The sequence below is a fragment of the Excalfactoria chinensis genome, chromosome 1 (assembly GCF_039878825.1).
Source record: "Excalfactoria chinensis isolate bCotChi1 chromosome 1, bCotChi1.hap2, whole genome shotgun sequence".
Taxonomy (NCBI): Eukaryota; Metazoa; Chordata; class Aves; order Galliformes; family Phasianidae; genus Excalfactoria; species Excalfactoria chinensis.
The window spans coordinates 52,214,294-52,286,382 of record NC_092825.1 but is presented as its reverse complement, the minus strand read 5'-3'; the positions used below and the strand labels follow the sequence as shown (position 1 = coordinate 52,286,382).

At 40.9% G+C, this 72,089-nt stretch overlaps 2 protein-coding genes across 2 annotated transcripts in view; both read right to left on the bottom strand.

Moving 5' to 3' along the window:
- Nucleotides 1-21,305, bottom strand: part of LOC140259529 (tyrosine 3-monooxygenase-like) — a 28,689-nt gene extending 7,384 nt beyond the window's left edge. The window contains exons 1-9 of the mRNA XM_072350947.1: nucleotides 21,010-21,305; nucleotides 19,902-20,076; nucleotides 17,545-17,633; nucleotides 13,839-13,906; nucleotides 12,566-12,616; nucleotides 10,209-10,354; nucleotides 4,420-4,555; nucleotides 3,667-3,736; nucleotides 1,935-1,991 (exon numbers count right to left, since the gene is read on the bottom strand). Coding sequence (XP_072207048.1) covers nucleotides 1,935-1,991; nucleotides 3,667-3,736; nucleotides 4,420-4,555; nucleotides 10,209-10,354; nucleotides 12,566-12,616; nucleotides 13,839-13,906; nucleotides 17,545-17,633; nucleotides 19,902-20,076; nucleotides 21,010-21,168 — 951 coding nt within the window. The 5' untranslated portion in view covers nucleotides 21,169-21,305. The remainder of the gene's footprint in view (nucleotides 1-1,934; nucleotides 1,992-3,666; nucleotides 3,737-4,419; nucleotides 4,556-10,208; nucleotides 10,355-12,565; nucleotides 12,617-13,838; nucleotides 13,907-17,544; nucleotides 17,634-19,901; nucleotides 20,077-21,009) is intronic.
- Nucleotides 21,306-29,398: 8,093 nt separating this feature from the next.
- Nucleotides 29,399-63,985, bottom strand: PAH (phenylalanine hydroxylase). The gene is made up of 13 exons (XM_072349232.1): nucleotides 63,872-63,985; nucleotides 60,760-60,867; nucleotides 51,119-51,302; nucleotides 43,942-44,030; nucleotides 42,182-42,249; nucleotides 38,745-38,941; nucleotides 38,240-38,375; nucleotides 36,813-36,882; nucleotides 35,028-35,084; nucleotides 33,886-33,981; nucleotides 33,403-33,536; nucleotides 30,082-30,197; nucleotides 29,399-29,507 (listed from the first exon to the last, which is right to left on the bottom strand). The coding sequence occupies exons 1-13, from the start codon at nucleotides 63,911-63,913 to the stop codon at nucleotides 29,464-29,466; spliced, it is 1,341 nt and encodes a 446-aa protein (XP_072205333.1). The 5' UTR covers nucleotides 63,914-63,985; the 3' UTR covers nucleotides 29,399-29,463.
- Nucleotides 63,986-72,089: the final 8,104 nt, after the last annotated feature.

Sequence of the window (72,089 nt, the reverse complement as noted above, 5' to 3'; positions counted from 1 at the left end):
GCTCAAAAAGGACAAAACCTGATAATTGTAGCTATTCTTAAATATATTTTAATAAATAAAATTGAGTTGAGTTACATTATAGTCAGTGAAGACCGACAAACTGTGATAGCTCCCAGTAGCATGGCTAAACACCCACAGGAGGTTCAAGGCACTTAGAAAAGTCCTTGACAGGGCAGCTTCCTTCTCTTAGATCTATATGATAGCATTAAAAAGAACCAAAGAATGACTTATTCTTTAGCAGCAATGTACCCATAAATACAATTCCAATTTTAAATTTATCTTGCTACAATAGAAAATAAAGGTACATCTCTCTGGGATTTTCTTGCAATAAAGCATGATTAGGATCATACTTCCTTTACCTGCTGGACAGTGGTGTGATAAAAAACTACTCTTGGCTCTGCCAACTTGTTAGCCCTTCCCTTCTTGTACTGTATGAGGAAATGGATGGTGAAGGCACAATTCTGGACACAGCTTGGCCTCTGAGATACTAGGTAGGTGTTGTGTAAAACATGGAAAATACAAGACATTCAAAAAGTACAGCTTTGTGGCTTTTAATAAACTTTTAGAAAGCTTAGATATTGTTTTATCATCCACGCTAATTACATTATTATAATCAATGTAGTGTGACAGGGACTTCCATGGGGAAACAAGAATTTAGGGTAGATATCTCTGTCAGGATAGAATGCCCTTTAATCCATATAAATCTATTAGATTCACTTTCTGGTCAAGAATCCTAAAAAATAAGCCTAGGCTAGATGTCTAACTTTTAAAAAAATTGATGGTTGAGAGGCTAATCCAAAATATGTTTACTAGTCAGAATATCTGAATTGCACTTAATAAGTAGTATTCTCACATATCCTTAACAGCAGGAAACTCTTTCAAAACAGTCCTACCATTCTATCTCCCAAAACCCCAAATAATATTGTGAAAATTTTAGATTTAGGACTTATCTGATAACATAAACCCTATCCTGTCCAGAGCCAGAGGGAGACACTTGCAGAGGAATGCTGTGTAAGACACTGGCCTTCACCCAATCTCACCAAGACCTGTGCAATAGCTCAAAATGTCTTCCTGGCACACGTCATTCTTACCACTAATCAAAATATGAATCTTAATCTTATTACATCCTCTCTGGTCTAAGAAAGGAGTAACATACATCTGCCTACAAATACATTTTAGGTGAGTCATAATCTCGTTCAGACTGTGCCTCTTTCCACTTTGGCGGGAGTGGGCCTGTGCACTGCTGGAGGAATTTCAGGTATGATCACCTCCTCTCGTCTACCCCATTTCCTGCACAATCATAATCCTGATGGGTGAGGATAAAACTGAAAATAAAATCAAGAGTGGGAAATGGCTGCCATTATCAGAACAAAAAAATCATCTGTCCTCCAGCCCACTTTCAGACCAAGTTAAGACGGCAACCAGGGGTTGCATGAGTTGTTTTCACAAATGTATGGACCAGTGACTCAGAACCAAGTGTCAGTATCTGCTTCCAGATTGCTCACAAATTTTGTGAGAGTAATGAATATGGGGTGCCCTGAATTATGATGGTGCCCTGAGCCTCTCTGTGTGGGAGAATTTGTGGAAATCATATTGAGTATCCAGCCTATAACGTGAATCGTTAAAGTGAGTTGGGACCCTCCTGTGACTGGAACTGTAGAGACTCAGATTCAGGAGCACATCCTTAAAGCAGCAAAAAGTGTAAGCATTTCCTCAAAGTAGAATCACATGCTCCTGGGCTCCTCCAGAGGGGCTCCAGTTCCTGCTCCAGCACCTCCCTAACCTGTTGCTGTGGAGAAAAGACAGTTCTGCTGATGCTCTCATTTTTGCGTGGTCAATCTGTGACATTAGAGAAAAACCTTCCCTGAACAGTGAGTGATATTCAGTGAGCCTTTTGGTTTCGTCTTTGGTATTAAACTGCTGCCTGTACTTACTGTGGACAGTTTCTCAATCTCTGCTTCAGATGATCCAAGGGAAGCCAGTCCAATATCCTAAAGCAAGTAGGCAAGCAGGCAGTGTTACACTAGTATGATTATTCAGCCCAAGGGAGAGAAGGAGGGGAAGGGGGAGGACCACATCATTTCTAGCATGAATAGCATGAACTATCCATTGTTTTTGTCACCCAAAATGACCTTCCACGGCTTCCAGGATGCCTACCTCTCCCTGGCCCCCAGCTACATACCACTGGGAGCCACATTAGATGAATGTTTAATCCTCAGAATTCTCTGTGTAAAGTTAACCATCTCTCAGCTTAATGCTGGACTATCGCAGGCACAGATTTATAGGGAGTCATGATACGTAAGAACTGCAAGGTGAGTTTTATCTCTGACATTACCTTTCTGTCTTTCATTCTCTTTTTGAAAGCCCCTGTGAATGTGTCAGGTCCATGCAGGGACAATACTGTTTAGTCCCAACTATGCTCCCTGTTAATTACTATTTCCACAATAAAAATCTGTATGTGTCTCCTTTTGGCTATCCTGAGAAATGCGTAACACATCAAACAAACCAAACTGTCTATTATCCCTCATTCGTCTTTTCATACTGAATGTAACAAAAATAAATAAATAGATTAATGGGTTGAATGCCAGCTGTGAAGATACTTTGTGAAAATGTGAAATGAAAAATGTGAAAATTCGTTTAATGTTATCCCATGTTACATAATCAGTATTATAGGCAGAGAAAGGGTAAAGCTGGAAGTTTTGTAAATGCCATGTTCTCTTATTTCTATGGTGTCTTCTAGCATTGAATGAACTGAAGAGCTCTTCCGGAAAGAACTACAGACCATTAGGATATTATAAGAACCATTACATTGAATCCAGTAATAAACAATATTTATGACCAAAATGGAAATTGGCACGTATCCACTTTGATACAATTGCAGGCCATGATCTGGCTTTCTTTTTCAGATATTTATACAGGGACCTACATCATTTAACCTTCTGCACTTATTGCTAGTTTTCAGAGTGGCCGCTAACAGATAAGCCTAGAATATGAATTATCTTCTTCCTCCTGCTGTGGTTCTGAGACACATTCATAATTCCAAAGTCTTTAATTATACAGTGTCACTGAGTTCACTTGAGTCTGACATTAACTGCTCATACTAAATATATTCTTACTGTACAAAGAAGCTCTGTTGGTTTTTTGGAGCCTCCTCACCAGTACGAGCAATTCTGTGAGAACCTGGTGAGTTGTAAAAAGAAAAACATCTCAAATGAATGACATGGTGATGGCCAAAATTGAAGTATCATGTGAGATAAAAATGTACATTTGGAGACAGAGTCAGCTTAGGGACTCAGTGGCTGTTGGTGGCTGGGTTTATTTGGTGTGAGACAGGAAACCAGGGGAATAGTGCAGCCTTCACAGATCAAACAATCAGCACCACAAAGGGCTCAACCAGAATTCTGCTGTAAGCCAACACAGCCCTCCCACAGAGAAGTCCCACAGCTTGCCCTTCCTTTTACAAGATGTCCATAGGGAGTGGTGCTACCACTCCCTTGGAGTGTATATCTCCTGCAGCACTGCTAATCCACTACTGCTGAAGGTTGAATCGGACACAACAAAATTTTTAAATAGCATTTCAAGCACGGTGGGCTGCATGCCTTAAAGGCATCTCTGGCCTGCCACGCAAAAGAGTTGGTTAAACAGCCAGCAGAACAATCTTCTTACCTGTGAGAACTGGGCAAACTCCTTGTTGGCTAGCATGGGAACATGACCCAGAAGTTCATGGCAGCAATCTCTGGAAAACAAGTGACCTTCACATTTAATAAAGGGGAGAATGATTGTTTTGTTGTTGTATTTTTTTCCCCGTTCTGTGTGAACATCCTGTGAAGACTTTAGCCAACAGACTGCCATAGGGAGCTAGCGTGAGGGTTGTAACTGTTTTAATTAATCCACAGTAGGTGCTTCCATACCTGGTCCGGCTTTGCAGAGAATATGGCAAAACATTCCCTTCTGATCCAGGGTGCCAGCTGCCTCCCACTACACTGGCTATTGTCTCACTTGAGATGGCATGGGCAACAGTCTCCTATGTCACAACATCTTTGAAAAGACCCTGTTTTGTCCCAGCATACAACAAAAATGTCTGTGAACTTGCAATTTCTCATGAAATGTAATTGCTGTTGTCTGGCCAGAAGTTACTGGGAGAGTTTCACAGCAGGGAATCAAACCTCAGCAGATGGTAAATGAAGGCAGGATGAAAAGATTAAACCAGATATTCTCCAGTCTTTTCCTTCTTCAGACAACTTTGTAAGAGCGAAAGAGACCCACACCCTTGCATGCTTGACTTCCCCTTCTAAATCTTCAGCTACCAGTTTCTCAAACTATTTAATTCTGTGGACTACTGGATAGAGCTCCAGAATTATTCCCAAGGGAATTATTTCCATCCAGATGGATGGGACTGTGCCAGGTTATTATACTTACGGCTCTGGGGAATGTCTAGGTGAAGAGAAGTGCCTTATATACTGTGTGCACTGGAAGACACGAAATGCCAGGCTGGCAAGGAAGTCACGAGCAGACAACAGTCCTGCTGCTGGTCTCAGCTGGAAACCTGTTGCTTCTGCAAAGGACAGTGAGACATAATTTAGGGCTTCTCACAGTTAATTGTATGACACACTCACTTCAGGTAAGCTGTTTCAGCAGGCCTTAGTACTCCGCTGCAGTATCTTCTTCCACCTAAGGATTGTAGGAACATATTGACTTATCAATATCTAATGTTCCTATGCTTTTATAGGTTCAACTACTGTAACATAAAATTACCGAACTGCTCATCCTACATTTAGTTGCAAACAGTGATACAAGGCACAGAAATCCTGCTCACTCCAGCTTAAATTTCTTACACATTTACGCACATTTATCTAATATGTCCCATATGTCAGTGGTGTGTCTGAGATCACACATGGTCTCTATGATCAAGCAGGGGATAGAACCTGCATTTTCAGTCCCTAGCTAGTTTCCTCATTCTTTGATTCTCTCTCATTTGCTGCATAGCATGTGTAAAAGATGATAAACAGGAATTTGTTAAGGCACAACTCCCAACCACGAACTTGCCTGAGAACACCTTGCTCTTCTTGGAGGTTTGGTTTCTGTGTAAGCCTTTCCTGCAGAGTCTCTTATTCCCTACTCTAAAATCTCTGGTACTTCATGCTGTTGAAGACAGAAGTAGGCGAACTGTGAGTATGACCCACTCTAGGCAATTTTTCTTCTTGTCAGTGCATCTAGTTCAAAACACCCCACATGCTACCCAACTTCGTTTCAGTTTGTCAGTGCTTCAAATGTATTATTTAGATCTACACTGGAAAGCCTGGCTGTCAGTTTTAGCTTTCAGTCTCAGGAGAAAGAACAAATAGGTCCTTGTTAGAGATGAGGGTGTTAAAATTTGGCCCTAAGCCATTTAATGTCAGAGTTTTTATTAGCTATTCTCAGCTGTTTTTCCTTCTGATTTTTTTCACCATCATGGTTGCCTAGAACTAACTACTCTCCTAGTGATGTGACCATATACATTTTGTTTTGCATGTATCTACAGGAAAGAACACAACACTTGCACTTGGTTTTTACACTGTGTTATCAGTGTTATCATGGGCACCCTGTATTCCTATGGAATGTCTGTGAGAACAGCTAGCAAAATAATCAGTTCTGTGGTTAGAAGAAAACATAATCTTCATTTCCATGGGAAACATGTTGGTGGTCTACAAAGCTAAGAAAACTGAAAAGCACTGCTTTTAAAGAGAGCCAATGGCAATCTTTTTGAAGTGTTATATTCAAAATCTGTGTTACATTCTCAGCTTCCATAAATGACATTTCATTTGCTTTAAAGCATAAAACTACATTAAAAAATCAGAAATTGCTTTTTTCTCCTTTTCATATCCATATCCTATTGTGTCATGAAGCCCCGGAACAGAATTTTTTAATGTAAGCAAAAAACCAAATAAATCCCACCCAGAAACCAAACTGTTTACTAGATTTGTTTTGTTTTTTAATCTTTCTTCCAGCATTTCTAGTCTGGCTCTTTCTGCCTATTCTGCCTATTAGTAGTTTTCTCATTAAAAAAAAAAAAAAAAGAAAAAAAAAGAAAAAAAAAAGGGGGGGGGGGGGGAAAGGGGAAAGGGGAAGTAAAAAAGAGAAGGAGAAGGAGAAGGAGAAGGAGAAGGAGAAGGAGAAGGAGAAGGAGAAGGAGAAGGAGAAGGAGAAGGAGAAGGAGAAGGAGAAGGAGAAGGAGAAGGAGAAGGAGAAGGAGAAGGAGAAGGAGAAGGAGAAGAAGAAGGAGAAGAAGAAGGAGAAGGAGAAGGAGAAGGAGAGAGAAAAACAAGCCTCACTGGAAGGAATAGAAGTGGCAAAGAAAGTGAAACTATTCAGAACATAAATGAATGAACAAAATGAATGCTTCCACCTGACAGTATGAGGGGATAGTTAGAGTTTACCATGCTCATCTTCTATTGCTTTCCCAAATTCAAAATAATGGGTACAAAAAGGCAAAAAAAGATGAACAAAAAATATATATATACATATCTTTGGAGATGATGTCTATTTACAAGCTGACCAAAGGTATCAGAATTAACCAAGGAACTGAAAGTAGATGCAAAAATCTTCCTGTTCTATTCCCTTCTCCATTAGGAAAGCAGGGTGCTATGGGTAATGGGGAGATTATCAGCTGTATCTCCATATGGACTGACCAGGAGCTGAAACAAGGGGACTTCCTTATCGCTGACATCATATTGGGCTAACCAGAAAGAACATGAAAAGCTCAGATCTGGTAATCTGGGGGCTAAATTCTGAGTCTGAACCATTTGCAAAATGTATCAGACCAGTACTAAGCTTTAAAGTAAATCAGTTTTGGAAGACTATGAGAAGGTCTATGGAAATTTATATTGTATTAGAATCCACGTTGGAGAAGCTGAAAGGAAATGAAAATTAAAGCTTGTGTTCCCTGGGATGCTCTTTTAAAAATAGGCCAGTGAATCAGACAATATGTTGATAGAACAGGTTTGGCAAGTTGCCTACTGAAGCCATAGGAAAAAGTTATCTGCTGAAGACATTATCTACAAAATCTGAACTTTCATTTCATCAGTGCACAATAAAACCAGCAATCAGTAGAGAACTGGAGGCTTGAATGACTGGACTTTCTGCCCAAAGGTCTCTGAAGTCAAAAACAGATGAAGAGAAGATCTTGAGCCGTTGACCTAAAGTGATCCATAAGGCTTAAATCTTGCCCTAGAAAAATTTGTGCATACAGTACTGCATGTTGTAGTGTGAACTTGTCTGAGCCAGTTCACTGGCTGTAATTTCTCCCAGCTGCAGAGGACAATGAATGTCTAAATCCAAACATCTTTCCTAGAAAGAAAGAAGTACCTAGGTTCATCTGATAAATCTTTTTGGGAAAAAACAAAAACAAAAACAAACAAAAAACACCTCTTATCTTGTTAATCTGTCTCCTGGTTAATCCTTTAAATTCACTTTAAGTAGTTACGAAACACTTATGATGTAGGGTCCGTTTGTGTATAAACCAACCTCACTACCAGACTAGGTAACACTAGACAGATCTTGTAGTTCTACTTGTATTAAAGTGAAAAGGAATTGCTTGGCAGAGTTCGCAGACACTGCTGTGTAAAAGAAAAGATGGAATTTCATCTGGCTTACTAGGCTGGCTATAACATGATAATTTTCCATCCAGAATATTCCTCCCTCTCTGCATCTCCATAGTTTATTACACAAAGGCATATCATCACATATACTAAAGAATGGCCCAGCCATTACAGGCTGGATAAAAATATCAGTAAAGATATGTACTAGGATTTGTGTCCAAACTGGAAGAGTTCAGAGCTCAACCAGACCTAACCAGTGACAGAATGAGCAGCACAATGCATCTTTACACAGGGTGTAGCGAGTGAAATTCCTCTACAGTGTGCCAAAGAACTTTGGGAGACCTAATGGCCTAGAGGTTAACTGAGGTTTAGTTGGTTGAACACAGTACATCCATAGTACAGGAAAGAGCCTAAGCTGTTGATTCATGAGTTGCAAGAGCAAAAATTTTGTCATTGCCAAAAAATGGTGGTAAAAGCCAACCAAATTTATAATTAATAACTCCTTATAAATCATTCCCTTCACCCAGTGGATGACTGGCACAATGTTGTCTTTAACATAGATTTTAAAGATTTTACAGATGCTTCTGACTCCGAATTGTTGCAAAGAAATCTTGTAATAATGTCAATCTTAATGCAATCCTAAAAATTTTCTGCACAGTGAAACAATTGTATTAGTCATTAAAAATAAAGAGAATATCAATTCAAAGCCTCCGAGCATCCAAAATATCTTACTGATTCTTAAATGTCTTTATCTGTAAACATAATACATTCTACCATCTCTGTTCTGTCTCTGCTGAATGTTTCAGAAAGTCTTAAGGCTAAATAGTAGATTTTATCTACATTTTAAGGGAAGTAGGACCAGCATTCCAGAGGGACATTCTTTCCATTTTCCTGGGGCATCCTATTCCATTGGGATGGAATAAAATGCCTCTGACATGCCTCATCTCCAATCAGATAAGTAATCTGGACAGTTAACTTACACTAGCCATGCTCTTTTTAAAGTAGTTAAGCTTAAACTCTCTGTAAATATTACCTCAAATTTTACTAGAAGAATTTTTAGAATGACCATTTTTACTGTACAGAGAAATTTTAGAATGAGAGCCTACAAAATAACTGAACAGGCCCCGACACCATGCAATCAAATCCTGTCAACAACACAAGCAGGAGAAATAGTGACATGACAGGATATTCTTACATTGTCCTAAACTCTCACTTTAGTCAGCTGATTCAGATACAGAGTATTGAATATCTGTGGTAATTAGGTCAGTATCACATGATTTCTGGACCTCTCTGCTGTCAACTACTGAGCAAATGAAACAAGATGAGATAAACTTCTCCATGAGAAAAATATTCATAAGCTCAGGGAAGAAATAAGTAGCTGAAGAGAGGAAAAATAAATGATAAAATACAGAAGAGAATACATCATACACATGAAAATTCCTACAACTGGTTGTGATGGTGCTGGCATGTTCACGAGAGATACAGTTCATAAGCCAACTCTCCACTCTCTTACACTAAAGGTACAATAAAGTATTTATCATCAGATAATTTAACTCTAAAATTGACAATATCTTGGAAACATATCCAGGCACAGAAAGCTTATCTAAGTTTACTAGATTCACCTACTGATACATGGAATGAGTCATTTTATTCCTTGAATACAAGATTTAAACAGGATTTATGTAAAGTTAAGTCAAAGTTTTTATTTATTTGTTTTGGCCTGGTAAGCAGCTGTCCTCTACTCTCTGGCACATCTGCTTGTCACTCAGGATAAACAAAGAGGTTTCAAAGACAACCTTTCTTTAATTAATTTTGATAACAGTGGTAAATCATCTGGCTGACACATCTGATTGGATGAATGTATTTATCCTGTGGGTTAATAATAGTACTGCAGGCTCTCTTTCTTCTAAGATCATCAAGTCCAGCCATCAACCCATCAGCACCATGCCCACTAACCATGTCCCTAATATGCCACATTTACACTTTTCTTGGAAACCTCCAGACACAGTGACTCCACCACCTCCCTGGGCAGCCTCTTCCAGTGCAGCACCACTCCTTCTGAGAAGAAACTGTTCCTAATATCCAGCATGAACCTCCTCTGATGCAACTTAGGGCTATTCCCTCTTGTTGAATCATTGTTACCTGGAAGAAGAGGCTGATTCCCACCTCACCAGGTGGGGATCACCACCTCCTTTCAGGTCTTTGTAAAGGGCAAAAAGGTATTCCCTGATCTTCCTCTTCTCCAGACTAAACAACCCCAGTTCCCTCAGCTGCTTCACATCAGACTTGTGCTCCAGACTCTACACAGTTCCTTTCCTTTCTCTGGACATAGTCCAGGGCCTCAGCATTTTTCTTTCCACAAGGGACCCAAAACTGAACATAGTACTCAAGATTTGTCCTCACCAGTGCTGAGTACAGAGGGATGATCACTTCCCTTATCCTGTTGACTACACTATTTCTGACACAAGCCAGAATGCCATTGGCCTTCTTGGCCACATGGGCTCACTGCTGGCTCTTGTTCAGCTGGCAGTCAGCTAACACCCCCAGATCCTTCTCCTCCATGCAGCTTTACAGCTACCAGCAAATATCCAGGAAACCATAGAACAAGAGTCATTGTTCAAAATGACTGACCTTTTAGAAATCTGGACACATCCTGAAGTTGAGGTATGTTGTCCTCTTGGTAGCCACAGTATTTCTCCAGCTGCTGGAAAGCATCCAGATACTGTGTACAGGCATGAGTAGGGTAGAGGCTTCTCAGCTTCCTGTAGACTTCTCTCCTAGAAAGAAAGAGTTGTGTAGTGTGTCCCACCTCATTAATTAAATGCCTAAAGAAGCATAACCCTCAAGCATAGGTGACAGTCTAAAATCTAATAAAAAACTAGTAAGTAGTAACAGGATGGCAAAAAACAAACAAACAAAAACTTATAGAAATGGTTATTCTTGCTCAGACGTAGCCCTAGCGTGTTACCAACTTTTATAAACCTTGTTTTATGAAAATTGAGATCATTCTTGGAAATACTGGTTATGGAAAATGACCTTTTGTTGTTTTTGTATTGGGTTTTTATGTGTGTGTGTGTGATGCTATTGTTGCTATAGAGGTGATAGCCAGTCCCTATGATGTCTCTGTCCATTTGCATGGATGTCTTACACAGTGTGGGAGTAATGAATCAGAATGAAGGGAAAAGGAAAAAAACCAAAACAAAACACAACAAAAATCTAAAAAAAAAGTTAAGAGGAATAAAAATAAAAGAACAGAGGGAAACAGTGGCTGCTGTCACTATTGCAAAAGCTCCAGGAGGCTGGGCCATTTCCATGGAAGAATTAGGAAAAAATGACGATAGCTAGAGTTCAAATGTTGCCTTGGCTTATTCCCCCCAGACAACAACTGACTTCAGTGGGATTGCATGGGATCTGAACTAGTACACAGTTCCACCCTGGACTGGAGTTTAGAGAGGGCAGAACTGTTTACACTGCTGCACATATGGTCCCTTTTATCAAAGTATCACTCTACTGTTTGTCCAAACATTGACTACCACAGATTCACAGAGAGTCTCAGAGAGCAGTGATGAATTGTCCTAAGTCAAGCATTAATTCTCTCTAAGTACCACTGAGGAAATAATCTAAGTTTCCTCAAAAGGCAAAAGAGAGTAACACATGCTTCCAGAGGGCAGCTTAGCCTGCCCTAATGTAGTGCCTCAAATAGATGTGATGCCTCATCACATAGAGGTGCTAATTTGGTTGTAAAGGGCCCTCGATCATGGATCATCTTTTAGAAATCTGAAGTAGAATTTAAAAATTACTGAACTCCATCGTTTCTATTTCTAAAATAATTGAATTGTGTTCTGCATCTCTTGTCTCCACAGAGGACCATTAAGCTGCTACTTGAAGGTCATCTGGTTCAGAGATGGGAGGAGAAAGACAATATCCACATTTCACATAAATTTCCTTATTGATCTGGATAAAAAGCGGTACAATTCAGATTTTTTATGAAGATGTGACAGGTGTACCCCCATAATTTTGTCCTAGATTCTCCCTTTTTCTAGACATATCTTTTACCCACAAAAAGTCTTGTGTGATTACTCAGTTTCAGGGCCTTCCACAGCCTGCTGCTGAAAAACAGAAACTCAGCTCATCTGCACCCTCTATTTTTCTGAGAGTCATATTTCTGCACTTGATTAGCTTTCATTTTTACTACCATGTTGCTACAAACTGAAGACATTCAGCAACTCTTCAGAGATAATTCTCTTCAGGAGAATTTCCCATTTGATTGCACTGTTTTCAATTACATTTGTTTTTTCCACTGTTACCTGACCTCAGGTCACAGCCCCAGGGAGTTGTGATAACCATTGGGAGGTCTAATTTGGAAAACAGTATCACAAAACAGGGCAACGTAGATAGCCAGAGCTTGCTTTTTGAGGAAATAGAAAGATTCTGCTGTAAAGGTCTGTTCTGTTACCACAGTGGGGCTAATTCCAGGTGGAGAACTGGAATGACAGAGTTTGCGGGGGAAGTGCAGAGGGGGGGAGGGGAAGGGAAAGGAAGGAAAGGAGGGGTGGGGGAATGTGTATATATATCCCTATATAATTTGAGCAAATGACTTAAAGTCCCACTTTTTCAGTTCCCCAGCATTCTTCTTTTTCCACATTTAAATTGAATACTGAACAAAGACTATTATGTGCACGTGGCACCTTTCCCAAGTTTAAGATATTCTACTCTGGGCTTCAGGTGTTTTGTGGCTTCTGATATCTTCGTGTAATGGTCTAGCAGGGAGATGGTCAGAACAATGTGTTTTGCTCTAGAAAGTGAGTAGTTAGTTTTAGCTCTCAGAATGGTTTTCTGTGAAACAAACAACCAAAAGAGAATACTTTACTATGGAGTAAAATCTGAATTGGCTAAACACATTTTCAAAATAACTGCTTCACATTCACAGTCCTTCCTGGTACTGTAGTGGAAATGTGCAGGAGTTGGAGTATAAGTGACAGACTCACCAAGTTGCAATCTCCTGCACTGTGTACTCGATGTAAGGCAAAGGGTCCCCACTGTAAAGAAGAGAGGAAGTAATTCATGTTTCCAAAGCAAGATTCAAATTCAAATTCAAGAATTTCTTTTTTTGACTTCACAATGAATGTTCACCGTAATTAATATAGGAATAGGAAATAGTATATAATTAATCTCTTATTTGTCTAGGTAGATTTTTATATGTGTATTTTCTCCTCTGTTATATCTGGGGAGAAAACAGGGATGTGTTAAGAAAGAGAGCCATGTTCTGCTTGTCAGAAGAAAGAAGAGGCATTCGGCTTAACTCTACCTCTGCTGAAAGCAATCAAGCGACACTGTGTGTCTGCATGATCTGTCTCTGGGGGACATGACCTACATGATATCGTCATCAAACTCGTCAGCACAGAGTTGCCCAGGCACACAGTGATGGTTGCCTCTAATTTCTCTGATAGATGCCCTTGTCTTCCTCACTGTCACTTCTCCAATAGCTCTGAGTAAGTTAATTCTACACTTTTGTGATGTTTTATGATGGACTATCTATAACATGTAGTGGTACTTAGAAAACTATAGTCAAATACAATTCTGATCTGGGAGATTTTACCATTTCTTGGACCCTATGAGATTGATAATCCACAACCTGTTCTAACCACCTAGTTGTCTCCCCCAGACAATAGTTTTATGCAGAAAGACAGTAACATTTTCAATCATACACATGAGACATGAGAGTTTTTTAGGCTTTTCTGTCTTCCTATTAGAAAAAACTATGGTTTCAATAGCATTGCTGCAATAAGGGAAAATTTAATTGGGAATTTTAATCTGCATGGGTATAGTCTTTTTGACAGACAAATAATAAAAATTGTGGATTTTCTTTTCTTTGTCAAAAATACATTCTAAAATCTTGACAGAGAATGTCATAAACATTGTTACTCATAGTTTCTTGAAAAAGATCAACTTCAGATTGGGAACTTGTCCTAAAAAAAGCCACAAGGTTGTAAAGAAAGACCCATGTGGAGGAATTAACTCTGTTTAGACATCCAGTGAGATATAAATTCAACCTCCTGACTTTATCTTAAGATGTATTCGTTGTGCTGTGAGAGAAGTCTATTTTGTATGAAGGTAAATGTTCTGTTTCTGGATTCTGTGTTCTTTGAGATAGCTTCATAGATGTATCAATAAAATATTCAGTCTCTGGTATTTTCTCCACATGACGATATCTGAAAGTACACAGTGAGATAAGAGTCTCTTCAACAGGCTTATACTTACATTCTGTAATTATAGGCAAGGTCAGCAAAGTATGCCCTCCTTTTCCTGTAATCCAGGTCAGCGTATCCCTGAGTTAGAACATAATTAAAAAATAAAAATAAAAAATAGAAAACATAAAACAAACAAACAAAAGAGATGTTTCAGAGCATGACTAAATTATCTGGCAGAAGCATTCAAAACATCTAGGCCTTTTAAGTTGTTTTCTCTAAGGCAGTGAATCATGATCCTTTTGAACAAGGTAAGCCAAAGTCTGCGCTCAGTTACATCCATGACATTCTACTGAAAACTTTGGGCTTTGTGAAAGAGAATAAAGTAACATGGCTTGGTGGAAATGTTTTGGCACTGTTCATAAACACTGCATCACAGACCATTAAAACTACAGTCAAATTTAAATGAAAATCATGCTAAAAATATAACTGAAATAGTCTCTCCTGCTGTAAGTCATTACCCTTGTTTGCTAAGAACATAAGCAGCAGTACTGGAGAGTGATGAATGCAATGGTACCAAGCCTGGTATCATCTTGCCAGATAAAGCACAATACACCTGAACAGTGGGAAGAGAAGGAGTGCTCATAGTCTAGAAATCAGTGGAACCACCACTTACTATGTAAAAAAAATGTGCATTCAGCTGTATCTCCTCATGCTCATTTATTGCCATGTTATAATAAAGATGCATCCAGACGTGTTGGTTCAAAAAGGCAGTTTACATATTAAATGTGGAAATTTTCATTTTTTCCTCCTCAGTGTTTACTAGAAGTCTAGCTTCAAGCAGGATTCTCCGGCTATTAAATATGAAAAAACATCAAGTTCCTTTGAATTTTACATCATCCGTAACAAGAATAAGATCTGAAATCTGGCACAAAGTTACTAATATAACTCATAAAGTGGTGTTGATCAGCATCACTGTACAAATATTTATTATTCTCAAATATTTTCTGGAACCGTTTTGCCTTCTACAAGCCAATTTTCTCCCTTAGGTTTATTCACATAATTTTCAGTGTAGCAATAATAGCAGTAATACTACAATTAATGAGCATTGTGAGCATGAAGGAAAGAACTGGAACCCAAGAGCATGTTTATCTTTTGTTGTGTGTTATGGATAATATGGTCATTTAGATGCCACATTTGCTTGTCAGTAGGTGTAATGAGTCCATGTAAAACACATCATAAAGCCATTGGACCAGGCTCTTTGTGGTGTTAGGACCCTTCATCTTTGTCCCTGCAGCATGAATCTCCCCGAGGAAGCACAACAGTTTATAATCAGTGTCAGAGTGCCCCAGCAAATGATGTCATAGTATCATTTCTTTCCTTTTTCAGCTCTTAAAGAGTCAGTAAAGGACTAAGTGAAACTGTTGAGATGGATAGCCTAAGCTACCTGTTAGGTAGTAAGTGTATACACAAAATTTCTGCTGAGCCAGCTGTATACATTTTGATCCTTTCTGCCAGCCTGCCCACACTGAACTATGCTCAGAAACAAAGTAAGCAAGGCTGATTTGTGCTCCTTCCTGCAACAGAAAAATGGTTTCCAGTGCCTGAACTAACTTGCTTCAAGTTTAGGCATTTCTACATTGCACTGCATTCTGCAGCATCAATTTATTCCCACTCAGTACTTCAGTAATTCTACACTGCTAATGCTTTCTTCCACTCTGTTCAGTACTTACACCTCCTATTTAGCAAAATAGAAGAACTTAGTCTTACTCAAATAATTCCCGATATGTATTCATTAGTCTCACAAGGAAAAAAACACCTCAAAGTCAGCACAGGAAAAACATATGCAAATACTTGGAATGATTCTATCAGAAAGGTGCAAGGAAGAATGAAAGACAGAGTCATAGAATATCCCTAGTTGGATGGGATGCATGTGGATCATCTTGAATCCAAATTCATGCTGATGTCCTGGTTGAGGATGATCTGAAAATTTTCTAGAGATTTCTAGTTTATTAAATCACTATCAAAAATAGAGTACAGACCTGAGTCATTTTTATTTTATTTTCCACACAGAGATGTATAGTTAGGAAATGGCCCTTTGGATCCCCTTATCTGTAAAAAATTCATATCTCACTACACTACATCTGGAAACCATTTGTATTTTTTTTCCCAGCACTTTGTCTTAGAATTATTATCAGCAGAGTAGGAGTCTACAGTGCAGAGTAGGAGTCTACAGTGCATTTTTTCTCTTCCTACTCTATATTTTCTAGATATTAGAATCAAAGAATCATAGAGTATTCCAAGTTGGAAGGGACTTACAAGGATCATCAAGTCCGACTCCTACATTTAACTTTGTCTTTTTCAAAAGAGGTATTTTAAATGAAGTTCTGATAACCTCCAGCTCCTGCTCGCTTGGCACAGTAACACTGTGAGCAGCTGGGAGGTGTATGCAGAATTTCTTCTCCTGTTTCTTTCATCAAAAATCATCACAGGATTTTCCCATTTTCAGTTATCCTACCTACCTGCTGGACAGGGCTACCAAGGGGCATGCTGAGAGCCTGCACCTTCCCTCCAAAGATTTTAGTATGGTGAGAAAGTCCCCGGAACAAAATGGAAATCACAGATGTAAAAAACACTCAGAGAGATTTAAAACAGCAAGAAATCCTATTTAGTCCTTCTCTTGTGGAAAGAAATATAAACCACCACAAAACCAGGATTAAAGAAAAAAAGAAATGCTGGAATCTGCTTGTCCTTCAGCCATCACAGCTCCCGCTCTCACCCCACTTACCTCGAGCACTGAACCAAGTGAGGCAGAACCTGGTACCACACAGAGATATTACAGGGCTGAGTACATACACAAAACTGTTATGAGTAAAGCCCTGTTTATGTTCCACTCATAACAAGCATCTACTGCCTGAATCCAAAGGAAGGCCCATCACAATCATTCTAGCAATATTTTGCAGACAGAAGATTATCAGTAAATACTGTCAAAATTCTGACTCCAGAAACTTTGGGAAAAGATAAATGCAAATAAGAATTATACCATTTGAAACTTGTTTCCCATTTAAATTATACCCATTTATTTCAGTGGAAATCACTAGATATTTTGAGATTCTTCAGTCATATTTAAACCTTAGTTCCAGTATTATGCCCATGAATCTGCAATATATCTGATTTATTTGTTATACAGACAAGGTATTCAAGTTCAGGTATCATACTTTTCTCTGTGGGATCTGACAGTCTGGTATTTATTAGTGACTAGTTCTTTTCTGCTTCATTATTGTCCACTGTACATCTGCACTTGAATGAGATTTCTGGCATATACAAATTTAAAAACACAGACATAAAGTGTTTGAAAAGTAAAAACATGGGAAATAAAAAATGCAAAATGCTGAGAGATGTGAAAGCTAGTTAGACCACCTATTAGAAAATGGGTATACTTCAAAGAAAATTGCAGTAAAATAATAAAATAGAGATTTTTATTTTAACTAAACAATGAAGTGAAAACATGAGCTAAAGATTAGATTAAATTGAAATGATAATAATTATGTTTGCCTTGGTGAATCAAGGACCATAAGCTTTTCTCCTTAACTTATTCAGTCTGCAACCCTAACTTCATTGAATATCAACCTTTATCTGCCTCTTCTTTGCTTTTTTTTTTCCCCCAGAGTATTCTGTTATTAGTGAAATTGTCCTCAAATATATGTATATATATACATATACATTCCCTATAGAAGGTTCCCTTTTGGGAAACAAACCAACCATGACCTCAAACTTACAGGATGAGCATGGTCAAAACTGGGTTCGTACATGGTGATCAGATGGTGACATTCGTCTAGATCTTGAATTTTTCTGGGGAACCAGGGCACTGTAGAGAAAGTAAAAAGAATTAAATGAAATAGGATTGATCTAGATAACTCCATGACAAGGATCAAATAATTTTAAAAAGACATAAAAAGCAGACGCTATGTGGATGATTACGATTCTTCTTTTTGTTATTGAATATATCAATATTCATAACTATGCATCATCATATCTCAGTAACCAAGTTTCAGTTTGTTGACCAAGCTGCAGGGCTGGATGAAAAATGAAATGAAACTAACTTGTAAGAATAAACTATCAGTTTTAATTAGGAGAAATAATCTTTAAAGTCAAAAATATTTCATCTGAGACCAAATGAGATGTTTGAAACGGTACAACAAATTGCGTTCTACATTTTGGATTTCAAAAATATTTTGATCTTCTCTAAACAGTATTCTCAAATTTTCATGCTGTTAAAAGTGAGAAAAGCAGTTTAGAAGAAAAATGTGAACTGTCTCAAAACAAAACAGGCCAAGAATATAGATTTTTTTTTTTCCTATCTCTTTCTTTTTTTTCCCTCCCACAGAAAAATAAATAAAGCATTGGCTGAATTTCAAACAGTTTCCTTCCCTTGAAGCAAGGAACTTCTTTGGTGACTTAAAGAATATTTATACAGTACTATTTTTAATTTAAATCCAAGCATTTATAATTAATTAATTTTAAAACCACAGAAGAAATACAGAGTTGATGCTGCTTTCTGAGATCAGACTGATGCTGAAGCCACACTCTGTCACTGCAACTGAGTAAAGAACCTTTAGGAGTCACCTGAACCTGACACTTGATAAGAGGACATCAGGCATCTATATACTGAATGGCAAATCTAGCTTTAGCCCTATCAAATTACATCCAAGTGCTAAAGTATAAGGCTGGAAAAACACATCAGTTTGGGGAAATTTCAGTTCTTTCATGCAATTATAGCCAATGCTGCAATAAGAAGGAAGAAATACAAGTCTGACATGTCTTACATCACCCTCTTTTTTTTCCCCTCAATCTTTTAGCAGACCATTCTAAACACAGATCCTAGTTCCAAAACATCTACAGTGAAGAATTTCTTCTGAGCACAAATCTCTCAGCTACCAAGGAAATCCTAAAGAAGCATTCCTTTAGCTCCAAAGCCAACTTGGCTCTCCACTTGCCCTGATGGCCGCAGTATCCTTTTGATAACCTTGCATTCCTTGTTGTCAGCTCAGTATGGACTACCTCTTGTCACTAGCCTGAAGATGAATTTCAAGAAACACCCAAAGGTGTCCAGACACAACTAGATTACCTAAAAGGTCCCTGAGGATTGCTGCCTGGCTTTGGCAAGTATAGGAAGCTTGATGGCAATTTCCTATTCAGAGAACCGTGAATCAATCTATCTCTCTCATGTACCAGGGGCATTTCTGGCATCCCCAGGATTATGTGAAAAGTCCCTAATAGTTTTCTGTACTCATCCATTCCCTATATGCCTGTAAACAGGACAAAGAACAGTCTATCTCTGGTAAATAAACTTTTCATCATGCTATGGTAATTCAACTGGCTATCAGCAGAGTAGCCACCTGCAGCATTTTACAAGGATCTCATCTCCTGCTTCTACCAGTCAGACCACTACCTGAAGGATTTCTGCTGACTCTCTCTCCCTCTTACACTCTGGAAGCTTTTTCCAGCTGATTGCAGTTAGCTCTTTTCAGTGGAAGAGCAGTCTAACACAAGAGAGTCATACTGGAGCCAAATGACATCAGCCAGGGCACAGTAAACAGACATCTACAGCTCTTTTTTATCAAAACCAACACCATACATTATAAGCGAAAGAAACATTCAGACTCTCTGCCATATTACTGTATTCCTAGCAAGTGTCTATGTTCACTCTGCAGAGCCTCATAGCAGTCAGTTCTCTTCCAAGCTCTCAGTTCTCAGTCCACAGGTTTAGTGAGTGAAGAGTTTCCAGTTTCTCTTGAGCTTCTTATTTTGCTGCTCTTTCCTATCTGTTTTCCTTTTTGGAACACTCTTCACACCTCTGTTCCACTGACAATGCCAAAATGCCTCCCTTTTCACACCAGTGGGAATGATCCCATGGAAAAGAGTCACACACATTTGTGTTTGTTTTTGGTTTTGTTGTGTTTTTTTTTTGGTTTGGGAATGCATGCTCACCTGCTTTCCAGTCTAATTGAATGGTTATTATAGAGCTAAAGGTAATTAAAAGAAAAAATAAACAACTCAGAAAAAGAACTGCCAACAACAAAAACCTAATCCAAATACAAATAAAACTACACGAACATATGCATATCATTCTTACCTTTGTCTTCTTTGCTAGTTTTCACATCCTCTGTTACTCTCTTCAAGGAGGTGATAAGACAACTAATATCAGCACTATGAACTTCACATTCAACAAAAATGTCAAGATCATCAGCAGAGTTCTTGAGCTTTTTGATTCTCCTGGTTTCAAAGTGATGGATCTCAGTTTCAAACATCTGCAAGAGATGGATGTTAATATGATGAAGCTTTTCCAAAAAATGAAAAGCCAAGTCCAGAGACAGTTCTGCAGTGTCTTTAATAGATGATTTAAAAAGATCTTAGCAAGAAGAACGTGTTAAGTAATGAAGCCTACTAATGCCCAGTTTAGGAGGAAGATACAGGCAGAGCTAGAGTAAACACAGTAGAATTAGGTAAAAGGAAATGGAGATGAAAGATGAGACATTGTTGATTGCAGCATTTCATCTGTGCAGAAATAACAAATGAGTGTAACTCTCAAGAGCCAGCAAAATGGAAGCAGATCTATTGATGTGTAATTGCACCATAATCATTAAATAACTGCAAATAATTAAAAAGAAGTAACAAACACAGTGCTTTAATTTTGGGTTATTCATTTTCTCAGAAAAGAGTGAGCACTTTGTAGTGATGGTTTGTGCTCATAGAATATATATAACGCCTTTGTGATTTACAGCTCTTGTATTTTCTGTCTTTCCTGTCAAATATGCAGGGGGAAAAAAAAAAAATCATTGGCACCTAACATCCCCACATTTAAGTACTTCAAACGTTTCTCTGTTGTTCATTCATAGTTGACCACCTCAATTGATAGGAAGAAGATACAGACCTGTATCTGCTCTTGCATAAAATTATGATTCTTGTAAATAACTGTCTAGGTGCTTCCTCCATTCAGAAAATTTTCCTTCACCATCTAGAGAGATCAGTCAAATTCTCTGAGCAGCTGTAGCAAAACAGGAGCAAGAAGAAAGGAGTAAAGCAGGTGGAGGTATAGGTCAAGAGCACAGACAAAGAGAGAGAGAAAGGTGAGAAAAAGGGTGATGCGGAATGGGAGAGGTGAAATCAATAGGGACGGTAGTGGAGGAATAGTGGATAGTCAGTGGAGGAAGGGAATAACAAGTGAAAAGTGGGTTCTGTACCTCAAAAACTCTAGCTGCCTTAGAGAGCTCAGTCTTCTTCACATTACAGAGGGTGAAGGTCAATATGAGACCTGCTCTGTCATCCTCCGTGCTGGAGTCAAGACTGCCTCTCCTGTTCAGGGACCCTGTGCTACACATCTCTTTACTGGCTTCTTGCATTTGGCCTGAGGTCACTCCAAAGTAATCTTCATTGGTAGCCAAGGGAGTGGATTGCAGCGGTGAGATGTCCAATGGAAACTGCCTGACAATGTGAGTACTTCTGCTGGAGTAATGGCCAGGGATTGTGATGGAAATGGAGGTGCAGTGAATCTATGTCCAGTGGGCTAGATATATGGTCACTTATGTCGACCATGCCAGACACATCAAGGGACACTACCTACGTAGGATATGCGTAAGAACCCAAGATAGCCCCCCTGTTCTAAGTAACTTCAAAGTGGGGCCCACCCCCTCTGTTTGAAGGTGTCTGTAAGCTGTTCACCCCTAGAGAGGGGTCCCTTTGTGGATAGGCAATTAGCCTAAGTACTATTTACATCTTTGAAACTGGACTATCATCCTCCCAGGGAATCAATAGTCTGTTCTTCCACTTCCCACCCAAATCCAAGTGATGTTCCCTTGGCACTGATGCAATTGTGGGATAGACAGGGAGATCTGAGCCAGTCAAAGCTCACTGCCTACCTTTGAGATTTTCCTGTTTACAGTCTCTGACCTGTTCTGCTCTATCCCTGCAGACTGAGTGCTGCTTCCAGGCTAAGTTTCTGTGTTGCGACTTATTTCTATCAGGATTTTACTTCTAGTAATATAAATACTTAAAAATTCCAGGGTAACTTCCTTCTCTCTGCTGGTAGGACAAGCGCAAGGGGATTTCCATTCTGCTCCTATATAGAGTGACATCCCTTAAAGTCTGTAAATATGTTTCTGGATCTGAGCACCTGTATTTCCTGCCCCAAGTTAAAGCATACTGGAATCCCCATGGAAGTATCTTGGAAGTCAAAAGCCTCTGTTCTGTCCTTCCTTTGCATATGCAGCCATTTCTGATGCATCCCTTAGCTGATCCTGGCTGGATCTCATACCCTCGTGATGAATTGATCTTTGGCTCCTCCCTGGGCAAGGCATATAACCATGCTGCAACTAGATTTCGACTCTCAGAGACCAATAACCACCCTGCATTTCCCCTTGGCCCAAAACAGAGCACCGGGAAGTTCTCAACTCCCTCAGCTGTTGCCTAGTCAAGGCATGCAAACCCAGAGGGGATGTTGGGATCACTATTCCCAGAAGGTAAACCTCATTGTCCCTGAAGGACAGTGATCTATCCTGATTAGTGCAGTCCGGGCTCAGCAGAAGTGTAAGCAGCAGACTGCGGAGCTCCATCCCCGCGGCAGTGCCCTGCCCGCGGGCAGAGCCAGGCTAATCGCTGTCCGAGGTGCTGAACCAGGCCGAGTTCAGGGTTCGGGCATTCTCATAACTGTAGTCAGCCCAGGGCCCCCGGCACTGGACACCCCACCCGTGTCCAAAGTCATGTCTCAGGGGACATAAGCGGTCCGTATGAAGCCCAAGAAAGCAGCAGCCTTAACTCTGCCTGTAAAATGAACTGAACAGGGGAGGTGGGGTCAGGGAGTAGACTTTGGGCAGGAATAGTGTTCTACCCACTCTCGTGTTCCAATAACAATGATGGCAAGGCAGATGAATAATGGTGCAGATGAATAAGCCAAGATGAATCTGACTATGTGAAACCATGCTGGGCTTCTCTAAGTGGAATGAATGCATACATCCCCACTTCCTAATCATAAGCATGGCACAAACAATAGATTATATGAGATATCCCACTCCAGCCTATTCACTGCTGAGTCCTTGCATTGTAGATGAAATCCTGAGGGCCTGAGCTGCATGTTAAAGGCACTGGTCATAAATACTAGGAAAGCAGGAGCAGCAGACTCTTGTGACTGTCTCTACATTCTTGTGTAAGATACATTCCTGTCTCATGCTTGTACAACACAAAACAGATGCATACAGATTGAGATTTCTCAATAGAACCAGACTGGAGTCATGAGCTATCCATTAAAGCAGAACAAACAAAGCTTTGCAGACCATCCAATACAGAGTGCTGTAACTCTCTAGTTGGTAACATGTCCTTTCCCATTTAATGAGCACTTTATTGCCACCTAGAATCCACATTTGGGGCAGGCCCCAAAAGGACCCAAGGTGTTATGTTTTAAATCAGCTTTGGTAGGACATCTGAATTAGGGAAAGTAGGTTAAGTTAGAAATTACGTGTCTTCATGAGGTGCTGAGTAGGCAGCTGCAGATTTGACCTTGCTAAGCCAGGTTCTCACTGCCATTAACAGATGCTTTTCTACAGACCTAGATAATTAGTGCAGACAGCAGGTCTCCTGTTTTTCTAAATAACATTATTACCTGCCCCATCTCTGGAATGTGAGACAGCAAACTGGGATGGTAAACCACAAATTATCAAAGAAGCGGCAGATTGGTGAACAGAATTGTAGCTGATGAGGTGACCATCCAGAGCCAGCCAAGTGTCCTCCAACCTGACCCAAGTCTTCGTCAGAAAGACCACCAAACAACAACTAAGAGATATGCATGTGTAAAAGGACTGAGACTCGGGGTTGGAGAGGGGGGTGGGGGAGGGGATGTCAATCATTCTGTGGACTTGTAATAATCCAACCTTTTCTTGGACATCTAATGTGTACGTAAGCTGCTTGTTCTTTAAGTATGTGCCTTTCTTGCCCTGCAGTACACAGGCTAGGTGGGAATACAACCTCTGCATCACACAGTGCTGATTAAACATACCTGCTTTATAACTACACTGTGGTTGTAGTGTTTTATTTCCACACGTTACATCCTATTCTCAGAATTTTGTTTTCAGAACTTTGTAGGACCTCTTGGAGTATAGAAGGAGAGGTTCTAGGCTGGAGGCTACAGTTTAAAGGGCTATGTGAGGACAGAAGCACAATGTGTTATCCATTCCTATAGGAACAGACAGTTTCTTCTTTCAGAAAGTTGGTCTTTCCTATTCGAGAAATAAGATAACACTTTCTTGTGCAGATCCTGGGTGGAAGCCATGACTGTTCACTACAGATATCCTGCCCATTTTTCATCTGTTCCCACTGTGAATTTCTCCACTATGTATGAACTCAGTGCTATCCAAATGAGGAAATGTAGCACTGATATTCATTTTACAAAGATTAATTTAAATGGTTAAATTTTAGCATAAAAATTCTTCTTTACCAATTGTCAACTTAATATGAATGAGTAAAGATGCAGGCTTTAAAATAGTACACTCTCATGCACTCTTTCAAGAATTTTCATAGAATCACAGAATCACAGAATTATCAAGGTTGGAAAAGACCTAGAAGATCATCCAGTCCAACCATCACCAGTACTTCTCAGCTAAATCATATCCCTCAACACAACATCCAAACGTTTCTTGAACACCCCCATGGTCAGTGACTCCACCACCTCCCTGGGCAGTGCATTCCAGTGCCTGACTACCCTTCCCGAGAAGTAATATTTCCTAATGTCCAGCCTGAATCTCCCCTGGTGCAATTTGAAATCATTGCCTCTAGCTCTATCACTGTCTACACAAGAGAAGAGGCCAACCCCCAGCTCACCACAACCTCCCTTCAGGAAGTTATAGAGAGCTATAAAGTCTCCCCTGAGCCTCCTCTTCTCCAGGCTGAACAACCCCAGCTCCCTCAGCCGCTCCTCATAAGGCCTGTGCTCCAGACCCCTCACCAGCTTCGTAGCCCTCCTCTGAACACATTCCAGGGCCTCAATGTCTTTCTTGCAGTGAGGGGCCCAAAACTGAACACAGTACTCGAGGTGCGGCCTCTCCAGTGCTGAGTACAGGGGGACAATTACCTCCCTGTTCCTGTTAGTAACACTGTTTTTGATGCAAGCCAGGATGTTGTTGGCCTTCTTGGCCGCCCGGGCACACTGTCGGCTCATGTTCAGCCGAGCATCAATCAATACCCCCAGGTCCATTTCCTCTATGCAGTCTTCCAGCCACTCTGTCCCAAGCCTGTAGCATCGACCGGGGTTGTTGTAGCCAAAGTGCAGGACCCAGCATTTGGTCTTGTTGAACCTCATTCCAAATTTTTACATCCTTTGAGGAATAAAACACTTCTAGTGAAAAGATACTCTCAGCCAGCATCTTTAGAAGCCCAGAGAAGACCACACACCCGTGTAACTTGTGTTAATGACTCCTTCCACCACCATCAGTGATCTTGGTTAAAGTCACTGAAAAGGAAGAGGACCTTATGGTCCTCTTCTGTGGTCACTTAAAGCAAAGTTTGAAGATGGAAATGGTGAGATAGAAGTGAGTGCCACTTACTTAGAAGGTGATTGAGGGATAGGTTAATCAGAGAAGCATACAAAGATATACAGGGTGTGCAAAGGTAATCAGTGTGTTGCTGCATATTTCTAGATAATTGCATACATCAGAAGGTGTTTCTTTTTTTTATCTCAGTTTCCCTTAAAGCTCCATAATCTTGTCAGTATTAGTGATACTCAAGCACCACAAGATATTGTGGTTTTTTTTAATTGGAGCTCACATCAAATGATCCTTCCTTCTTACCCGGATATTTAATTCTGATCAACATGTGTGAAGGAGTTACAATTTCCAAACAAAACAAAAAGAATTTTGGTACATGTTTTTAATCATCATCAGCATGGAAATAAAAAATGGTTCATTAAGAATACACTTTCAAATGCAGTTTACTTTTTTCTATTGTACTGTGTACTAAGTCATACTAAAGCTGTTATTTTTCTGCAGGGAAAATCTATTCTCAGTATAGTTTCACTACTTCTAAAATATTCAGCATTTTTTTTCTCATCTCTGAGTCTTAGTGAACAGCTTTGACTGAAGTTACTGTTTATTTGCACTTGCATTAAGGGACACAGAATCACAATTACAGCATCAGTGTCCTTAAACTGTTCTATCTGCACAGAAAAGATAACCACAACTCCTGTATTCTCAGTATCATTGTAGATTTACTACTGCTGTCACATATAACAGAGATCAAAAGAGGAGTTTCTGAAAGCTGTCTGAGGGTTAGTCTGAAAGATTTCATCCCTCTTACTTCAGTGCACCAAAATGATACCATTTTCCATAATTCTAGAGAAAAGATTCCAGATGGTATCCTTAGATCAATGTTATTACTCACTGTAAATAAAATGGAAACAGTTGTGCTTTCTGTCTTCCTAGAGGATGATGTTTACATGAAAGGTCCATTGATTTTCACACTAAAAATACAAAAGTAGCACAACAGTATGTACAGGACTTAAGGACTTTAACAGTCCCCTTCATTTCTGGTCTTCTAACTGAAATATAATGTTTTAATCATCCTAGTATCAGAAAGCATTATATTTTCAAGCTGGAAATACTATTCTGGATTGTTTTGCTCTATTCAGTTCCAATTTATAAATGTTGATCTCACTCTTTCAATTAGAGAGTTATCGAGAGGTATTTTACAATGTAGACTGGTCCAAGAGAGCATTTCTCTACCTTGAGTGAAAGTTATGGGATGAAGTACAGTAATAGCCTTCTGAAAAGCAAAATTCTTATCTCTCTGTGACTTATCCGTTGGATTAATCTGGAAATACCTCCTCGTCCATTTGCTGCCTGAAAATCTATATTCCTGGCAGAAAAAGAAAAAGTGGAAGCAGGAGAAAGAAGGGAAATCTAAAAAGCCTAATTATTTAGGAGCTATCTTGAAAGACAACATGTGTGAGTTTGAAAGCACTCAGACTAAGATGGAGCTAACCTATGTCTCCCATAGCTCAAGATCAGTGCATCCTTAAGAGCCAGAAATCAGGCAAAGATGGTAGGAGACATGGAGCATATGGGAAAAAAAATGAATACAGGAACACTTTCAGGGTCTGCAAGGAAGACACATGGAAGACTAAGGCCCACTTGGAATAAAATCTGGAGAGGGGAGGTCAAGGGCAACAGAAAAGGTTTCTTTATGAATGTCAGGTTCAGAAAGGAAGGCTAGTGAAAACACGGGCCCTCTCCTGTATGAGGTGGGTGCTTTGGAAATAGAGGACACTAAGAAGATGTAGTTACTGAATGTCTTTTTTGCTTCAGTCTTTACTGCTAGGACTTCTTCTCAGGAATGCCAGATCCCAAAGATAGTCTGGGGAGAGGAAGGTTTTGTTTTGATTGAGAAGGACCTGATCCGATATCTTTTAGGCAAACTTGACACACACAGATCCATGGGTCCCTATGTGATGCATCAGCAAGTGCTGAACTTACAGAGCTGGCAGAATTTGATTGCCAAACCTCTTTCTACCATGAAAGATCATGGAAGAGAGGTGCCTGAGAAATGGTGGAAAGTCAGTGTAACTCCAGTCTTCAACAAGGATGAGAAAATGAATTGGCGAAACTACAGGCCAGTCATCCTCACCTCCATCCCCCAGAAAGTAATGGATGACATCTCCGAGCAAATAGAAGAAGGTTATTAGGAGCAGTCAACATGGGCTGACCAAGGGGAAATCACACTTGACAAATCTAGTAGGTTTCTGTGCTGCCATGACCAGATGAGTAGATGACGGGAGAGAAGTGGATGTTGTCTACCTTGACATCAGCAAGACTTTTGACAGTGTCCCCCATAACATGGGGGGGAGTGTTGTGCCCAGTTCTAGGCTTCCCAGTTCAAGAAAGACTGGGAACCTCTCAAGAGAGCCCAGTAGAGAATCACAGAGGTGATGAGGGGCCTGGAGCATCTCTCTTATGAGGAAATGCTGAGAGCCCTGTGACTGTTCAGCCTAGGGAAGACAGAGGGGGAATGTTATCAGTGCTTGTAAATATCAAGTGAATGCAGACAGGATATTTTCAGTAGTGCCCAGTGACAGAACAAGGGGCAATGGGCACAAACTGGAACATAGGAAGTTCCACATAAGGCTGACAAAGTACTTTTTTCCTGTGAGAGGTACTGGAATAAGCTGCCCAGAAAGTTTATGGAGTCTCCTTTTCTGAAGATATTCAAAATCTGCCTGGATGCTTTCCTGTGAAACCTAGTGTAGGAAATGTGCTTTAGCAGGGAGATGGACTAGATGATCTCCAGAGGTTCCTTCTAGTTCTTACAGTGCTGTGGTTCTGTGATGGCTTTGGTTGGGATTATAGCCACAGATACAAGAATTTAGGGGTTTGAAGGCTCTAATATTTTCATCTATACTGTAAGCATCACTTCTCCTCCTGATGGAGGAAGACATTGTCATTGAGACTCCTCAATGTACTAATATCCATCTGGATTATAAATCTAAAAAGTTAGGAGAAACCTTGCAGCAGTTCTGATTAAAGCACTCTCCCTCATAGGGTGAAGGCTACAAAAAGTAGCCTTCATACTTCAGCCTTCCACAGTGAGTATTGAAAGAATTATCCTCTTTTGTTAGCACACTGAATAAACTCTAAATCCACAATGTTACATAATATTACAACAGAGCTGTTACAGCTCTGAGTTTGAGCTAATAATGCATTGATGCACCACTAAAATCTTTACATTTTGTCTTGCTTGCCAATAGTAATGGCTTAATGATCTCACATCGAACTACAGAAAGCCACACAGATGTGTCTTTAGCTAAATATTCTCTGAAAATGCTTTTTTGTGGATACAGTACTGAGGCACGGATTCCATGTTTTAGACAGGCAATGTTAGTGTCTTTCTGACAAACTCCACTCTTCAAACCAGTGAAGCAAAATAGCATACCACATTTTTGGCCTGAAGAAACCATTTTGGGATTAGTGCTTGTGCAAATACAGCATATTTTTGCATGGTGATAAATTTGTGTCAATGAAGCTGCAGCATACTTGCTGTCTTTTCCACTAGCATCTGTGCTTTTAATCAATGGCAACATCAAATTCTGAAGAACAAGAAGTATTATTTTAGGATAGAAGTGTTCATATGTAAAAGAAGAGGTATAGTTTCACCAAGGGAAGTCATGGTTTACAGGGCATGCAGACCTCTGAAGTATGTAATATTCATCATTTCATGTGAAACATGCACACATGTGAGGTACTGAGGGGTGAATGACTTGGAAAAAAAAAAAAAAAGGATTACTTTGTGTAGGTTGTTACTATTCCGTCACTGAGTCAAATGTGGTAATGCAACCCCATGGTTGTAACAGACCATAGCTCTGCATGGTTGAGATCTCACCCTTCTGCTAACGTTTGGTACAATATATGCACAGTGTTTCTCTAGATTCTCAGAACTGAGATGATTTTTGTATTGCAATGAGAAAAAAAATGAATTAGTGCCTAAAGGCCAAAAGAGGCGAGAGTTTCTTTCTCTGCTAATCTATTGATAATCAAGATATATGACATAGGCATTCATGCAGTACATAGGAAGATAATAAACTGAAGCTAGGTGAAGACTGGCATTTTTTGCATATGACTACTACTTTTATGTAGCCACTGATTTGCAAGAGTTACAGAAAATCTTCATTTGATCTTCTGGAGGGCATTGCAGAGGATCCCCATCTCGCCTGTAAAGAAAACAATCAGAATAATTAGTTCTACAGCTAGCTCATTTCTAACATTCCTGTATATATTTTTATTCATAGTTATATAACTGGACACATTTATGTAGGTCATACTGGAGTACGGTATTCAGAGTCAGCCCTTCACTTTCATCAGACATACAAGGTTGGCTTATAGGATCAGGAATGCTGATTTTTGGCAGGGTAGCCAATGTTAGGGAAAAAAACATACCATGAGAAAACTAGAAACAAAAATGAATATGTAAATAAGCCAAACTTCTCTTGTTTACTAAAAACAGCTAGAGACACAGATCAGAAACCATTGCAGGGTCTCTAAGTTTTCCTAGCACCTCCAGTTAAAATGGATATTTCTGATGTGACTAACTCTAGTCAAGTGAAAATGCTATTTTGAAGCTTGGCTATAATTAGAAAGGAATTTTTTACAATAAAAGAGATTCCTGATGCTTGATCATGGTCAAGCTCAGAGCACAAAGGGCAAAGACAAAATCTGCTTTGTGGTTACTGTGGTTTCTGATTTGAGCTTAGAGGTGTTCAGGCTAACAGATCCATAATTCCTTACTGTTGATAGTGTCAGCTAAGTTCTTCAGCTGCTTTGCATTGTCCAAGACTTCAATCCTCTGGGTGTAGGGATTGTACCGAACAGAGAAAGGACGAGGGATTGTTTGAGCAAATTTCCTGAGGCAAAAATAGAAAAACACATATGAACATTAAAAGCTCTGTTTTTCAGCAACTCTTCTCAGTTGGCATGTACATTTGCTGATGAGGGGAATATCTATGGGAGGAAGCGATTGAAATTCCTGCTGAGTGAGATGAGACACGTGGTGTTCTGTAATATGCTTGAGTCTTCATTTGTCCTTACCACCTCTAGTTTTTCCATACAAATCTAATTATTCTATGCTTCTCCTCATACAGAACAACTACATAGCTATCAGTATTTGCCAAAAAATAAGACCTAATTTTCCTTTCAGTAATGCAAAATCTTGATCCTTGTCTACAATTTCTGGGAAAGCAAAGTCAAATATTATGCCATCCTGAAGTATCAGGGAACAGGAATACTTCGGGCCAGGTCACTGAAAAATGAGTTGGTGGAGTGAAGCTGTCACCCTTATTCTCAGTCTTCTGTGCCACAAAATAGTTAACTCCATGTCAGAAACATTAAGATTTAAGTATCTTGGGATAACACTAATTTGCATTACCACAGAATTGTAGAAGGGAGAACTGAGTGGGAAATCATGGTCAAAGCTATTGTTCCAGGCTCTTTGCAGGCCCCAGCAGGATACTGGTTTATATATCTGCTTCAGATTACAGAAGTTTTTGCTGAAGGAGGAAAGAAAGCGCACAAGGGTTGATTTTGAAGCCTCACTGTATAGGCTGTGATTCAGCATGTTTAATCCCATAGTCCCAGAACAGTGGAATATGTTGGATGCCAATTCTACATTGCTCCTCAGTTTAGCCCGAATTATTAACAGATAAGCCCATTGTTTCCAATAGAACTCAGTGTGAGCAGGCCACAAGGTGTGACAACAGGAAACAATTATGCAGGCTGTGATGAAAGAATTTAGTATTACCAGTTCAGCTTTTCCAAGTAAAAAGGTCCTCTTTAGAGAATGGTCCTCTTAAATCTCTGCTGCAAGTAAGACCCTTGCTAGAAGATGAATACTTATGGGTGAAATATTTCAGGTCAACCTCAGAAGCATTTTTTAGGGAGGTGTTCTATTACACACACAAACTCATCCACGTGCAATCCACCAACACAGGCACTGAAGCAAAACCTTCAGCTCTGTTTAACCAGTTTCCAATTCTATTTTTGAAACAAGTGTAAGAAGCAATAAAATCTATAGGGTAAGGCAACATCTTCTTTTTCTCTTTAGAGTAAGGCTTTCTCCTCAGCTAGAGAAATACCCTGTGAAAGTAGAAACTGTATGCAGTAAGTTAATAGCATAATCCAGACAAGAAAGTTATCTTTTCCAATTATTGCACCACAGAAAAAGGCAGGAGTAGAGGCTGCATGTTTATGATGACTGAAGAAACAGTAGGGAAGGTAGCTAGAAATACCTAGCATCGGGGAGCCTGGGGCAGGTGAATGTCTTGGGTCTTGGTTTGTATTAATCCGCAAATAGGAGAAAGTGGAAGAGAGAAAGAAAAATAAAGAAGAGATGGCAGATCTGGGACAAGTCCCTGTATAGCATCTGCTGTGAAAGATTTATTGAGTGTGAACAAGACTAATCCCCAGATGCTTGGCTAATGTCCAGAAGGAATGTTGTTGTTGATACTGTTATTGAAGAAAAATAGAAATATTTCTGTGAGGTGGAACCCAAGCTGAACCCCAAGTACAGTCTGAGCCAGTTCTGTTTCAAGAACCAGGACTGAAACTGGACCTTTGCTTCAAAGTTTTGTACTGGAACTGAATTTGTATTTGAGTCACAGATGACTGAAAGATTTATTAAGTAGCCCTGTAGGCTTGTAAACACACTGTTGGTAACAAGCTGGAGGCTCTGTATTAAGCTAACAACAGAGGCCTCAGGACTGGGGATATTAGGCTTGCTGGTAGTTTTGTATAGTTGTAATATCAGTTGTCTACTGACCATGTAGCTATTACCCAATTTTCCCAAGTTTTTCTCAATTCTGAAAATAATAATAATAATAAAATAAAAAATAAAAATAATTAAAAAAAATCTGTTTTATAATTCTTAGTGTTAATCATTTTTATAGAGGCAGGAATATAAAGTAGTCATGAGGTACAGGGTGAATTAAGTCTGACCCTAAAGTATGATGTAACATAAAGGACTATTAGAGGGCTGATAAATGAGGCCTAAAGGCATGAGGGTAAGATGGGATAGAATGGAATGGGTCAGGATAGGGTAGGTTAGGATAGGATAGGATAGTACGGGATGGGATAGGATAAACTGGGATAGGATGGGATAGGATGGGATGGGATAGGATGAGATGGGATGGGATGGGATGGGATGGGATGGGATGGGATGGGATGGGATGGGATGGGATGGGATGGGATGAGATGAGATGGGACAGGGGAGGGGAGGAGAGGGGAGGGAAATGGAGAGGAGGAAAGGGAAAGGGAGGAGTGGGGAGAGTAGGATAAGGTAGGATAGGTCAGATGATGCTGTGGTCCCTAGGCTATCAGTGGATCCAACTGATCAAGTGTTCATAGTAACTTAGGAGCTGAGAGAAAACAAAAACTAGACAAACAAAAAACCCATGGATACAATTTGAGAAGAGAAAAAAGAGCCAAAAAATATGTAAAGCATATTAGAAAAGATATCAATGACCCTGAACAGGCCTTGGGCTAAGAAGGAAGAAAGGAAATGTAAACATCTTTCTCCTCCTCAGGAAAGAGAGGAGGAAATATTATTTATTAGCATCACAATCTTGCTCTGAAGACCTCAGGAGATGCTGATAACTTGACAGCTCCACCCCCTACCCCCAGACTAAAACTGACCAAGACACAAAAGAAAGTGTAAGGGTGAATGTAGGTTGAAAAGAAAAGGGAGAAAACACAAGGAAATTTTTAAAAATAATGATGTTTAACTATATTATTGTTAAATAAACTTGTTTTGCCTTTATATATATATATATATATATGTGGTATAATATATAAAGATATATATATTTAATATATTTTGGTTAAACAGATGAAACTCTTAATTAGAGTAACCATAAGGTCTTGGATTCATATATCTATGGCTTTACTACCCATAAGAAGAGTCTGAGTGTAGCAACTGTTTAGACTCTTAGAGAATTGTACAACTTTTTCTAAAGCTTCTCAAAACATTTCTGTTAAACCAATACCTGTTACAACAGTGAGATCTGTTGTATTTGCAGTGGGTGAGGAACTGGGTTATATATGAAATGAGTGGCTTACCTTAGCTTTTCTTTTGCATCATTAAAACTTTCAGCAACAAAGTAGATAGGCTGGAACTCAGTAACAGTGTACTCCTGCACAGAAGTGTTCTCGAGAACAAGAGGCCGAATCTCAGGCTTACTTGATAAACAGTACTACAAGCAAAATGGTAAGAAATATGGTTCAGTTAAATAGTGCTTTCATTTGTTATAAAAAGAAAGATAGATCTCCTGAATATCACCCACCTTTATGGAGGAAAAACCTGCTGCTATCAAATACTAATTATATGGTAACTTAATAGGGAAGAAGCAGCTGAGACATTTATATGTACATACACTGACACATTAAATTAGATAGAGCACTTCAACAAAATATAACATTATATACTACAAAGTATGAAGCAAAATAAGGATCTAAAGACAGACAGAAGATATATTTGAGAAATTTTAAAAATCCAGGCATAAACTGCATAACATAACTGAGATATTGTTTTAAAGAACATACCTGCAGCTCCCCAAATGAAGACAGCAGCCCAGCACCATATGCCTTTAGTGAATCTCCTTCCTTACATAGCCCAAACTCCACAGTAAACCAATAAACCTAGCAAAAAAAATTATACAGAACATGACTACTTGATCAGAAAGGACAGGTTCACATCAGTGATTTGAATGCCTTTAGAATTTGCATTTCTATTTAAAATGTTGCTGTATGTCAAACAGCAAATGTATAAACACAGGAAATGCCCTCACAGATTGAATTCTTCTGAGAGGGCCATACTAGACTCAGTGTGTCTGCAAATTCAACTGCCTGACAAAAAAGTGTTATGCTTTACCGCGCTTACATTTGTCAGCAGAGCAGAGACAATGAAAACATAACAATAAAATTTCATTTTGACTGGACAACCCAGCTGAATTTTGAACCTTTGATGATAGAAGTATGTTTCCTGTTTTCCTCAGAGGGTGTTTGGCTGCAGCAGCACAGAAGAAATGAGCTTTTATAGTAATAGCAGACCCTAGTGTGTAGCCTCACTCAACTTTTTGCTCTGTCACTATATGTTTGAAGGGACACTCACTCAAAAAACAAAACAAAACAAAACAAAACAAAACAAAAAAAAAAAAAACAAAAAAAAAAACAGAAAAACACCTCCTTCATCTATCAAAAACAGCAAAGACAATGCAGGATTTTTCCTGCATTGATTTGGCACTGGTGACAATAATCTCATATGCATATCCTGCTGTAGAGTCACAGTTCTCCCAGTGCAGGATTCAGACGGGTCACTGATTGCAGAGGACGTTATCTGTTTGGCAGGATATAAGAAAAGGGACCCTGGCAGGTAGAAGAGTTACTGAAGCTGTCTTCCAAAATTTCCCAGCGGCATGTAGTAACACTTAGTCTCTTCTTGCCCAATGTTTGTGCTGGAGGAAGTCTTGTCCAACCCTCTGTTTTCAATCACAACTGTCACTTTGAATAAGAGGTGCCAAAACTATTTTCCTTTAGTGCAACTGTTTCAGGGTGGGGTTTTCCAATCATGGACTTCACTCTGTTCTCATTCAACTCTATGGGAGTTCTATCAGTGACCTCAGTGGCAGCAGAATTAAAGCAACACAGGGTGCCTTGGAGAACTGAGATCTCATTTATTAAATTACCGTAGCAAGTTTCTCGATGAAATCATCTGGAGCTCCCAGAGATGCCAGTCCAATTTCCTGCAACAATAAACCATTATTCTTCAAGTCATTTATTGCAAACATTCTTCCTGTCTTGTCTTATGTAATTTCTCCCATTTTAAATGTTACCATCTCATACTACCACACACAAATGTTTACAGGACATGTTCATATCATGCACCATCAATTTTAAACCAGAAACCTCTCCAGAAATGAACAAAAGGGTCCTGTCTAAGTGTTATTTATGAGGCATGACTCTTTAGGTCTGCTTTAAAAGCCATTGAGGTCAAACAAAATTTTCATCAAACCTACAATGCACACCAAAGAGAATGATAGTCAAGGGGAGATAAATCAATCACATTCATACACCTTAAATATTTATCTCTGCTTCAGTGTGTCCTTACTACAAGAGCTTTCTTGCAGCCTTGAAAGAGAGCTTGTTTGGTTGGGTTGGTTATTTTTTGTTTGTTTGTTTGTTTTCCAAAAATCAGGGCATGATTTGAAAAAGCTACTTCATACCTTGGGAGCTAATAGAAATTTTCCTAGGAAGCACGCAGTATCTGAATTCAGAAGACAGCTAGGCAAGACTGTATAATAACCAGGTGTTTTTCTCAGTTCACTCCAGTGTGAACTGAACACCAAGAATCACCCACCCCTCTGCCCTCCCCACACCAAAAGCATTGGAACAGCTAATGCCGTGGTAAATTCTAGTAAGCCAAAGGACAGTAGGGCTTATCTTGAAGCAGTGCCTGGCAAAGGGTTTTCCTGAGAGCAAAACTGAATGCTATTAATTACATCAAATCAACTTCTGTTATGTGAGCAAGATGTTACATCAAGATTGTTATCCCTTCCTTCCCTAGATCATTCTGTCCTTCTGGCCCACCACTCTCTATCCTTCTTTCCGTCCTTCTTCCTGCCTTTCTCTTTGCCTTCCCTTCCTTGAGTTTCTTTTTGATTCTTTCTGTCTATGCCTTTCTGTTTTTTCTTGTTCTATGGTAAGATGCAGCCAAAAGTTTACTTCTTCCCTGAGGTTTGGCTTCTTTTCCAGTCATGCCAGCACTACTGAAGAGAAAGCTTTACTCCAGACTTCTTCCACGCTTACAGATAGGACAATTCCTCACTTCACATTTCTGGGATAGCTTCTTTCATGTCTTCAATAGAAAAAAGTACCTTCACTTTTTCTAGTGTTTGGACTACAGAGTGAATTGATAACCCATCTGACTCATGAGCAGTTCAGCTTTTCCCAGAAGTATCAGCATCTACAAAGAAGTTTTTAGATGATTTTTTTCTCAAAAGGCTTGCCTGTAAAAAGCAACCCACACAAGACAGACTTTTGGGGTGTGGGTACACAAGATCACCTATGTGATTTGTGACTAGATTTCAATAGGTCACAACTCACAACCTGCATTGCATCATCCGCACTTTCATACAGTTTTAGCCAGGTGCATAGCAATGTTCTCTCTTACGTTCGGACTTGGTTCTTCACAACTCTTTAGAACATACTACCTGTAGATATTTGTAATTTCAGTACCTATCAATTATGAACTAAATCTTAACATTCAGATGACCAAAAAGCAAGGAAAATAATTAACACCATTTGTTTTTTTGAAATGGTGACTCAGCTGACTTCATCCATACTTGAACAATAACATTGAAAGTGGATTATCCCTCATCCATTCCCATTTCATCACATTCTATGTCATCCCATGCCATGCCATGCCATGCCATGCCATACTGTGCCAGTAGTATAAATACTAGGTAACTTACCTGGGAAAACTGAGCAAAACTGGGATCAGCAAAAAGAGGCACATGTCCTAGCAGCTCATGGCAAATATCACTGCAGGAAAATATGACGTGGGTAAATTTAATTTAGGAAATGCACTCCTACAAGGAAATAATGCTGAGAAATCTTGGAGTAAATTTTTCCTGTGATGAGAAGGTTTGCACTGCTATGACTTTTCAGTGGTTTTATCATACATCAGTCAAAGAAAGGATATGTTACTTGTTTTTCTTCATGGAAGGAAATGATGCTTCCAACTGTCCACTTCCTCAGCTCAGGAAAACAAGGAAGAAATCACCTCACCAAAGGAAACATGCACTTTTCTGTCTCAGGGACAGGAAATAGTTTTAGATGAAGCTCGTGCAAGAGACATCTCAGGAGCCCAGCCCCATTTGCTGTTCAGGCATAGAACCCCCACTGAAAGACAAGAGCTCTCCCTTCCTCAGGTGGAGCTGTTTTCATCATGAGTTGAACTAGTCAAGGTCTGTGCAAGATGTTTACAGGACAGGCACCTGAAGAGCAGGCATTCAAGGAGATGCATGCCCAGAAAAACTGGGTTCCACCAAAACAACTCAACAAGAACTGAATTGGGAATGTCAGAGGCCAGGGTCTCAGATGCCATCTAAGATGTGAAGTATGTAATTCACTGCACTCTCCCAGAGACAGAACATGAGACTTGTAGGAACTGCGTAACAGACGGGGTTGGCAGTGAGGCTTTCCAGTGTACCATTTGCCCAGTTTGCCTGGACATTTTCTGAGGAGGTGATAGCAAAACATATTCCAGTGTGTCTTTGTGCAAGATGGGAATAGGGTGAGGAGAAGCAGGGAGGAAAATTAGAAGAATAAGGAATGGAAAAATTGAGGGGAAAGGGAAGTTATGGGAAGAAATAGAGACCAAAGAAACAGTGAGGGAGGGTCAGAAGAGCTGCAGTAATATGAAGCAGAGGAAGAAGAGAACTTACTCACTTGAAAACAGCAAGTGGAAAAGGACAACAGACAGAGATAGAGAGAAAAAATATAAAATGTTAAAAGAAAAGGAGTCACTTACATGGGCTTCATTTATCTTGCTACCTGAAGTTTGCTTGCATCATGTTGAACCATTTCTGCATTATATTTCACACTTTGGATGTTAATAGGTAAGCTAAATGTTTTTGTACACTGCTCTTGCACCATCCAGCCACAATGCTAGCAAGTCTTCAGGTAGCAAAGCTGTCTGATCAATCCCAGAAGAACTTTCAGAAGTGGATACAGCTTACTAAAAAGACTAGAAACCTTCAAATAGTGTTTTCAGAAGAGTAGTCATTTGTCTGCTCTCTGTTAGATCTGTTCCCAGGAGTGTTCTGGAGTCCTGCATTGTTATTATCAATTGGCCTGACCCTACAATGTTACTTACTTTCTGTTCCAAAATACTTACGGCTCTGGTGTGTACATAGGTTTGGATGCATGACGAATATACTGTGTAGAGTGAAATACTCGGAATGCCAGCCCAGCCAAGAAATCCCGAGAGGAGAGCAAGCCTGCAACAGGACGCAGGCGAAATCCAGTGCAGGCTGAAGAGGCAAAACATGGCATGTCAAAATCACCTAAGATGCTTGATTTATCCTTACCTGGACACCTTGCAGTAAAAGAACATTTTTAATTTTTTTTCTTTGTTCTACCTATGTTAAATTCAATTACTAAAGAGCAGGGAATTTTCTACCCACATGTACCACCATCATAACATCTGAGCATCTGTACCATTGTACTGCTGAAACTTTTAGAGAGGAATATGAGACAGTCTAAATCATGTGACCAAGTGCTCACAGAAAGTCTCTGTGAAAGCATCACCCCCACAGACATTTGGGGTTTGGCATGTTTGTTTTGTTTTTTTGATAAGGTTTTTCCATTTGTCTGTATTTGTTTTAATGATTCAAACATACTCTGCAAGAACTTTGAAACATCTTCAAGCTGGGGAATGTTATCCTCCCGGTAGCCACAGTACTTCTCCAGCAGTGGGAACACGTGGTTATGTTCATAACAAGCATGAGTTGGATAGAGATTCTTCAGCTCTCTGAAGACGGTGCCCCAAGTTTTCTTTTCTTCTTCTGTATAGGTAACTCGAGGAATAGGCTGACCACTGAAGAGAATGAAAAAAAAAAAAAAAAAAAAAAAGGTGCACTCAATAGGAGTGACAGAGAAATTGTCCAGTGTTACCACTGTCTCACTCGGGAGCTTTCCATATGCTGGAAGTTGCAGGAAGTTGCAGGAAGGAAGACACCTTGGCTCTGACATTCAGGTGCAAAAATCACCCATTCCTAGGTAATGGCTGGGAATAACTCACTGAACTCAGATGAGAACTCAGATCTTGCTGAGCTTAGAGAAAAGAAGGCTCCGGGAAGACCTCACTGTGGTCTTTCAATACTTGAAGGGAGCATATAAATAGGAGGGGGAACAGCTGTTTACAAGAGTGGATAGTGGTAGGACAAAGGGAAATGGTTATAAACTGAGACAGGGAAGGTTTAGGTTAGATATTAGGAGGAAGTTTTTCACACAGAAGGTGGTGATGCACTGGAACAGGTTGCCCAAGGAGGCTGTGGATGCCCCATTCCTCGAGGCATTCAAGGCCAGGGTGGATGTGGCTCTGGGCGGCCTGGTCTGGTGGTTGGCAACCCTGCACATAGCAGGGTGTTGAAACTGGATGATCATTGTGGTCCTTTTCAACCCAGGCCAATCTGTGTTTCTATGAGAAAGAGGCCTTCAGTCCACTTCTTTCACAGTGGTGACATAAATTAGTGCTTATTTGTCTTACTGAAATGTTCTTTTAAAAATATTAACTGGATAATGATTTCAGTTTCTTTCCATTACCAGGTATGGAACAGCTGTTGAATTTCTTGCTCTAATGCACACAACATTAATTGTCTTTGTTGAAACAGGGAAACCATCATCTCCAGAAAACTGCTTTGTGGGGGTCAGAGAAACTCCAGGGTGGGTTTTATGCTACAACAGGTGCAAACTTCAGCTAGTTTGACTTTTTTTATTGTAATAAGTAATTTTGAGTCAAATCCCACCCTCAGGCCTCCATGTACTTAGCTCATGTTGAAGCTAGCAGGTATTAAGACAGTCACAAGCAATGTGTTTTGGCCTCCTGTGAATAGTCAATTCCTTAGCAATAATGATAGGGCCATAGGTGAATCCATCAGCTTTGAAAAATCAAAGGGTTTTAAGTAACTTAATAGGGTTAACATCACTGCTGGAATAACGCTGAAGCTTTCCAAGCCCCAGAGACCCATTGTTAACTCTTGATGACACACCACCATTCCACTCTCTCATTTTTTCATTGAGCCTCAGGGCAGCTGCACTGGAGCACCGTCATTTTCTGTACCTCTGTATCAGCCCTCCTTGATCTGTGGAGCTTTAAACATAAGGTTGGATTATGAAGCTTGCTGGGGGATTTTTGTTTCTATAGAACGTCTAAGTAATCCTCAGCCACCTTCCTGTGCAACAGGGGGAAGATATGGCTTAAAAATCTTTCAAATTTCAATTTAAAAATTGCAGGGATCCACAGGGACAGAAGCAAAGGAAGACAGGAGGAAGAAGGCAGGCTAAGAGAAAAGCAGAAACAAATCAGGGAAATGAGGCGTTCAATGAAAATGAGTGGTAAAAGTACCAAGCAAGGAGGCAAAAGAACATGGGTAGAGAGAAGCAAAACAAAGAACATCAAACAGCAGGACAAAAGAGGACAAAATAATCACAGAAGAGGGGGCACATAAGAAGATTAAACTGATAAGGGAAATAAAAATAAGAGAAAACTGACCAAAAAGTCATCTCACCTTTGTAACTGCCTTTGCAAGATAAGTATCTTTGCCTTTTCAGACAATTCCCACAGTGCCTCATAGCTTTGGTTGCCCCTCTCCACCTGCCTGCTTCTCCATGCTCCTGTCCCTCCATGAAGGGGACACCCCTTTTGCCTCTACTTACCCTGCTGCAGACCCTAGAAGGCATCTGCCAGGTGAAGCACCCAGATCAAGTACAGTATCTATTTGGGCTCTCATGACTCAACATCCAACATGACTCAACAAAGCAACAAAAAAAAAAAAAAAACAAAAAAAAAAAAACATATTTCCACAAGACCCAGAAGCCCAAATGTTGGCTTTCACATACTGCTTATTGCTGTATAGCTGGAAGATCTTATTGAAATGTCCAAGAATTTCACATAAAAGGTGCTTTTTGGACATAGGTTCTAGCCTGTAGAGGCTCCAAAGTGTCTAAGAATCTGGATTACAGACTAGCTAGTAATTAGTTATATCTTGGAATTTAACAGTTTCATCTCCCTAAGCAGGTTTTAGGTTGAATATAGGAGTGGAGGCACAGGGTAGAATACAAATATGATGGAAGTCTGTAAACTAGAGACCAGAATTTGCTATCTGCTAACTGAGAAAGTTAAATCTTCCATGGGATACTTATGAATGGAAAATAAACCCATCTAAATTTGTCTACAAAGCCTTATTCAATTTTTCTAGCCATAAATTGAACTTCTGACTTTTTTCACCTGTCTTCTCTTCACTTTATATCAATTAGGGCAATTATTTCTCTCATTTTATGATTGCATTTTAAGCTTTTTGGCTCAGGGATTATCTTTTTTATCACAGTTCTATCAGAAGTAGAACTCTAAATGTACAACATATGTTAACATATGTTACCTTATCGTTTGCAATTGCAGTTTTTTACCAATCTCAGCAAGAATCAGACCAAATAGAACTGATGTAAATGTGCGAATGGCTCTGGGAACAGAACTCTATCTCCTCTAGATTTGATCACTGAGAGCAATCAAGCAAGCCTGTTCTAGCTGAATTTATCATCTCCATTCGTTTTTTCTTGAGAAATTAGAGCCCAAACTGCTGATTGCAGCTGGGTCAGACAAGATAAAAGTAGAGTATCAGGCACTGGATTAGCATCAGAACCATAAGTTATTCATTATTTTAATAGTGTATGCTGCTCCTGCTTTAATGTAAATGATAGGCTCTCCTCCCCCATCCCTGGTTTAATGAGAATACCAGAAACAGCTTTATTCAATGCTCAAGTCTTTGTAGTGGCAACTGAGTCTGCTGTTCAATTAGACAACAAAGCCAGAGATAAGGGGTGCTGTGGGGAAAGGGGATAGGTAATGTTCTTGTCTGAACATGTGCCTGCAACAATTTACTTTTGTTTTACTGAAATTTGAGGATAAATGCATGAACAGGAAGATTTAAACATACAAACAAGAAAAGCCAGCAGCAGGAGGACTCTTATGAAAGAAAACAGGGCTCACAGCAGGAACAGAACCCCAAAGACAGCAGGAGACATGGGCTTGTTTTCTTCCCGCATATGGAGCACTCACTGTCTATAGTTGTAGGCAATGTCTGCAAACTCCTTCCTCCGGGCCCGGTACACAGGATCTGTGAACCCCTAAAGAGAAACAGCAATGATGGGTAAATGCAGGTGGTGAAGAGCCTTTCTTCTGCTGAGAGCATGACTGGTCTGAGGAGCAGTGAGCTTCCAGGGAGCCCCAGAGGTACAGGATTTAATCACTATGAAGAATGTCTATTAGACTTTGTGGTTAGCAGTTTGACCTTTGTAGCTAATCATCTGTCTGATCAGAGTTAAGAAATACAATTTCTAAATGTTCTACTGGGATAACCATTCTCCTATCCTACTGTGATACTTATGTAGGATGCAAGTTTCTCAGGGCTAGGAGTGTCTTCAACACCAAAAGTGATGTCCTTCCCAAATAGAAGAAATATCTGTGAGGCAAATAGCAGTAACTTCATGGGCACTGCTGGAGTTCATGAATGTCTCTCTCAGAGGTGCATGGCACAACAGGACTGGGGGGCCATGAAACACAACCAGATAAAGGAGAGAGCGGAGGTAGAGCACCAATTGAAGAGCACCAGTCAAATAACAGCCAGCATTGGCATAAAAAATATAGATTAGCATGGCATAGATGTACTTGCAGTCAAATCTCATTCTTAAGTACTAAAATACCAAAGGCTTTTTAAATTTCTCTGTTTCTATACTCTGTATGTTGCTGTGTTTATTTATCCAGAAGTTGTCTTCTTTCTTAACGCAACCTGAATAAAGCACTCTCTAAATAATTCTAGGAACTGAAGCAGAGCTGTTCATTCCCTTCAACATCAATGTTTTTGTTTCTTTCTTTTAACACAGTCTTGGTCTATTCCCACATGACACACGAGGGGGCCATTGGCTCAGTGTATCTCTTTTCATTCTGCCTTTCATGCGACTACACCGAGTATCATGAATCATTGTATATGATACATAACACCTCTTGAATTAAGCAATAGGTAGTGAATGACTAATCACCTCATCTCAATTAAACTAATAGCAGCAATTTTTGTTGCGCTGCATGTAATTTATTTATAATCATCCTATCTCAATTAAACTAATAGCAGCAATTTCTTTTGCACTGCATGGAACTCAGTGTGTATTGACAAATGAAAATAAGTTGTTGTTTGCTTGGAGAAGAAGTAGAAGCAGCAAGTATTCCTATATTTGGAAGAGCGAAGAGCTGAAAAAATGTTCAGCTAAGCCAGTGAGTAAAACTATCTAACTCTACCACTTTTACCATGAATCTTTTGAAAAAGGAACCTTTTCTTTTTTCATGTCTCACCAAACAAGACTCCTGACAGATTTAACAACTACATCACAACGCTCTAAGCTCAGTTGTGTGTTTGTGATATAAGATGTAAAAACACTCTTCCTACCTCCAGGCTGTTATACTCTGCTTCTGAAGATTGTGTTGCTAGTGATTCATAAACTGAGTCTCAAGTCAGCAATTCAGAGCCATATGGGAAAACCAGAAGTGTCCCCGTGGTGGCCTTCTGCTCTGATGAAGTCTGTGACTCTTCAGACCTGCTGGTATTTGCTTAAATTAAAGCAACTTCAGAGTTGATCTACTTCATAGCAGGGAATAAACTGATTCTAGCTCTAGAAATGTGGAGCCTCTCTTGTTCTAAACCTTGAAGCTTTGTCTACTGTACTTGTCTTAAAGCAGAGCAAATGTAAATGAGAGAAACATCTACCCAAATAACTAGAAACATGTGGACAAAAAAACCCAACAAACAACTAAGTTCTTTTTCTTACAGGATGGTCAGCATCCAGCTCTGCTCCGTAGCTTAGGATCTGATTGGCAAATCTGTCCAGCTCCTGGATACTTCTGGGGAACCATGGCACTGCAAAGCAGAACAGAAACAGAGACTTTGTTGATGGGTTTTGGGCCTCTTTCTCATCTATCCATCTCTCGATCATAAATATAAAGAAACACATGTAAGGGTCTAATGTCTTCAGACTTCCTTCCCCTGTAGTAGGAGGCAAAAGCAAACCCTGCAAGTTGTGTTGAATTTGTGGCTGTTCTGCACTGTGGGAAAAATACAGAGCATCAAGAAAGTCCAGCCCTTGGCACAGAGCTGGCTTGTGATGTTTATGATTTTCTGTTTATTATTCTGGTTTCTTGGCTTACCAAAATATAGGAATTTTTCCAGACTGTCCTTGCTTTCACAGTAGCTCAAATCAACTGTTTCAAAGGAATGTCTTCTGAAAATCTCTTTCTAAGACTTACTTGGTGGCCTCACTTAGGCTTGGATGCCAAAATAAAATGTTAAATGGCACTCTGATACCTCAAACTAGCATTGTATTACTGCAGCCATTAAACAATAATGTATTCATTTAATTAAAATTCTGGGCCTGGTTCTTCATTGCCTTGTAACTCACATTCTATACACGCTTCCTGCAGTGCAGCCAGGATTTGAAATGGGACCACAGTGACTACATGGCATGGAATGCCCTTGTGGCCTTCTGTTTACAGAAGGTCATAAGGTGTAGGGCAAGGAAGAACAATGGGACTTTCCAGATGTGGTGTGCTCGGACAGGGGAAAGTAGAAAGCAAATGCCTTCACAGCAACTGAGCTACAAGGAGGGGCTCATCGCAAGACTCGTGACCTGACCTTTGGAGCCATGTCTATGCTTACCTTGCAGTGTAGGCACTCCCCTCAGCAGCAAGAGGCCTGGCACATATTCACACTGGCTGTGCTAGGATGATCTCTTGTCCACCTCTTTTAGAAGGGTTTGGCTGTACCCTTATCAGTCATTTCTGGGCCTGGCCCCTCCACTACAATGCTGAGATGGGGAAGTCTGATAAAGGGAATGCAGGGACTGTGAGCCCATACCTTTCCCTTGTCCCATCTGCACACTGGGCAGAGCATCCTTATGTAATTCCTCAGGGTACCACTACCCAGTGGTAGCTTCAGCTGACACTTGGTGTTCCCTTCTGCTGCTCTACTCTTATATATTTGAAACTTTGACCCTAGCTGTCTGTCTTTTCCTTTTCCCATCCCTTTCTTCTTCTTTTCCACTGAATTAACACCATTTTTTCCATGGTATCCTTTGTTAGCCCTTCCAGCTCTGTCATTCTCAGGGAAGTAAAGCCTCCTCAAAGGAGCAGTATCAGGGCCGGGATAACATAGTCTGTTACTTCCTCAGCAACTCACCGAATTCAGCAGTGGGCCACGGAGGGCTTTCCTGAGCCAGAGGCTATAGCTGTGCTTGAATTTAACATCAGAGGAACTGTTCTTCACAAATACAAATAATTGTTCTTTTAATCCACATACGAATTTGTTGCCAAGACACTATGATGCATTCAGCTCTGTCATTTCATTACATGTGATATGAAGGATCACTCCCTTCAGCTTTAAACTTATTTCTTTTGTTATTAAATAATTCCTGCATATAAACATCATTTGTCCTTATTCACCTTCTCCAAGCCACCCAGGATTTTAAAGTTCCCTGTCAGATTCTCCATCTACCATCCCTCATCCTGCCTCACTTTGCCATTGTATTTCCAGCACAGAAACTGTAGCCTATCCCTGCTCCTTCTCACCATTTTTCTGGGCACTGCTTCCAGTTCTGCTCTGCTTTTACTGAGGGTTGGGGACAACAGTTCCATGTAATGATGCACCCCATTCTCAGGCTCTGTACTCAGATCCCATATGCTCTCCACTCCACATACAAGTCAGATTGACAGATTTATCTTCAGTAGGATAGTATAACTCCAAAGTCTACTGCTCCAGGCTCGAGATCTCTCAGCCATTTCTCTGTCAGTAAAATATTGGCAATTCATTTTGTGACCTTCTCAATAAACAGGGTCACCTGTTCAGACAGCCTGGAGAACATCGCTCTGTGTGGCTTCACTAAGCTGGGAGCACTGTCACTCAGCCACACCTCCCCATTTGATTTTGGGTTTTGTGCCAAATCAACCTAATCACAGGAAAAGCCCCCCTCTAAGGACAGAGCCTCTGAGGATTCTGTTGGCAGCTGCAATGTGAGCTCCAGCAGTGCCTTGCTGACAGGGATCATCCTGGCTCCTGATAGACCACCGAAGGGATAAGAGGATCATGCTGCCTCCAGGACTATTTAGCCTTGCTTTTGTGGTGCTGGGTTTCTGCGTGGCACCTGCGCAGAGTGGCCAGAGAAACATGAGTCATTTTTTAGGTGGCCATGGTTTGGTTGCATGCAGATCACTTGCACCCTCTAACCTGGGGTCCCACAACCATATTGACTCTGTCCATGAAGCTCCTGTCTCCATTCAGCCTGGCTCCAACCAGCATTTCTGCTGAGACCCATAAGACTTGGTCCCCCATTTTGAGCTGCACACCATTCTGCTTTGCCCTAATAGGCCTCAAAAAGTCACTAGATGGCAGCAGCAGTCCCAGAAGATCTGATATAAGTGGCTGATGGGTTTACCACTAGCTGGTTTGTCTCCCCAGAAAGGCTCTGATCTTTTTGTTTGATGCCTCCTAAGTTAAACCAGCTGGGGAAGGTGACTAGAAGGAGTTATAGAGTTATACTGACTCCTAGAAAGGAGTCAGTACTGTCTTTTACCATATTAGGGGTGAGCCACCCAGCCTCTATTTTTTATACAGGCAGCAGGGCATGGTGGCATTTATCTCCCAGCTCTGCCACTGACTTTTGCATGGTGTGGGTGGGGGATTGCCACACTGTTTTGTGCTTCAGACTCCCCACTACTGTTCGGGGAGCTGATAACCTGCTATCATAATCCCGACAAAGGCTGCCTGGTGGCCATATAGGAAAGGATTTGTCAGTGTTTGAATAAGGAATCACCTCTGTCAGGGACACACCATGAACAGAAAGGTCCAGATTGTGCGGAAAGACCAATGGGGCTGAGGTCTATAGTGGAAATCTGTAGGGTTTTGCTGCTTTGATTTAGAAAGCTTAAGGTGGGCATGGTTTGAATCATTCCAATTTCAAGAAATGATAAAGTGTGTATAATAATGATTTGCATTCATTAAACCCATTTTATTCACAGCTTTCCCTGAGTACATGGTGCAGAGATTGTGATAAATTGTAAGACAGACCAATGCCCAAGGCTGATGCAGTGACAGACTCTGACTCTACTGTCTGTAGATAGGTAGCTTACTTTTCCCCAACACAGGCACAGCATCTTATCTTTTAGGTGCACAGCCACTGTAGGTACCAGACCTATTCCCTGTTCCCCCCTCACACCCTCCATGCAATGAAAGTAGCCCAAGGAGAGCTGCTGTGGTTGAAAGCAGTAGGGTCTAGAAGAGGAATCCTATTGATGCTCTGGGTTATTTGCACCAGTGTAAACTAATGTTACATTCTGAACCTTTTCAAGCACTTGTGGCAACAATAATCACAGGTGCTGAGCACAACCACAGTGCAGCCACAGCACCTAATCCATACAGTCCCAACAACAGGCATCAGGGTGCAGAAGGGCATCTCTGTGGCTGTGATGTGCTTGGATGCTGTCCCCAACCCACCCCCCACTCCCCCCAGCAACTATCAAATCAAATTATCCCCTGATTAATCTGTTCCATATTTTGTTTGCTACAGCCTCCTCCAGCTCCGTTGCCAGACTCACTGTCTGTCTGCACGGCCATTAACAAATAGCCAGAGCAAGCTGTTGCAACACTGGGCCTCTGTGAAGGTCTGAGGAGCAAACGTGGGCTGAACAGTAATAAATATTGATTTGTCTGTAAGTGAAACAGCGGCATTTATGGGATTGTGCTGGACACCCAAGTGGTGACCAAATTACCATGGGGTCAAATGCTTAGCAGAATGCTAATAAGCCATTTATATGAGGGGCAGCAAAGCAGGACAGCAAGGACTTCTGCAGAACTCTTCCATTTGGATCATTGTGAAGAGGGTCAAAGACAGGTCTATGCAATTTATAGCAGTTCGAGGCCCAGGTTTAGCCCTTTTTTAAACAGCCCCAAATGCTTTGGCCAGCCTCAGGGTTTAGCAAACAAGGCCCCTACAGAAAATCAGCCTCCAGACTGTCTCAGAAATGCAATAAATTGTCTGCATTTCCCTAATGCAGCAACAGAATAATATTTAATTCTTTTTATCCATGGGGTCTAAGAGGTCTGCGGATACCCATCTTGTTTCCAAAAAGAGCCATTAAGAGAAACACTGTTTTCACAACGAATCTTCCCATCTCTACAAAGGCCATTTGGCCCAGTGACCGCACTCCCATCTCATCTGAAGCTTTAAAACTACTGTTGCATTCATGGCATTTTGCTGGTCTGCTCTCAGATGACATTACACTGTTGATCCAAATCCACTGTTTGTAACTTTTTGGTGTGTGAAAGGAAAACCAAAACTGCCTTTTGCCTTTATGAGAGTGAAGATCCTAAAAACAATTAGAGTGTCCAGATTATTAATAATAATAATAATAATAATCACAGAACAAAATAAAAACATTGAATCTTTCATTTACACTTTGTCCATTATAGCACATGCATGTGTTTAATGGTCAGCTATTAAGAGAGGACAGTATTTTTTTTCTAACTCTCCACAAAGCACTGCCCTAAGAGTAGCACTATGTGCTTCCTATGGGAAACTGGATGAAAGAGGGGTTTGCTGCTCAAATCATGAGCATGAGCAATGTGAATCCTTACAAAGGAAGGGCTGAGAGCAAATGTAGGCAATGGTGAAAGAATCAATCTCATGGGACTGTAGATTGGCTCTGGGAGAAAACATTCCCAGCTTTACCTGTCAACTGAGAAAAGTGCAACAATATCCCCATGAGCCATATGCTTGTGATTTTGCTCCCTGGAGTTGCATCACTTTCATTCTGTGCTCTGGGAATAAAATTTCACAAAAGCACATCTGTAGGTTGACCAGATTTGCCAAGAGGATGCATACTTTTGAAAGGCAGTCTGACCTAAAAGGCACCACAAGGCCTATTAATTGTTAATGCCATTGGAAATAAAGGGCTACATTTTACCACTCTTCCTACAGCTCAATATGCTCCATTTCAGTCTGCCCTCGTATCTGCCTCAGCAGAGAATTTGCCACCCACAGCTCAATCCCTAAGCAGTGCTTCTTTGACTTTTCAGATGCGGTTCTTTGGGGATTTCAGTTTGACTGGATCCTTACTACTCACGAGAGAAGTTGAAATATGAAGAAGAAAAGAAAAAGGGGAAAAGCAAGAAGAAATATCAGTCTTCCTCTTCTCCACTGGCAATGAGTTGCTCCTGATTTATACTGTTTCTCAGTTATTAAAACTAAGAAACAAACACAAGTTATCCTCTCATAAGGAAGAGGATCAACTTCCTTTCTGCAGAACTCACACACTAGGATAATCTAGCTCAAAAAAATGCTTTGATCAACACATTAACATGCAGAGAAATCTAATCCCACAGCAGACCAGCAGACCATGGGTGTTTTGACTTCTCTGAGGTCAGAATTTTAGTCACAAAAACTCCCTGGATGGCATTTAGAGCTGTATCTCTATCTGTCTCTGGCCTAGGTTTACGTATAATTTTAACACCTTCATAATAACAATTAGAAAAACAAAAGCAATGGTAAACCTGCTGGGTCCTTCACCTTTCTCCTGGAAATAAAATAAAATAAAATAAAAGTCCTAAAGAGAGAAAATCTTTTATTTGACATGACCATAAATCACCTAATCAACCCTTTGTCCCTCCATCTCATGAATGGAGAGAACTGACTCCAAAGAATATTTGCCAACTTTGTTTTCATCTTCAAATGTAATGTCATGGGGAGAACACAAAGGAGATGGTAAAGGGATTACCAGGACTGATCTCATGAAGGTATTAATGTCCTTTCATGTTGTTCCTAGAAAGGAAGAGGACAATCCAGACCTAAAGTATTTAAAGTCTGAAATCCTATTAAAATCACATCTGTTATCTGAAGAGGCATTTATGTATGTCTCAGAGTGAACATTGGGCAGCCATTGCTGTAGAAGGCAGTCTCAACTCCAGCAGAAATTAGGGGTGTGACAGCTCAGAAAATCTTTCCTTATTTCCTCCAAACACAGAAGTACTTCTGATATTCCCAGAACTTCTTCCAGTAGTGAAGAGTTATTCCTGATCCCACTGAAGTGGGTGGCACAGTTTCACTAATTTCAATAGCAGAAGTTAGGGGAGTCCCCAGGCACAAATAATTGAGAGGCAAACAGTGATTGATATGCATGTACCTGGATGAAAGAGAATAGGGGAAAGAGGAACAGACACTTTGGGGAACTTTTCCTCCCCTCGTTTCATGTCAGCCCAGAGGTGCAAGTGCCACACATGGGAAGGGGCTTCAGAGGCCAGTGGACAGAGCTCGTGAGACTGATGTTGGAAAGTAAATCCTGGTGTTTAAAGGAGTGCACTAGCCCCCTGAGTATGCTACCATTTCATGCCAGGCTTTGCATGTAACTGGGCTCTTATCACCTCCACAACACCACAAGGTTTTACCAGGGTGATTCATGAGGTCCCAAAGACATTCAAGAAGGGGGAAAGCAAGGTGGAAGTCTGTGCTTTGTGGTCACTTCTAGTTTTGTTATTCTTCCATTTGCCATCTGATGTTTTCTGAATGAGGATAATCTGAAAGTCTGCTGGACTTTGTAGGAAGCATCTATTAAATAAAGAGTTTGTAAGAAGTCAGCAAATGAGCAAAAACTGATGAGTCAACATGCTGCAATAAGGCTGTCTTTAAGAGACTGCATGTGGCATCAACCAAACCATTAAAGGCAAAATACTGTAACACCAGTTCCTATGAGACCTCGTCAAAAACTTGGCCAAAAATGGAGCGTGGCAATCTATATTGAAAAAATCTGTATGAAAAAGCTTACAATACACACAAAGTAGACAGAAGGAAGGGGACACAATCATGCAGGTACAAGGTTAACACTTCTGTTGGAGGAAAAAGAAATAATTTAAGTGTGCGACATGAATATTCCTTGTCAATATTATCTTTGCCAGTGTATCCTTACCAGTGTCCTTCCTTTTTGTTCGTGAAAGCTCGTGCACTGTTACTCCAATATCATTTCTTAAGGACTTGATGATCTTATCCAGTGCTGGGACATTCTTGCCTTCCAAGTTAATGAAGAACTCATACTCATCTTTATTGAGACGAGAAGGTCGAGATTCAATGTGAGTCAGATTTATGCCTTTTTCCTGTGTGAAAGAAAGATTTTGGTCACACACCAGGGAAGGAACACAACATAAAGACTAGGCGCCAGTCAACTACCTATACCATATAGTAATAGCAATTCAAAATCAGAGACTTGACTCTGATGGCCATTGGACTGAAGGCTTTAAAAATGGAGGGGATGCAAAAGGAAACTGAGAAGTAGCAGTATAAAAACCATTACCACATAAACCTTCAAAAAACAGTGATACAAGTTGCAAATAGGATTTATATTGTAAATGACAATTCCAGTAGTGTAAACACTTACTGGAATCTCATCTGTGTGGATAAGAACTTTTTCCCAGGATCAATATGGGAAAAAAAGAGTTTCTCCCTCTTAACAGAAAGTGATTGCTTTGTTTATGAACATTTCTAAAGGAGGTCATAAAAGCAAGGATTGAGTTGTCCTGTGATCTAAGCTTCTGCCCAGCCAACAGAGTCATCTGCAAAGCCACCTCCACAGCTTCCAGGTCTGTGAGCAGGTTTTGGGCAGAGAACCAATAGGAAACATGGATCCGCACCAGAAAGGTAGCCCAGGGTTGTGTAAATAAAAATGTGGGTTTTGTAAGATAATAGAATAACAACAAACAAAGAATTGCAGTCAATGAGGGTGCATGGGACCTACAGAAATCACCCAGTCTGAGCACTTGCTCAAGTAGACTTCACAAAAGCTAATTGTTCAGGACTGCGTTCAGTTAGATTTTGAGTATCTCTGCAGACGATAGAAACTTTGCAGCCTCTCTGAGCAAGCTGCTCCAGAATCTGATCACTTTCTCAACAAAAACAAAGTCTCAACAAGGACCTCCACTTTCAAACAGCAGCACCTCCTAGCTATCAAGAAAGGGACTATTTGCAACCATAGTTGTAACTACTATGACTAGTTGGCATCTGACTTCAGCTGTCACCATGACAAGTAAAGTATGATAAAAGTAAAGCAATCAGTAGCTAATACCATATTTTTTAGAAAAATCTTTTAAAAAACCTTTTTTTAACAGATTTTAGTCAATGTTGACCTTCCTTCATGCTCCCACAACAGCCACAACCATGTCTGGGTCACAGTTTCTCTCTTACAGGGAAAAGAGTTAACCCTTTGAGAAAATCTTGGCCTAAAGAGTAAACACAGAGGAGTTAGAGGAGCTTATGCATGGTTTTCAGCAGTCAAACTGACACTGCTGTTCTGCTTTCAGGCTCAAGTAGATCCCAGACTGCATGGGGTGAAATGATGGCCCCACTAGTGTCAGTATAAACCCCCTGCAATGGGGTCAGGATTTCATCCATGAAGAAATGCTGCAAGGATCTATTTGTGACCTACAGGGAAGAAAGAGGGAAGACTTTTTTTCTCTACCTCCCTCTAGCTTGAGCTTCTCAAGCACTTTAAGGTTTTCTTTGCTGCTCTCAGTGCTTGCATAGCGCAGGGGGGCATCTGGCCATCAGCAGCAAAGGTCTCATTCACTCCACCACAAAAGGCAGTTTATTACTTTGTAGGAAACAGCATGCATGTCATTCCTCTGTTTTCTGAGTGTCACACGCTACAGATGAACTTAAATTGTTTGGCTAGATACCAATACAATAAGTTGAAAAGGTCAAAAGCTCATTCACCACCAACTGCTGCTCTGGAGAGATACTGTCCTCATGGGGCTGTCTGCGGGCAGAGAATGGCTGTCACTGTGCTGGGCCCTGAGGACAATTTGTTTTAGGCCTCCAAAGCCCCATTTCACAAACAGACTGCACATTGTCCCCTCTGTGCAGTGAGGCACTGGGCGGCAGATTGGCCAGGAGATAGAAATTCAAATAACTCCAAGCTGGGAAGCTTTTGACAGAGAGCAGGCACAGGGCCCTTTCACCACGACCACACCATGAAGATCAGTGCAGTAGCACAGGGCTGGCACCCCCCTGCATAGCTACTCACAGAGGTAGAGAGCGAGTGTAAAACACATCTCTATGCAAAGGGTGAGACAGACACACCGAAGTGCTGCTTTACATTCACTTTCCACTGGTGCATCAGGGCATTATACCCTGTATCTGCATAGTATCACAAGAGAACTGGGTCCAGTTTGTTGCAGAGGTTGTGATAACATCTCTCTTCAGCAGCTGTTACCACCTACTTCTCTTTCCCACTCAGCATCCTTCTCTCAGGGGTAGCGTGTGAGACATCCCACAGGTTACCTCAAACTGTATATTTTATTTTTGGCCAGGTGATTTGTCAGCTGTACTGATTCTCCAACTGGGCTCAGTAACCAGCTGAGCAACCAGTAGTGCCTGCAAAATGGAGGGAACCTGCTGGGTTTGAGAAGGAAGAGATAAGTCATGGGGTGGACATAAGGCAGTAGAAGTATCAGTGACTCCCAAAGTACCATGGAAAAAAGAGGAGATTGGGAAAAACAAACTAACAAAACAAAACAAAACAAAAACAAAACAAAACAAAAAAAAAAAAAAAAAAAAAAAAAAAAAAAAACAAAAAAAAAACCAAAAAACCTAAGGGACAGAAGGATTACATAGAAAGAGTCACCTCTTTCCTTACACCTAGGACTAGCACAGCTGCCTTCCTGCAGGATCTGAAGCCATTTTGGCTGTTATTCAAGAGGCATGTGCAGCTCGGTGACATGCAAAACCAATCCACTGATTCCTTGTGCAAGGGCTTCAGGGCACAGCAGCAGAGCGGTTGAAGGGAGAACCCTTCTGGTAACTGTTTTCAAAGGAGGAATTCAGCAGCATACATCCCTGAACTATCTCTCTCATAGAAATATGCTGTCATGTACAGTGCATTTATAACAAACTCCCAATTTCAAAATACTTACAGTGGTTCCATCACAAGTGTTGTTTAAAAAACTCAGTTTCATTCTAGTCCAAGAACTCCATCTAGTGTTTATTGTTCATAGTTTCACATCATTCTAAACTGTATACTTGGTATTGTTGAATCTTGCAATGGCATCAAGTTTCTCACTAGTTTAAACCTCTAACATCTGAAGCCAAATGGCTACATGGAAAACGTTGATGGGGGATTATTGTTTTATTTTAAGCAATTTTCAATCTCTGTGTAATTAGTAGAGCTTGAAATCTTTACAATATATGTTCTGAAGTGACAACCAATACAAATTCTAGATCATAGAATCAGAGAATGGCTAAGATTGGAAGAGACCCCAAAGCCCAACCACAAAGCCCACATAGTTCCAAACTCATGCCATGGGCGAGGCTGCCACCTACCAAATTAGGCAACCCAGGGCTCCATCCAACCTGGCTTTAGTACCCCCAAGGATAGGGCAAATCACCTATTTATCTGATGAAGTTTCAAGATTTCTGAGTTAATGTTCGTTGTTGGATACCAACTCTGAGTTTCAGAAGATCTAGTCTGTCATGAGTTTGATGTTGGATTTACACCCAAACTGTTAATACTTGTCTCTCCTGCCCTTACTGTTTTAGAGCTGGTAGAAATCACTTGAGCACAAAGCTCGAGATTTGGCATTACTCTGCTTAATTTGACCCATTATGGTCACTACACTTGTGAAGAACTTGCAGTTCTTGAGTTCTTTTAGCCCTTACCACAAGTTAGTTCAGGGTTTCCTGAAGGAAAAGTCTTTCAGAAGAATCGTAGAATCATAGAATTGTTTGAGTTGGAAGGAACATTTAAAGGTCAGCTAGTCCAACTCCTCATCAGAGAAGGACAGCTAGACCAGGGTGCTCACTAGTAGAACTAGTAGAAATTCACTGCCTAATTTTCATTGATCAGGGAAGTTAGGAAGTTGCAAAGATGCTTTCAGCCACAGCTTCCTAAAGTGAAGACTAAGGAACCTGTGTTCAGCTTTACAGTCCAAGTGTTAGATTCTCAGCTAAAGACAGATCTTCCGCATTTTCACCCTCACATCTGCTATCGTCTTCACTACATGAACAGGCTTACAGATACCAAGGGATCCAGAGAGGACCACATCAGCACCTGTCCCTTCATTTACATCACTCAGCACTTCTCCCTCATGGAAGCTTAGCATGAAGTGTTTGATGTAATATAACCAGAAAAAAAATAATAATAAAAAAAAATAAATAAAAAAAATTAGAAGAAGAGCATTCCCCTGTATAAAATGTCTTGTTTCACTTGATCAAGAAGCCCTGCTCCACTGGCCCTAGAAAGAGGTAGAACCATCCTGAGAATACGGAACAAGGACACTGAATTCACATATGGAAAAGATGTTGTAGATATCCAGATACGTACTGCAGCGGAGAGGCAGGCCTGTGTGTTCACCAATCAGTGCAGGTATCTCCGATACACATCCTGGCCAAAGTGACTGCCTGCCTCTTCTGGTTTAGAAACAATACCATGGAGCCAATGCCTACCCAAGGGATAAAGAGATGAAAGTCACTTTGGACTTTCTGATGAATAAAGTAAGCTAAAAAAAGAAAAAGAAAAAAAAAAAAAAAAAAAAAAAGAAAAAATGCACTGTCATCTTTGCTGGCTCTGAAAGCTCAGGGTCTTGTTTAGTGCAGCCTGTCACTCCCAGCCATTCCCCAATGAGTAGTGATTTACCCTGAGAGCAGGAGTTCTACTGGTGCAAATCAGTGTGGTTGTGAGCTAGAGCCCTACTCACTGGAAGTAACACAGCTGAAAGCCAAACCCTGTACTGAACTCCTGCTCTGGTTTTGATGATAGTCATGTCAGTGAAGAGGAGAGGCTTCCACCTAAGGGTGGGTTGAGAAAATCTGTAATATTTTACAACATGGTGTCTGACACATTTTACTGATGAAATGTTTACTGTGACTTGCAGTTCTATCAGAGAAAGAACCTCAGAGGAATAAACGTATTTCTAAATTCATATAAATTCCTTTATTTATATAATGAAAAGTTTAGTTCTGATATTTTTTACCAATATATTCAAGTCTGGTAAAGACAGGTTGTTTTCTTTTTTTCTTTTCTTTTTCTTTTTTTATTTCAAAATGCACCTTGCTGCTGTTTTAAAAAGTGATCTCAATTTCAATAGATGTGTATCAACACAGAGAAGATAAACATTCCCATCATGTGTAACATTGCATTGAACTCCATGTTCTCTGCTTTGCTTTTTCAACCTTGATAAGAAATCTGGAAGATTTTTGCTTTTTTCTGACCTGAATTTACATTCGTTTGTTGTTTGTTTGTTTGTTTTTAACTTGTTCAGTGAATAAAAGAAGAAACAGAATGACTACTCTGTCTTCCTAATTTTAAGCATGATATTTTGTGTATTTGGGAGGTTCTGTTTTAGACTGAGATGTTTATACCAGTTTTGGCTTTGTAGTTGTTGCCTTTTCTAATACCATAAGCCAAGCAATCAGTGTATGGCTGAGCAAAGTAGTGCCATAGTATAATGAAGGTCCTATTCAAATTGTGTGTAGCAATTCTGATGATGGGTTTATGCTGTCTGTACACTACCCTCAAGCTTACAATGAAGACAGAAGATTTTCCAAGCAGAACCCATGGACAAGCTGCATCCACAGTGGGATGTATAAAAACTAGGTATAAAAAGGCTTTTCAAGTAAAAATAATTGAGTTTGATTATTTAACCAAAAAGCAAATGTTTGCCACATGCAAATATACACACAGATCAGCTAGCATGGAAAAAAAGTGGATTAATGATTTGCTTATTGTTGGACATGATTGAGGAGCTATTGCATCTACTTATTCTTTTTGAAGGTTGTGCATTGACCTAGCACTGCAATACACTGAGAGAATGTGAAATAAACAGATGTCAAGAAAAGTGGATAGAATAAAGAAGGTTTTGAACATAAAGTCAGTAGACATAAGGAGCTGAGCACACAGAGGAGATTCTTTAGAAAAAAATCAAGCTACACATGTAAAGCAACAATTGTTACTGCAGCCACCACCTTGTGTGCAACTAAGACCTCAACAGAAAAAAAGAGCTTGGGTCTCTTAGCAAAAAGTAGATGTGGGAGCAAGTGGCATTCTGTCAGCTGCACGAGCGATTTTAAAGGATGTTTGAGTAGGATGAACACTAACAGACTATTTTGCAAGACACACTAAAATTCCCTTAGATTTGGTGTCACAGTTACAGGATGTAATTCTGAGACACGAGCATTCTGCAGCGACTGGCTTTATGCCTTCACTTGCCTGAATAGGAGGTATCCCTACCTTCAGTCCACCCTGGCCCACAGCAAATGCTTACCTAGTTCATCTGGACTGTGTTTGGATCTGGGAGCTTTTCACTGGGCACTTCTTTAGGAGTTTTGCTCCCAACCTAGAGACTAGGGAGCAACCACAGTGCTTTATGTGCCCTTATTTCTCAGAAGGCTGAGAACAGAGCATCTCCCCTCAGGCTCCTGCTGCATTGAAGGCCAGCTTGCAATAGAAGTTAATACCTGGTCAAGTGTCAGCCGAGCAAGAAAGTGGAGCATATGCAGGATGTGAACTTGGATGTGAGCAGATACTCCTGCATCCTAAGCAGAGATGCAAGAATGATGTAACAGTCCTTGCAACATAATAGAAATTTTTGCTCCAGCTCTTAAAATGAGGAGAAAGAACTTCCCCTTGTCCACATGGAGGTCTATTTCACAGAAAAGCAACTCAGCTGCTGTTGGCTCTGCTAGGTCTCTTATTTCTTTAAGTATCTTCTCATGCCTTCATTTCTCAATCTGAACCTTGCTTCTGAGCCTCCCTCTCTTGAGAGAAGATTTCTTTTCAATACTCTCAAATTTACAGCTTTTTTAACACTGCCTCCCTTTCATGCTCAATGTAGATTTATAGATTGGCTAGAGAAGAGGCAAAATCCTCAAAGCCGGAGATGGAGGCATGGCCTATTTTGTACTCCCAGGAGCCAGCTGGCAGGAGGAGAGCGCAGCGTGCTGTTCTCCACCTGCTTTCCCATGCCCAATTTCCTAGAAAAGCCCTGACAGCTTGCACAGATACAGCCTTGGTAAGGACCAGGAGGTTCAGAATTCACCATGCACAGCCAACCATAATGCAAGTGGCTGCAGAGGTTCATATCTCTGTAGGGGTGTCTTAGTTTTATCTAGCAGAATTGTTTTCTTCAGAGTGCCTGGTATGATGCTACGCTTTGGTTCTAGGAGAAAAACAATGTTGATAACACACTCATGTTTATAGTTGCACAGAACCAAGGTCATTCAAAGTGAAGAGCCCAAGAAGCTAGGAGGGAATAGAATTAGGACAGCTGACTGAAACTGGCAAAAGGGATAAACCATACCATATGGCATCATGTGGAATGAGTTTTGAAGGGGATGGGAGTTAATCTGGCAGTCTTTCACTCGCTGGGGAGCTAACTAGACATCAGTCAGTGAGTGGTGAGCAATTGCTTGTGCATCACTGGCTATATACATTTCTATATTTATAGATATATATACAGTCAGAACTATTATACTTTTCCTTTTCTCTATCTTAGTGAATAGTTTTACCTCAGCCCATAAGTTCTGCTTGTTTTTTTTCCCCCTAATCTCTCCCACATCCCACTGGGAAGCAGGGGGAAGTGAGCAAACGACTGTGTGGTGATTAGCTACCTGTCAGATGAAACCACAGCAAAGGCTGAAAGCTGCATCACTGCTGCTGCTCTAGGGAACAGGCTGATCGCATATTGTGGGGTTTGTATTTTTTCACCGCTTCATGTGGCTACACAAGGCAGTAACAGACAGAAGAGCCGCACCCACATCTCCTCTCTGTACCACTCCTCTCAGACCAACTTGACACATTTCCTTAGGCCACAACCATCTCTTGGGACAATGTGGGGGGTCTTGGTCTACAGAAGAGCCCACCAACAGTGGTTCTAGACCTACTTCTACCAATTACTTGAGTTTAGCAGCTGTTTTTATCAAGCAAGGATGGAACAGAAGAAGTTGCCACAGGCATAAAGGTTCTTCACTCTTACACAAGGAGATATCCATCAATTTCTCTACTGATTTGCCAACAGTGTAAAGCTAGCCTAGGAACACCTATGGCAGGTCTTTTCTAAATCTTGGTGCTGGGGGAGGCTGTAAATTTTCAGAAAAAGAATTGACCTCACTAGGATGCTAATAAAAGAATTCTAGAATCACAATCAATAAAATTGGAAAAGATCACTAGGATCACTTAGTCCAGTCTTCAATCCACCCACTCAAAAGCGCTGGCATCTTTACCTGAATTTCTGTCTTTTAGGCTGCCATGACTGAAAGCCATGACTTAGCTGGCTTCATTTAGGTACCTGCTTTGGATCTAGAAAAGTTATATCCTTTAGGCAGCTACATATCTCCTTCCCATAGCAGTTTTCCTTTAAAAAATATAATAATTTGCTTAGGAGATGGTAATGCATTTAGTAATAGAATATCATCAGACCTCCTTAGTTCATTAGAAGACATACATGCTGCCAACGTACAGGCATTTTGCAAGACTGAATTGCAGTAGTCAATTCACAGATTTAGGCAAGGTCTGTTGTTATTAGTATGAATTCCAATTCATCTTAATGAGTCAAATATGGCCTATAATTCATAATTATTTTTCATTTGTAGTTGTAGAACACAAATATTTCATTTCTTTGTCAATTCAGTTTATGAACGGAAAGTATGCATGCCACAACTTACAAAGTTTCACAGAAAGAACTGCCTTCAGACACAACAAACATGTGATAATGTGTTGTTTGTTTTTCTTTAAGTTGCAAAATCAATATAACAGAGCGTATTTGCATGGGAGCACAGAGTATTTGCATGGGAGCACAGAGTACATACCTAAACATGTTGCAACACAACCATTCTGAACTGCAAGGATTTCATACTTATTAAACAGCATCCATGACATCTGGGAAATAATTCTTTAAGAATAAACAGGAATACAATGTCCTGGAATGTAAATGGCTCCCTTTTTCCCCTAAAGCTTTCCAATTAAGCCAATATGTTCCTTGGGAGTGAACAAAGTGCAAAACACTGCCTTTCTCATACTGCTTTGGAGGTACCCTCCTACTCTCTGTGGAACTACCAATAGGGGGAGATGGTAGGTTCATTTATGTCAGATTTACTGGGCTTCACAGGTGCTTAGAGGGCAGTTATTCCTCCACATAGAAATGCTTCATTCCACATGGCTCATGATCAGGTTATATTTGCCTTTCTTTGCTGTACATATGCCTACACAAATGTCAGCCTCAGGTTATCTCCCAGGTCACTTCTGCTTCTTACTTTAGCTGCTACAATGGAATACTCCTTTCTTTAAATGCAGGGAAAAAAAATACGTATTTTTTACTTTCTCATGTCAGTTAAAGGTGGAGGTTTTAAATGACAACACCTCAAGGTTTGAACTTAAGATGGCAACTCCTGGTATAGGACCTCAAGTGCTTTCAACTCCAGAAAATAATAAATAAATAAATAAATAAATAAATAAATAAAAAGAATGCCATGGTGGCAGTCAAATAGAACTGAGAACATGCAGAGCAAGTGCTGCTGCAATGGGAAAAAATAAATGCATGGTTGGGTCTCATGAAGAAAAATATTTACCTCAAATGTGCGCAGAACTTTAGCCAGAGCCCCGACTTCTTCTTTCAAAGAGAAAATCAAAGAAATCACACCATTTTTGTTTGAGGGCTCTTCAATGTACACGGATTCCTGAAAGAAGTGAGAAAGAAAATCATTATATTCACCCCAGGAGTCAGTTTTGCTTTTCTCCACTGCTCTTTTGCACTGCATTAGCAACGTAAGGAGAACATGAAGATCTTTTAAACAGGATTTAAACAACTGTTGCTTCCAGGGGAAAGAGAACCACTTTGGGGCTGCCCTTGTTTATGATGGCAGAGACACACAATATATTCTCTTAAATTAAGTCCCATGTGTGAGGAAGGTAGTAAAAAATAAAAACAGCCTCCCTCCATTTCTGCCCAGCTCTGCTTCTCAAGTGTATCAAGCTCAGGGAATACTGGATCCATTACTCTACTTTGGTTTTGACTACAGTGTAACACCTCCTAGCTTCTGTTTCATTAATACTCTGTACAAAACAGCAACACCAAGTTGCTTACCATTTCTACTAACAGTGTAATTCGAAGTACAACCACCACAAACTTCTGGAATTCTTATTTGTGTTTTTTAACTTCTGTTGGCCTTGGATGCATGACGTCGGGATGGCATTTCAAAGATCACATCAGACATTTGTAACACTTAGCGGTGCTGATGTAACAAGTCCTAGGTCAAGACCCAACTCAATGTATCTATCCTTCCAATTTTTCCCTATTAGGATCTACATTTTTAGTCAGAATCTGACCTCATTTTAGCTATTGCTAAATTTAACATATAAATCAGAGTATAAAGGGTTTCGGTTTGCTATATTGTCCTTAAAAATAGCAAAGGCAGTATTTGTATTCGACATTAATAATTAAATCCAACTGCTTGGAAGCTATAAAACTCTTGGTGGGACTACATGTCCTGGGGCAGCATTGTAATGAATTACCTTCTTCTGTAAAACACATAATTGCTGATTCTTCAGGCTGTCTTTTGAGCTGCTGCTAATGTAAGTATTCACTGCCAAAGAGCGACAACAGATTTTTCTACCTGGTTACATTTCCAGGGTAATTTAGATATTAATTGATTTCTTTACACCATAAGATTGCCCTCAATGCCTTGGAAGACTTCTTTCCGAAGCAGATATTTTCTCATTGGTGACTAGCATGGATTTGCTGAGAATAGACACTTTCAGGCTATTTTCACTCATTTTCCCACTCTTGTAAATTAGTTAATGCTGGTGCTTAAGAATAAGGCACATTGCAGAAGGGACTGGGCACTAATTCTGCAAATGTGATGACAGTTATTAACTTCTTGCACATCTGCATCTGAATGTAGTTCACTGGGAGGTCTTTGTTCAAAAATTAGTGCATGTTTGATTCTGTCCACAGAGGTAGAGATTTTCAGTGCAAGATGAAGGAAGATTAAAATGACTGATTTTCTAACTACTAACCAGTTTTTATCTATATACATATGTTCAGGCAGCACACACTGGAGCAAACACATCAACATAAATACAGGAACCCAAATCTATTGTTGAACATCTTGTACTGCATATGCATATTTTTTTACTATTGATCACAGTTTATCCATTCTCACTTCTCATTCTAATTTCTTGTCTTTCATCCTCATACAGAGATGAATTGCAGTTTTGGGTCAATTCTACTCTTTCACTTCTGTAACAATGATTGAGAGTTGAACAAATTATTTCATTGTCACTGAAATACTGCCTGTATGATATTCGTATGTTATCTATAAATACTGCATGGAAAAAAATATAATAATAAAACTAAAAAGTCAGCTCTAAGTCTTTTTTCCCAGGAAGTAAAATAAGAAAAAGCTGACAAACAGATACATCGGTTTCTGGGCCTAGTACTATCTCTTACATCAGTGATGTGTAGATGCAAGGAAAGTTTGCCTGAGTGCAATACAAATCTAAGTTTTTCATTAACTACTTCACACAGGCATTGACATTGCCTTTCTAGTACACACAGCTGTACTAGAGGACAATAACACAGACCTGCCAGCCTTCTAATCCATTTCTGAGATGGTTAAGTAAAGCCCTTCAGAGTGAATTCCACAACTTCTGAAACTAAAGAAAATGTTTCCTGCAGTTTCAGAGAGAGTAAACTTTCATCTCTCTGTCTCAAGTTCCAGAGTTAGTAGTTGTAATAAATAGTAGAAGAAAAAAAAAATGGAAAAAAACAATATTTTAAAGAAAATAAGATTCCTAAGTTACTTCTGAAAATGGAACGAGTTTTCAAGCCACGTAGTGTCCATTTTCTTATGACATTTAGATGTTCAGCTCCCATAGATCTCACTGTGGCCAAGCAATTAAACAACCTGGAGAAGTAACATGGTGAAACGCTAACAAATCTGGGGGGAAATTCAACCACACTGCACACAAAGCAGTAGGAAACCAAGCTTCCTTGGCTGCTATATCCTTAAGAACAATTCTGGAATATGAAGCTCTTTTTGCATATCTGTTGAAGTTTTTCTCTGCCATCAGAGGCACTGTGCAGGACAAAATATTGTCCTAATAATTAACTACGCTGTCCTCAAGTTAACATCACTTACTTCTGTACTAACTACAGTGCCTGTAACCAAAAGACGTGGATTTCACTATTTTCCTGAATTTTCCAAAACAAAGGGTTCAAAGTAAGTCAGTAAGCATTAAAAATAGTATTCAGAGTGCAAAAAGTTAACAAACAGCTCAGCCACAGAAGCACATAACTTCAGCTGCATTACTTTAACAGTTTGCTTTCATTACTTGGGTTTAAGAGACCTCTCTAATTTGCTGCTGGTTTTTCTGCTGTTTCTTCTATTTGCCCTATATGCAAGGATTTGTGTTCTCTGACATCTCTCCTTTCTTTCCCCTCTTGTTATGTTTTCATTTTCATCCCCACTGCATGTCTGAGAGCACAAAACCACTGGCTTCCAAAAGGGACAACAGTGGCAAGCAAGGACTGCCAAGCATGAGATATGCACCTTATCATGGGCATTTTGGAGAACAGGGCACGAGATCTGCAAGCATGTGGGCTTAGGGTTACAGTTAGGGTTGCAGTTAGGGTTAAGATTACAGTTAGGATTAGGGTTAGAGATAGGCCCTGCTGCTCACCTGGAAGGAGTCTCCATTCATCTTGTAGTGTTGTGCATCCATGGTGAAGAGGAGATGATGCTCACACAGAAAGACTGCAGGTGAAGCCTTCCAATCTTACCACGGTGGCCAGAGCTCTGTGCAAAGGTATTTAAAGTGGAGCAAGCAAGGCAAACCCATTTCTTTCTTCAGCTCCCTCCCCTGGATGCTGTGCCAAAGGGGCGTTCTCACTCCACACCCCCACCCACCCACCCACCCACCCTGTCCTGGCATATGGACTAGCTAACCCATCTGGGTCCCCATAAGAGCACTCCAGCATATTGTTTTTATCTTTGCCCACAGGGGATGAGCAACATGCTTTGAATTAGGAGCCCTCCTCCTCCTTATTCAACCACCGCTCTCATTCCTTCACATCTCTGCTCTGTCTCTGTCTCAGCCTTCCTGTGGCTGTGTGCATTCAGTGTCAGGTGGACTGCCCATCAGGGATCACTCCACATGATCGGAGATCAGATGTTCTCCAGGAGCCTCTCACTGTGTGCCAGACACAGGGCACAGCACAGCAGCTGGGATGTTTGTGTTTTAGCAGGGCCTTTTGGGCTGCATCCAAGAGGTCAGAGAGCAGGAGGCACAGCTCTTTACACCAGGCAAAGAGATAACAGAGGCCAAACATAAAAGAAGCATGGGACAGGAGTCAGCCATGTAAATGTCACAGTGGAATACGTGTCTGGACATGGAAAAGTGAGGAAAATAAAGGGCAGGGGGGGAAGGAGCATGTAGTATGCAAAAGAATTGCAAAAGGTGTATGTGTTCTTGCATGAAATGTCAGCCATGGAGAGTCATAAGGGTAAGAAGGACTTCGGAAAAGGCTTAGCACAAAGAGTTGATACAAATCATCCCAGTCTTGGTTTGGAAAGAGTTACCAAAGGGAATCACAGAATCATAGAACTGTAGGGATTGGAAGGGACCACCAGAGATCATTGAGCTCAAGCTCCTGATAAAACATGTTTCCTACAGCAGGTAGATGTCCAAATGGGTCTTGAATATCTCCACAGAAGTCTGCCTCTCTGGGCAGCTTGTTCCAATGCTCTGTCACCCTTAGAGGAAAGAAGTTTTTCCTTGTGTTTATATGGAGCTTCCTGTGTTCCGGGTTCTTCCCTTTGAGATAATGATGGAAAATGATGACAAGATGACAGGTGGAATAAATAAACAAATAAATCCAAACAACTGGTCAAAGTCTATTTTGTTATTTGGAAAGATGGAGTCCACACTAAGACAAGCTATGTCGAGGCAGGTAATCTTACTACATTTTTGTGATGAACACAGAAGAGAGAGCTCCATTTCTCTGTTCCATGGAACAGAAGAATCAGCTCTTCATGATTGCTTTAGACATGAAGGAGTCCCTACTGCATGCACTAGAGAGAAATTAGAACGGTGAATTTTTGCAAACACTTGATGTGAACTATTTGTAAATATGAAATCCAGTAACTATCAAATCTGATCAGCATCACAGTAGGAACCCACTTGTGGGAATCCTAGTCCAAGCCCATGTTCAGCACCATGACTGTAATATCAGAAATTAACCCACTGAAATCATAAAATCAAAGAATTGTTTGAGTTGGAAGGGACCCTTAAAGGCCATCTAGTTCAACTGCCCTGCAATTAACAGGGATACCCACAGTTAGAGCAGGATGCTCAGATCCTCTCCAGCCTGACTTTGAGTGTCTCTAGGGATGGGGCATCCACCACCTCTTTGGGCAACCTATTCCAGCGCCTCACTACCATTATTATGGAACACTTTTTCCTTATATCCAATCTATATAATCTGCTCTATGATGTACATATGCAGTAACTCATTGCTTTGGGCATGAATATTTCCATTTTTCAGAGGATGTCCTTGTTTGTGCACTATTTGGCTGTATGCATGTGTAGAAAGTGATGGGTAAGAAGTGACTAGAAGCCTGTGGTATAGGCTAGCAGGTCCAAGTGGGCAGCCTATTGTGATACACACAACATGCTAAGCACTGTTAACACTGAGTTAGCAGTCTGGGACAAGGAGAGATGGCCCAGTAGTGGAAAGGGAGGTTAGCCTTCCTAATTGCTAGAAGCATCAAACCTAATGTTTTTGAACTGTTCAGTCAGTGAGTTCACTACAGGAGGCAGTATTCTGTGCCCTATGTTTGTGCAACACCTGGCATGGCCTTGTCTATCACAAGGACATTGGAAGTCACCTTGCATTAAGGTGGTGAGATTAGGATTGCAATAGCATTGATTATAGTATTCCCCATGTGAGACAGGGTAGTTTCCATAAATTCTTCTTGTTCGCTCCTTGCTTTTCCCACAGGCCATGACTCTCAACGTAATACATTTTTCAACTAGATCTTAAAAAACATAGATGTGTGTCTTTTAAGACCAAAATGGCCAAAATGTCTGTGCCATCCACAGTCATAAATCACATTTTCTGCCATTTCTTTTTGTTTTTATTTCTATCTTTCTTTCTCTTTTGACTAACTTTTCATCATCCTTTTTTCCCCTTCTCTGTGAATTTTATGTGCATTTTCTCTTCTTCCTTTCTCTCATCCTTCCTTTGTTCTTATGCTTTAGACTTTCTGCTCACTTCACCTCAACAGTAATTGCAAAGCAAAGTGAAATATCAAGTGTGCAAAGTACTGTGCATGCCAAATCTTTGCAATTTGCTATTTTTTACTCCTCCCATTCACTCCTTCTTCTGTTTATTTTGCACGTTTCTAACTTATTGCTACATAATCATAATAACCTCATCAGTGCATTGCCATCAGTTGTATTTAATCAGTGAGAACCTCCACAAGTTGTCTGGTAGCACAAGGCACTGGGACTGCAGGAAGCAAAGCTTCTCGCCAGAAGGAATTCCCAAATTCTCTTGTTCTGGAGCAAAGGTGCACGTTTGTGTGTCCATGCAGGCTGTTATTTGCTCCACAGATCAAGCCAATGTCATTGCAGTATGAACGCAAGATTGCATCAGTCCTGGTTACCTTGGACAGTTTCAGAATCCAAATTACCTGAGCTGCCTTTGAAACCCCGGTTCAGTGTACCAAGCACAGGTCCTTTACCCCACAGTGGCATTGCTAGCCAGGACTTGCTATTTTATAGCCTTCATCTAAACATTCCATACATCCCTTCAAAGTATCCCTGCTCCTAACACAAACACACTACACACACATCTATTTCTGGCCATGATGCTCAGACACAACTGAAAGGGCTCTTTGCACTGAAAGTTGGCTGCTTTCACTGGCCAGCACAAAGCAAGTTCAAAGGACCGTGGACTTTGGCTGCTTTTCAAAATGCTCTCTCCCCTCTCTGCCTTTAGTCAGTGTTCAGAGAGCAATGACTCCCCTGAGCTGTGTGTTCTGTGGTTAGGGCAGGGATGTCCTTTCCTGTGGGAGGATACCTGGATCCCTGGTTCAGGTGTCCTGCTCAATCTGAGGGAGCATCAAGAAGAAGGAGGCATTCCTAGAAGGTCTTAAACAAATCCCAAAGGAAAATACAACGTGGATGCATGTGACTAAGGCAGGGGGTGTCCTTTAGTGAGGGCCCCTCACTACAAGGAAGTATTGAGGCCCTGGACTGTATCCAGAGAAGGGCAACAGAGCTGTGAGGGGTCTGGAGCACAAGTCTTTTGGGGAGCAGCTGAGGGAACTGGAATTTTTTAATCTGAGAAGAGGAAGCTTGGGGGATACCTTGTTGGTCTCTACAGTGACATGAAAGGAGGTTGTGATTAGGGAGGGCCAGCCTTTTCTCCCAGGTAACAGTGACAGAACAAGAGATAATGGCCTGAAGTTGTGCCAGGTGTGTTTGGGTTGAGTATTAGGAACAATTTCCTCTCAGAAAGAGCAGTGCTGCACAGGCTTAGGCTGCCCAGGTAGGTGGTGTATTCATCATCCCTTGGAGGTGTTCTAGAACCATGTGGATGTGGGACTGAGGAATGTGGTCAGTGGGGATGGTGGGGATGGGCAGGACAGCTGGACTTGATCTGAGAAGTCTTTTTCCATCTTTTCCATGATTCTATGATTTATGGATGCACGCATTTACCAAGCTGCTGTGGTTCTCCTTTAGACACCAATCAGACCGAAATTTCCTCCCACCCTATGATCACTAAATCTCCGACCACATTTCACCCTCCTTGCAGAGCCAGGCTCTTCTCCATCCCATCCCTGCCATGGGTGGCCGCGAGGTGGCACTGTGTCCCCATGGCAGCGGCCTCCGAAGACGGGGACAAGAGTCTGCAGAAGCTCCGTATCCCCGGGGAGGCTGCTGCCTCCGAAGCTGCAGCACTTACGGCCCGAACCCTCTCCTACCCTCCTACCACCTCGGAGGGGAGGCTCCGGGAAAATTTCCCCTCACCTCTCCCCTCCCCCCAAACCTTTTCTTTCCTCCATCCCCAATTTTGCTATCCAAAAAGCAGGGAGGCGGGAGCAACGCGGCCGATTTATCCCCGGCTGTGACGGACGCGGGACGCGTGGCCGCACAATGGGGCACCGGCGGGCGAAGGGCTGCGGGGCCGGGGGCGGCAGCGCCCGGCGGGACCCGCGGGAGCTGCCGGGGGGGATTCGGGTGCGGGGTGGGATTGGGGGGGCTTTTTTCCTTTCCCTCCCTCCCTCCCTCCCTCCCTCCTCCCTCCCTCCCTCCGCCTTCCTCCTTCCTTCCTTCCTTCCTCTTCCTTCCTTTCCTCTTCCTTCCTTCCTTCCTTCCTTCCTTCCTTCCTTCCTTCTTCCTTCCTGCCTCCCGGGTTCACGGCTTCCCGGAGTCCTTCTTCTTCCATCCCGTCCTTCTTCCCTCCTTCCTTCCCCTCCTTCCTTCCCTTCCTTCCTTCCTTCCCTTCCTTCTCTCCCCTTCCCCCTTCCAGTCCGGGGGGTCCCCCTCCCTCCTCCCTCTCCCTCCCCTGCCTCCCTCCCTCCCTCTTCCTCCTCCCGCCTCGACTCCTCCCTCCTTCCTTCCTTCCTTCCTTCCTTCCTTCCTTCCTTCCTTCCTTCCTTCCTTCCTTCCTCCTTCCTTCCTTCCTTCCTTCCTTCCTTCCTTCCTTCTTCCTTCCTTCCTACCTTCCTTCCTACCTTCCTCCTTCCTTCCTCTCCTCCCTCCTCCCTTCTCCTTCCTTCCTTCCTTCCTTCCTTCCTTCCTTCCTTCCTTCCTTCCTTCCTTCCTTCCTTCCTTCCTTCCTTCCTTCCCTTCCTTCCTTCCTTCTTCCTTCCTTCCTTCCTTCCTTCCTTCTTCCTTCCTTCTCTTCCCTTCCTTCCCTCCTTCCCTCCTTCCTCCCTTCCTTCCTTCCTCTCTTCTTTCTCTTTCTCTTTTCTTTCTCTTTCCTTTCCTTTCCTTTCCTTTCCTTTCCTTTCCTTTCCTTTCCTTTCCTTTTCCTTTCCTTTCCTTTCCTTTCCTTTCCTTTCCTTTCCTTTTCCTTTCCTTTCCTTTCCTTTCCTTTCCTTTCCTTTCCTTTCCTTTCCTTTCCTTCTTTCCTTTCCTTTCCTTTCCTTTCCTTTCCTTTCCTCTTTTGCTTTTTCTTCCACAATCACCCCCCCCCCCCCCCCTTTTTTTTTTTCTCAGCCCTATATGCAAACTGTCACTTCAGGTTAGCACAAGACCTGATGTAGCTCATTAGCATGAGCTGTATCTAATATGCTTAAAACCTCTAATTATTTATTATGCCCTAATTGGAAGCCTAAGAAATGTCTCCGAAATGATGAGTGTTTGTCCCAAGACTCCTTTTGAGAGGAATTCGGCGCTGTCCCTGGTCAGATGTTGGGTTTAATTCCTCATCTGGGGCACAGACTTCATATTCTCACTGAGAGGGCACAACACAAGTAACTCTCCCAACTTTCTTGTGGGACAGACAGTAGTTATTCACCAACACGGTTTAATGTACACAGTCCTTTCTTTAAAGGGATGCTCAGAAGGGACATGCAAGTCCATTCAGTGCACAGAAATGAAGGCAGATGCTCCTTGCAGGTCACTTCTCCAAAGGAACACCACCAAAAATTGTTCTCCTTCCCACTGAAAGTAGGAAAGTCTCAGAAACTGTTTCAAAATAAGTTCACCTCCATGGGGTCCGTCCACCTCTCCTCCCCCCACCTCCTAATTGCCTTTTTTTCCCCCTTCCAAGTCTGTATTATACTTCTTCGGGTTGCGCCAACTATTTATTTATCTTTATTCTTTCCCTCTTTCTTTTCATTCATTATTCTCTCTCCCCCTCTTTTTTCCCCCTTGTGTGTGTGGCTCCTCAGGCTGATCCGTAGCTTGTTACCACCCACTGCACGCTCCCTCCTGCAGCCGAGGTGTTTCTATACAAACTTCAGCGTCCAGTTGTCATATTAATTATTACACTGAGTAATGACTGAAATAGTCAAAATAAGGGGAGACTCAAGAGAGCTTTTTCTTGCTGCTCAAAGATTCAGCAAAGAAGCCTTGCAACAAAGCACTAATTGGTCCCCAGAAATACTCTGACAAGGCATGGAAGATAGGTTTCATAAAGCCCAGCAATTGTGAAGGGGGAAAAGATCCTTGAATAGACCCCACGCTTCTTTTCTAAACTCTCTTGCTGAGCAAAAAATGGACTGCTTCTTGAATACTGGACTGATCTTGAATGCTATACCCAGCAGAGAAAAAAATGCACCATTTATTGTAAGTTTTTTTCCAGCTATTCATGTGTTCTATGTGGAGAATAAGCTGGTTTTGTTTACCATGAAAGACCTTTTACTTTATTTTCACTCTTGGGGGGGGAGCTTGCAGAGGGGGGGGGGGTGGTCGAGGGGAGGGAGAGAAACACATGCGCCCAAATCCAGACGAGCTGCCTACTGTAACAAAATGGAGTGTAACAAATCCTACAGAAGTCCCCAATGTATCGATTCTTTGAAGGTCTATATAGATTAACGACTTTCGTTCTGCTTTTCCAAGGCGGCATTTAATCATAACGTAAATGGCCTTTTAAAAGGGGTGGGGGGGGTGGGGGGGAGGAAGCATGCAGAAGTTTAAATAATAACAACAACAACAATGATAACAACAACAACAACAATAATAAAGGACTTCAAAAGAGCTCATAAAAGACTGTAATTCAGGCGCAGGAAAAGCTGCAATAAAACAATGAGAGTACCAGGTTTAGAAATAAATCATAAGGGAAAAAGAAAAAGAAAGAAAAAGAAAAAGAAAAAGAAAAAGAAAAAGAAAAAGAAAAAGAAAAAGAAAAAGAAAAAGAAAAGAAAAAGAAAAAGAAAAAGAAAAAGAAAAAGAAAAAGAAAAAGAAAAAGAAAAAGAAAAAGAAAAAGAAAAAGAAAAAGAAAAAAGAAAAAGAAAAAGAGAAAGAAAAGAGAAAGAAATGACGAGAGGAGAGGAGAGGAGAGGAGAGGAGAGGAGAGGAGAGGAGAGGAGAGGAGAGGAGAGGAGAGGAGAGGAGAGGAGAGGAGAGGAGAGGAGAGGAGAGGGAGGAGAGGAGAGGAGAGGAGAGGAGAGGAGAGGAGAGGAGAGGAGAGGAGAGGAGAGGAGAGGAGAGGAGAGGAGAGGAGAGGAGAGGAGAGGAATTTCAAAATGAAGGTGCAGGACCATGCACACAAGTGGGTGGAAGTGGGGGCCTTGCAGTAATATTTGTTATCTGAGTATCTGACAACCTTGGGCCCTCTGCTCTGTGGAGCAAGCATAGTGGGGAGATTCTGGGTTTGGCATTACTGGAACAATGTGAAGGGTGGGCTCGTTCTGCTGCAGTGGGGAATGGCACAGGGAGGAAAAATCTCTGCCTCCATCACTGCCTGGGCACAGGGAAGAGCCAGGCGAGGACACACAAAGTGTTGATGCACAGTTACATGTGGTGACCTCAGGGAACTGGCAACTTTTGCCTCTGTGCTCTCATTCAGAGCCTCCTGAGACTGAAAAACTTTGGACCCAGGAACTGTGGTCCCATTTTGCCTCCTGGGTAAAAGAACAGGAACCTCCATGCTGTTGTTTCCACTTCAGTTCTTGCAGTGGGCAACATCAGAAGAATTATTCTAAGCATGTTTACAGTTTATAAGGCTGCAATTCCTTTGGTGATTAATTTCCTGATCTGTGTTGCTCCATCCCAGAGTACCGAGGATGAATGGCAGCACTGATGTCTTCCCATTCTCTGACTCCTATGACATCAGATGATGTACTGCATCTGGTGCTACTGATGCTGCTTCCAGTGCAGTGATGTCAGACAGGGGATGTTCCCCTGAGCTAATCATAGTATAATAGAACATTTTGAATT

What these genes read in the sequence shown, in the direction of transcription:
- PAH (XM_072349232.1), bottom strand. Translation starts at nt 63,913, where the DNA reads ATGGATGCACAACACTACAAGATGAATGGAGACTCCTTCCAG. An exon ending in AAGTTCTGCGCACATTTGAG is followed by an intron (nt 51,303 to 60,759) that starts GTAAATATTTTT and finishes TCTTTCACACAG; the next exon opens with GAAAAAGGCATAAATCTGAC. An exon ending in GATGCAAAAGAAAAGCTAAG is followed by an intron (nt 30,198 to 33,402) that starts GTAAGCCACTCA and finishes TTTTTGCCTCAG; the next exon opens with GAAATTTGCTCAAACAATCC.